The sequence below is a fragment of the Bombina bombina genome, chromosome 6 (assembly GCF_027579735.1).
Source record: "Bombina bombina isolate aBomBom1 chromosome 6, aBomBom1.pri, whole genome shotgun sequence".
Lineage (NCBI taxonomy): Eukaryota > Metazoa > Chordata > Amphibia > Anura > Bombinatoridae > Bombina > Bombina bombina.
In genome coordinates, this window is record NC_069504.1 from 586,219,864 (window position 1) to 586,291,952 (window position 72,089).

Here is a 72,089-nt window from a genome sequence, read left to right on the forward strand (position 1 = left end):
GTTAGCAGATTATTTTTATTGCAAATTGCAATTGCCACAGCGTGCATAAAATGTGCGTCACTAGTCCAAATTTAAAGTTTTTTTTTTTTTCATTCAGGATTAGTTTGGGGTACGGCGCAATATTGGAAAGGCAAAAAACAGGTCTCGGTACCCGTTGATATAAGGGGTGACTACTAGTGCTTTTACCAGGCTCCTCTTGGATAGCCCCAGAAAGTGTGACTATGAATCCCAAAAAGAAAATTAAATTAAGGTTGAAAACTAACTCCAAAGTAACTTGTAAGACCTGGAGCTCCACAAACACGTCCTACCGCAACAGCTATAGGCTCCCCAACCCACAAATCTTAACTTTTTCATGCCAATTGATATTGCCACAGCTGGAACAACAGTAAATAACATGTGCGTCACCACAGTCTCCGAAGCTGTTGTCGGATGTATACAAAAACACTGATAAAGTATTCCTTTAAGAGCGCAAAGAGATGGCTACCGGAACACTCCAGGAACTTCACAAGAGTGGCTGTATTGTGTTTCTGGTGATGTTTGAGACATCTGGGTAGTGTACAGGTAGGGCAAAAATCGTCTCCATCTCTGTGCACCAAAGGACATGACGTCCTTGTCATCAATAAGCACATGAAATTGCTGGCATTTTTGTTGCTTCAAGAAGTTCATTTTTTGTGGTGATAGATAGTACAGAATTAAATAAACTCAAGACAATCTTGTATTTCAAAATTCGTACTTGCTGTGGGAAACAGTGGCCTGTCCATACCAGGAAGATGATTTAGACAGAAGTAACGAGCTCTGCTTGCAGGTGACACATGTTTATCGTCAATCATCAAAGGGGTTGCGTGCAGGATATGACTGATGGCCCCTTATTCACATGTTTGTCCAGAGCCACAACATTTGCAAACAGCCAGAAGAAAGGTCGTTTCTCATCATCCTTAAGTTGAGCTTCATTTACCAAATGCTGATATTCAAAAAAATAGACAAACAGTGCCTTAAATAACACATTTGCGATATGGATTCACCAGAGCAAGGTCATTGCAAGTACTAAGTTCCCACGATAACAAAATTAAAATGCCACAACTATGCAATCTTCACCTTCAGATTATTATTGTCACACTCCATTGTACTCCTATGCCCAGCTCCCTGCTCTTGTTTTTGTTGAGGGTCCTGGAGCCTCTGCTGAAAAGGCCTATGGATAATAAAGTGTACTAGGTGTCTGTTCAATGTTTTTTTTTTATTTCCCGGTTGCAAGTAATTATCTCAGTGTTTCTAAAATCAATGCCTTTCCTGTAATCTTTTATTCAAAAGGGTGACATATCTCCTCTTTCATGCTGTTGTTTCAGTTCAGGCTCCGGGACCCTCGTATTAAAAAGGCCTGAGCATAAATAAGTGTCACAGGTGTGTAATCAATGTTTTTTTCTAATTTCACGGTTGCAAATAATGATCTGTGGGTTTCTAAAATCAATGCCTTTACTGTAATCTTTTATTCAAAAGGATGACATATCTCCTCTTTCATGCTGTTGTTTCAGTTGAGGCTCCGGGACCCTCGTATTAAAAAGGCCTGAGCATAAATAAGTGTCACGGGTGTGTAATCAATGTTTTTTTCTAATTTCACGGTTGCAAATAATGATCTGTGGGTTTCTAAAATCAATGCCTTTACTGTAATCTTTTATTCAAAAGGATGACATATCTCCTCTTTCATGCTGTTGTTTCGGTTCAGGCTCCGGGACCCTCGTATTAAAAAGGCCTGAGCATAAATAAGTGTCACGGGTGTGTAATCAATGTTTTTTTCTAATTTCACGGTTGCAAATAATGATCTGTGGGTTTCTAAAATCAATGCCTTTACTGTAATCTTTTATTCAAAAGATGACATATCTCCTCTTTCATGCTGTTGTTTCGGTTCAGGCTCCGGGACCCTCGTATTAAAAAGGCCTGAGCATAAATAAGTGTCACGGGTGTGTAATCAATGTTTTTTTCTAATTTCACGGTTGCAAATAATGATCTGTGGGTTTCTAAAATCAATGCCTTTACTGTAATCTTTTATTCAAAAGGATGACATATCTCCTCTTTCATGCTATTGTTTCGGTTGAGGCTCCGGGACCCTCGTATTAAAAAGGTCTGAGCATAAATAAATGTCACGGTTGTGCAATCAATGTTTTTTTCTAATTTCACGGTTGCAAATAATGATCTGTGGGTTTCTAAAATCAATGCATTTACTGTAATCTTTTATTCAAAAGGATGACATATCTCCTCTTTCATGCTGTTGTTTCGTTTCAGGCTCCGGGACCCTCGTATTAAAAAGGCCTGAGCATAAATAAGGGTCACGGATGTGTAATCAATGTTTTTTTCTAATTTCACAGTTGCAAATAATGATCTGTGGGTTTCTAAAATCAATGCCTTTACTGTAATCTTTTATTCAAAAGGATGACATATCTCCTCTTTCATGCTGTTGTTTCGGTTGAGGCTCCGGGACCCTCGTATTAAAAAGGCCTGAGCATAAATAAATGTCACGGTTGTGTAATCAATGTTTTTTTCTAATTTCACGGTTGCAAATAATGATCTGTGGGTTTCTAAAATTAATGCCTTTACTGTAATCTTTTATTCAAAAGGATGACATATCTCCTCTGTCATGCTGTTGTTTCGGTTCAGGCTCCGGGACCCTCGTATTAAAAAGGCCTGAGCATAAATAAGTGTCACGGGTGTGTAATCAATGTTTTTTTCTAATTTCACGGTTGCAAATAATGATCTGTGGGTTTCTAAAATCAATGCCTTTACTGTAATCTTTTATTCAAAAGGATGACATATCTCCTCTTTCATGCTGTTGTTTCGGTTGAGGCTCCGGGACCCTCGTATTAAAAAGGCCTGAGCATAAATAAGTGTCACGGGTGTGTAATCAATGTTTTTTTCTAATTTCACGGTTGAAAATAATGATCTGTGGGTTTCTAAAATCAATGCCTTTACTGTAATCTTTTATTCAAAAGGATGACATATCTCCTCTTTCATGCTGTTGTTTCGGTTCAGGCTCCGGGACCCTCGTATTAAAAAGGCCTGAGCATAAATAAGTGTCACGGGTGTGTAATCAATGTTTTTTTCTAATTTCACGGTTGCAAATAATGATCTGTGGGTTTCTAAAATCAATGCCTTTACTGTAATCTTTTATTCAAAAGGATGACATATCTCCTCTTTCATGCTGTTGTTTCGGTTGAGGCTCCGGGACCCTCGTATTAAAAAGGCCTGAGCATAAATAAATGTCACGGTTGTGTAATCAATGTTTTTTTCTAATTTCACGGTTGCAAATAATGATCTGTGGGTTTCTAAAATCAATGCCTTTACTGTAATCTTTTATTCAAAAGGATGACATATCTCCTCTTTCATGCTGTTGTTTCGGTTCAGGCTCCGGGACCCTCGTATTAAAAAGGCCTGAGCATAAATAACTGTCATGGGTGTGTAATCAATGTTTTTTTCTAATTTCACGGTTGCAAATAATGATCTGTGGGTTTCTAAAATCAATGCCTTTACTGTAATCTTTTATTCAAAAGAATGACATATCTCCTCTTTCATGCTGTTGTTTCGGTTGAGGCTCCGGGACCCTCGTATTAAAAAGGCCTGAGCATAAATAAGTGTCACGGGTGTGTAATCAATGTTTTTTTCTAATTTCACGGTTGCAAATAATGATCTGTGGGTTTCTAAAATCAATGCCTTTACTGTAATCTTTTATTCAAAAGGATGACATATCTCCTCTTTCATGCTGTTGTTTCGTTTCAGGCTCCGGGACCCTCGTATTATAAAGGCCTGAGCATAAATAAGTGTCACGGGTGTGTAATCAATGTTTTTTTCTAATTTCACGGTTGCAAATAATGATCTGTGGGTTTCTAAAATCAATGATTTCCTGTAATCTATTATTCAAAAGGATGACACATCTCCTCTTTCATGCTGTTGTTTCGTTTGAGGCTCCGGGACCCTCGTATTAAAAAGGCCTGAGGATAAATAATTGTGTAACGGGTATCTAATGAATTTTTTTTTTTATTTCACGGGTCATATAAATGATCTCTGGGATTCTAAAATCAATGCCTTTCCTGTAATCTATTATTCAAAAGGATGACAGTACTACCAAAATACAGCCAATGAAGGGCCTTAGGAAGACTGAGCCAAGGTTGGATTGTAGTATTTGGTTAGGCTAATCATGATGGCCATGTAGACCACCACCACCGAGAGTCCTGGAAGTAACAGGGATGATGAGATGAAAGAGCTAAGAATAGTAGAACTTGAAACAACAGAGTTAGCCATGGGTGTTAGTGCAAAACCGCTTGGCTTTTTTTTGGCTTTGGGTGTGGCTATTCATGCAGGCCATATAGAGCTGACAACATTCGGTGTCGTATCAGCTATTAAACTAATAAGAACAGTACTACCAAAATACAGCCAATGAAGGGCCTTAGGAAGACTGAGCCAAGGTTGGATTGTAGTATTTGGTTAGGCTAATAATGATGGCCATGTAGACCACCACCACCGAGAGTCCTGGAAGTAACTGGGATGATGAGATTAAAGAGCTAAGAATAGTAGAACTTGAAACAACAGAGTTAGCCATGGGTGTTAGTGCAAAACCACTTGGCTTTTTTTTGGCTTTGGATGCGGCTATTCATGCGGGATATATAGAGCTGACAACATTCGGTGTCGTATCAGCTATTAAACTAATAAGAACAGTATCACCAAAATACAGCCAATGAAGGGCCTTAGGAAGGCTGAGCCAAGGTTGGATTGTAGTATTTGGTTAGGCTAATCATGATGGCCATGTAGACCACCACCACCGAGAGTCCTGGAAGTAACAGGGATGATGAGATGAAAGTGCTAAGAATAGTACTACTTGAAACAACAGAGTTAGCCATGGGTGTTAATCCAAGACCGCTTGGATTTATTTTTGTATTGGGTGCGGCTAATCATGCAGGCCATATAGAGCTGCCACCATTCGGTGTTGTATCAGCTATAAAAATAATAAGAACTGTACTATCAAAATACAGGCAATGAAGGGCCTATGAAGACTGAGCAAAGGTTGGATTGTAGTATTTTGTTCGGCTAATCATGATGGACATGTAGACCGCCCGTAACAGGGATGAAAGTGGTAAGAATAGTACTAATTGAAACAACCGAGTTAGCCATGGGTGTTAGTCTAAGACCACTCAGCTTTTTTTTGGGTTTGGGTGCAGCTAATCATGAAGGCCAGATAGACCTGCCACCATTTGGTGTTGTAACAGGTATGAAAATGCAAAGAACAGTACTACTTAACACAACCTACTTACCATGGGTCCCAGAGCATATGTTTGGTTGTTATATTTTGTAAGGGTAATCATGCAGGCCATATAGACCTCCACCGATAGGGTGAGTATGAGTAACAGCTATTAAAATGCGAAGGACATTACTAATTAACACAACATAGTTACCATGGGTCGCAGACCAAGAGCAGATGTCTTAGCAGGGATTAAAGTGCTAAGAAAAGTACTAATTGACACAAGCTAGTTTTTTCATGATTTTAATAATTTTTTACGAAAAGGCTACACACTATGTCTATATTAATTCACACATTTAAAGTTGCACTGAACAGTAGCATATGCATCACTAAGCAGCACTGATTCCTAGTAAAAATGGCTAAAGTCCATTTTTGTATTGTTTATGTTGTTGCCATTGCAACTTATTAGGAAGAAGTCAACGTTGGAGTGACATGTCGCTAGTATTATGGCTTGATTAGTCTCCTGTGTGTATTGTGAATATATTCCTCAGTCAAGTTGATATACAAGAATTGCCCCTATTTTGCTATTTACTATTTTAAATTTGTATGTGGTATTTCGAATTATGTTATCCGTTACCGAAAGGTCACTTCCGGTTTCAGTGGCACGCATGATGTGCGTTCCACTGGCGAAACACAGAGGTTTGATTGTTTTGTTAACAGCTGGTTTGTATTATTGTTTAACATATTGTACACTATTTAAGAGAGGTATTTCCCACTGTTAATTATTCTGATGAAGGGGACGTGCTTATCCCCGAAACGTCAAATAAAATGTTTTGACACCTTGAAACAAAGACCTGTGAGTGCATTCTTTTGCTTCATATTTCTTACATTTTTGCACACAGGCAGTCAGCTCAGGAGGGTGGATTAACCAAAGGAGTTGGTTTTATATATATATAATGTCCAAAAAACTAAATTGTACTTTGAAAAAGAAAAAAGAATTGTATTCAATTGTATATTAAAAAAAAAAGAATGTTGTATTCGTATGTCACAATTTATCTACAATGATTAAGAATCACACACTTGCCTATTTAACAGCAATCTTATTCCATAGAAATGCACTAGTGGGAGCTAGCTGAACTCATTGGTAAGCCGGTGACAACAGGCATATATGTGCAGCAAGCAATCAGCAGATAGCACCCAGCCCCTGAGCCTACTTAGGTATGCTTTTAAACAAAGTGAAGCAAAATAGATAATAGAAGTAAATTGGAAAGTTATTAAAGTTTGTATGCTCTGTCTTAATACAGAAAGATACATTCTGGGTTTCATATCCCTTTAATGTTTCTCTAATATAGACCTTTGGTAATTGAAAGTCAACAAGAAGTCTGATCTTAAAAGAGGAATTTGATATGAGATTTCCCCAAGAATGTTTTATGTCAAATTAACAATTTGAATAAGTTTGTAAGAATGATGACCATGAAATCTCGTAAAATGTCAGTTTTCTATTTGTTGAACTTAATATTCAACTTAATAGAAAGATTTAAGCAAACACATTTTAAGGATGTGGTAAAACAAATCTTTACCTGGTGGATGAGTGAATGTTTTGCAAAATGTGAAAAATGAAACAAATGTTTTCGGTAATTCGTTTGTTTCAAATTTTAACCCTTTAACAACCAGCGCTGTATCCTGTATGATATTGGTTGTTATGCCCTTAAGGACTCTCTCTCTCCAATATGTATATACAGTATCTCATAAAAGTGAGTACACCCCTCACATTTTTGTAAATATTTTATTATATCTTTTCATGTGACAACACTGAAGAAATGACACTTTGCTAAAATGTAAAGTAGTGAGTGTACAGCCTGTATAACAGTGTAAATTTGCTGTCCCCTCAAAATACTTTAACACAAAGCCATTAATGTCTAAACCGTTGGCAACAAAAGTGAGTACACCCCTAAGTGGAAATGTCCAAATTGGGCGCAAAGTGTCAATATTTTGTGTGGCCACTATCATTTTCCAGCACTGCGTTAACCCTCTTGGGCATGGAGTTCACCAGAGCTTCAGAGGTTGCCACTGGAGTCCTCTTCCACTCCTCCATGATGACATCATGGAGCTGGAGGATGTTAGAGACCTTGCACTCTCCCACTTTCTGTTTGAGGATGCCCCACAAATGCTCAATAGGGTTTAGGTATGGAGACATGCATGGCCAGTCTAGCACCTTTACCCTTAGCTTCTTTAGCAAGGCAGTGGTCATCTTGGAGGTGTGTTTGAGGTTGTTATCATGTTGGAATACTGCCCTGTGACCTAGTCTCCAAAGTGAGGGGATCATGCTCTGCTCCAGTATGTCACAGTACATGTTGGCCTTCATGGTTCCCTCATTGAACTGTAGCTCCCTAGTGCCGACAGCACTCATGCAGGCCCAGACCATGACACTCCCACCACCATGCTTGGCTGTAGGCAAGACATACTTGTCTTTGTACTCCTCGTCTGGTTGCCACCACACATGCTTGACACTATCTGAACCAAATAAGTTTATCTTGGTCTCATCGGAACACAGGACACGATTCCAGTAATCCATGTCCTTAGTCTGCTTTAGAAAAGGCTTCCTTCTGGGACGACAGCCATGCAGACCAATTTAATGCAGTGGTCTGAACATCGACAGGCTGACGCCCCCACCCCTTCAACCTCTGCAGCACTCATACATCTATTCCCCTAAGACAACCTCTGGATATGATGCTGAGCACGTGCACTCAACTTCTTTGGTCGACCATGGTGAGGCCTGTTCTAAGTGTAAACTGTCCTGTGAAACTGTTGTATAGTCTTGCCCACCATGCTGCAGCTCAGTTTTAGGGTCTTGGCAATCTTCTTAAAAGACTAGGCCATCTTTAGGTAAAGCAACAATTTTTTTTTTCAGATCCCTGAGAGAGTTCTTTGCCATGAGGTGCCATGTTGAACTTCCAGTGATTAGCATTAGCGAGTGTAAGAGTGATAACACCAAATGTAACACACCTGGTCCCCATTCACACCTGAGACCTTGTAACACTAATGAGTCACATGACACCGGGGAGGGAAAATGGCGAATTGGGCCCAATTTGGACATATCCACCTAGGGGTGTACTTACTTTTGTTGCCAACGGTTTAGACATTAATGGCTGTGTGTTGACAGCAAATTTACACTGTTATACAGGCTGTACACTCACTACTTTACATTGTAGCAAAGTGTCATTTCTTCAGTGTTGTCACATGAAAAGATATAATAAAATATTTACAAAAATGTGAGGGGTGTAATAACTTTTGTGAGATACTGTATATGTGTGTGTATCTCTATGTTAAAGGCCTTTTGCAGCTGTACTTTTGAATGTATTTTTGATGTTTTTACATGTTAAGCCATGTTGTGCGTTACATGATATGGTTTAAAAGTTTACCTGAGATGATGCTGATATGCTGATGTTTTCAGCTATTTCTCCACATTTAATTAAAAGCAAAGCAGTGGCTAGTTTCTTAACTGACTTCCTGTGACATCACAAGTCCTTTAGCAAATTGGGAACTAGCATTCATTTTTTACACTGTTTTTGACACATGCTGGAAGTTTAATTACACTATATATATATATATATATATATATATATATATATATATATATATATATATATATATCCTATATAATAAAAGGCCAGGTATGTTTAACAGATGCAGTCATGTGCAGTAGAGACTGCGGCAGGACAAGCATACCTGGCCTTGAGCAGCAGAGTATTTTTCGGAAGCTGCCGTGGAGGGGGCGTGGCCAGGCGTGCCGTGATGGGGCATGGCTTGACGTGTCATGGTGGGAGCGTGACCGAGCGGGCGTGCCATGATGGGGACGTGGCCGGCAGGCGTGACGAGTGGGCATGGACGGGCGGGGGAGATGGCAAAACAGAGGTGAGAAAGCAAAAGAGAGGAGGGGGTGAGAGAGAGCAAAAGAGAAGAGGGGGAGAGAGAGAGCAATAGAGAGGAGGGAGAGAGAGAGCAAAAAAGAGGGGGGAAAGAGAGAGAGAACGCAAAAGAGAGGGGGGAGAGGGATAGCAAAGAGAGGGGAGAGAGAGCAAAAGAGAGGGGGAGAGAGAGCAAAAGAGAGGAGGGAGGAAGAGCGCAAAAGAGGTGGGAAAGAGAGAGCAAAGAGAGAGAGCAAAAGAGAGGGGGGAGAGAGAGAGCAAAAGAGAGGGGGGAGAGAGAGAGCAAAAGAGAGGGGGAGAGAGCAAAAGAGAGGAGGGAGAGAGAGAGATCAAAAGAGAGGGGAGAGAGCAAAAGAGAGGAGGGAGAGAGAGAGAGATCAAAAGAGAGGGGAGAGAGAGAGAGAGAGCAAAAGAGAGGAGGGAGAGAGAGCAAAAGAGAGGGGGAAAGAGAGAGAGCAAAAGATAGGGGGTTAGAGAGAGCAAAAGAGAGGTGGAAGATAGAGCAAAAGAGGGGAGATACAGAGCAAAAGAGAGGAGAAAGAGAGAGCAAAAGAGAGGGGAGAGAGAGCAGAAGAGGGGAGAGAGAGCAAAAGAGAGGGGGAGAGAGAGCAAAATAGAGGGGGGAGAGAGAGCAAAAGAGAGGAAGAGAGAGCAAAAGAGGTGGAGAGAGAGCGCAAAAGCGGGGGAGAGAGAGAGCAAAATAGAGGGGGGAGAGAGAGCAAAAGAGAGGGAGAGAGGGAGCAAAAGAGAGGGAGAGAAAGAGCAAAAGAGCGGGAGAGAGAGCAAAAGTGGGGGAGAGAGAGCAAAAGAGGGGGGTGAGAGAGCAAAAAAGAGGGGAGAGAGAGCAAAAAGAGGGGCGAGAGAGGAAAAGAGAGGGGGGAGAGAAAGAGAGCAAAAGAGAGGGGAGAGAGAAAGAGAGCAAAAGAGAGGAGAGAGAGAGAGAAAGAGAGCAAAAAAAGGGGGAAAGAGAGAGAGCAAAAGAGGGGGAGAGAGAGTGCAAAACAGAAGGGGGAGAGAGAGAAAGTGCAAAAAAGAGGGGGGAAGAGAGAGAGAGCAAGGGGTGGGACCGCGGTACTTAAAAAAATTGGCCCATGTACATGGGCTTTAGGACTAGTGTATATATATATATATATATATAAATATAAAAATAAATATATATATATATGTATATATATATACTGTGTGTATATATATATATATATATATATATATATATATATATATATATATATACATACAAACAAAGAGGTATCAGCGCACATCCATTTTCAAAAGCACAACATATTTTTTCCTGCTGCAAAAAATTGCCTGCATATACATCAAGAGACAACTATCTTTTTTTAAATAATATTGGGAACTTAGTCACACAATATGGCCATATTTTGCTTAGCCAGTCACCACTTACAAGGTGCCCCAATTCGACTGGTCCTACTCTAAATCCTTTTGCCACAGAGGGCTGAAACATTCCTGCTTTTACTCTTCTAATAGAATGAGACTCCCTGGCTTTTTATTCACAACTCTTTAACACTAATGAGCACACCTGAACTTGGGTGGGGTGCTTAAACCAATGGGAGATGGTCAGTCTCCCTGGTAATTTTAAATACAAATACAAAATTTGTTTTTTTAGCACACCTTACAAAAAGTTTAAATCAACATCTGGGAGTGCTGCCAATATGACCCAGTAATTACACAAACAAAGAGGTATCAGCGCACATCCATTTTCAAAAGCACAACATATTTTTTCCTGCTGCAAAAAATTGCCTGCATATACATCAAGAGACAACTATCTTTTTTTTAAATAATATTGGGAACTTAGTCACACAATATGGCCATATTTTGCTTAGCCAGTCACCACTTACAAGGTGCCCCAATTCGACTGGTCCTACTCTAAATCCTTTTGCCACAGAGGGCTGAAACATTCCTGCTTTTACTCTTCTAATAGAATGAGACTCCCTGGCTTTTTATTCACAACTCTTTAACACTGTAATGAGCACACCTGAACTTGGGTGGGGTGCTTAAACCAATGGGAGATGGTCAGTCTCCCTGGTAATTTTAAATACAAATAAAAAATTTGGTTTTTTAGCACACCTTACAAAAAGTTTAAATCAACATCTGGGAGTGCTGCCAATATGACCCAGTAATTACACAAACAAAGAGGTATCAGCGCACATCCATTTTCAAAAGCACAACATATTTTTTCCTGCTGCAAAAAATTGTCTGCATATACATCAAGAGACAACTATCTTTTTTTAAATAATATTGGGAACTTAGTCACACAATATGGCCATATTTTGCTTAGCCAGTCACCACTTACAAGGTGCCCCAATTCGACTGGTCCTACTCTAAATCCTTTTGCCACAGAGGGCTGAAACATTCCTGCTTTTACTCTTCTAATAGAATGAGACTCCCTGGCTTTTAATTCACAACTCTTTAACACTGTAATGAGCACACCTGAACTTGGGTGGGGTGCTTAAACCAATGGGAGATGGTAAGTCTCCCTGGTAATTTTAAATACAAATACAAAATTTGTTTTTTTAGCACACCTTACAAAAAGTTTAAATCAACATCTGGGAGTGCTGCCAATATGACCCAGTAATTACACAAACAAAGAGGTATCAGCGCACATCCATTTTCAAAAGCACAACTTATTTTTTCCTGCTGCAAAAAATTGCCTGCATATACATCAAGAGACAACTATCTTTTTTTTAAATAATATTGGGAACTTAGTCACACAATATGGCCATATTTTGCTTAGCCAGTCACCACTTACAAGGTGCCCCAATTCGACTGGTCCTACTCTAAATCCTTTTGCCACAGAGGGCTGAAACATTCCTGCTTTTACTCTTCTAATAGAATGAGACTCCCTGGCTTTTTATTCACAACTCTTTAACACTGTAATGAGCACACCTGAACTTGGGTGGGGTGCTTAAACCAATGGGAGATGGTCAGTCTCCCTGGTAATTTTAAATACAAATACAAAATTTGGTTTTTTAGCACACCTTACAAAAAGTTTAAATCAACATCTGGGAGTGCTGCCAATATGACCCAGTAATTACACAAACAAAGAGGTATCAGCGCACATCCATTTTCAAAAGCACAACATATGTTGTGCTTTTGAAAATGGATGTGCAATTACTGGGTCATATTGGCAGCACTCCCAGATGTTGATTTAAACTTTTTGTAAGGTGTGCTAAAAAAACAAATTTTGTATTTGTATTTAAAATTACCAGGGAGACTGACCATCTCCCATTGGTTTAAGCACCCCACCCAAGTTCAGGTGTGCTCATTACAGTGTTAAAGAGTTGTGAATAAAAAGCCAGGGAGTCTCATTCTATTAGAAGAGTAAAAGCAGGAATGTTTCAGCCCTCTGTGGCAAAAGGATTTAGAGTAGGACCAGTCGAATTGGGGCACCTTGTAAGTGGTGACTGGCTAAGCAAAATATGGCCATATTGTGTGACTAAGTTCCCAATATTATTTAAAAAAAGATAGTTGTCTCTTGATGTATATGCAGGCAATTTTTTGCAGCAGGAAAAAATATGTTGTGCTTTTGAAAATGGATGTGCGCTGATACCTCTTTGTTTGTGTAATTACTGGGTCATATTGGCAGCACTCCCAGATGTTGATTTAAACTTTTTGTAAGGTGTGCTAAAAAAACAAATTTTGTATTTGTATTTATATATATATATATATATATATATAATGTCCAAAAATAAATAAATTGTACTTTCAAAAAGAAAAAAGAATTGTATACAATTGTATAAAAATAATAATAAAATAAAATGTTGTATTCGTATGTCACAATTTATCTACAATGAATAAGAATCACACACTTATTTAACAGCAATCTTATTCCATAGCAATGCACTAGTGGGAGCTAGCTGAACTCATTGGTAAGCCGGTGACAACAGGCATATGTGTGCTGCATGCAATCAGCAGATAGCACCCAGCTCCTGAGCCTACTTAGGTAAGCTTTTAAACAAAGGATACCAAAAGAGTGAAGCAAAATGGATAATAGAAGTAAATTTGAAAGTTATTTAAATTTGTATGCTCTGTCTTAATAATCAAAGATAAATTCTGGGTTTCATATACCTTTAACCCCTTAATGACCGAGGACGTGCAGGGTACGTCCTCAAAAAAAAGGCAGTTAACGCCTGAGGACGTACCCTGCACGTCCTCGGTGTGGAAAGCAGCTGGAAGCGATCCTGCTCGCTTCCAGCTGCTTTCCGGTTATTGCAGTGATGCCTCGATATCGAGGCATCCTGCAATAACCATTTTTAGCCATCCGGTGCAGAGAGAGCCACTCTGTGGCCCTCTCTGCACCGGACATTAACGGCTATGTTCGTTGGTGGGTGGGAGCCGGTGTGGGAGGTGGGTGGCGGCCATCGATGGCCTTTGTGATGCGGAGGGGGGCGGGATCGGGGGGCGGGGACGACCGGGGGGACGCGCACGGACGCGCGCACGTGCACGGGGAGGCCGGGCGGGCGCGTGCACGGGGAGGGAGCGGGTGGGAACCACTACGCTACAGAAAGTTTTATCTTATAAGTGGGGATCAAAGGGGTTTATGTATTTGTTTGTTGATCGGTTTGGCTGGGGGGATATTGGACTGTGGGGGGGGAAGCTACACTACAGAAACAAATCAAAAAAAATAATAAAAAAAACATTTTTATTTGCAAACTGGGTACTGGCAGACAGCTGCCAGTACCCAAGATGGCCCCAATAAGGCAGAGGGGGAGGGTTAGGGAGCTATTTTGGGGGGGATCAGGGAGGTTGGGGGCTAAGGGGGGACCCTACATAGCAGCATATGTAAATATGCTAAAAAAAAATATATATTTTTTTTTTAATACCTTTTATTTTAGTACTGGCAGACTTTCTGCCAGTACTTAAGATGGCGGGGACAATTGTGGGGTGGGGGAGGGAAGAGAGCTGTTTGGGAGGGATCAGGGGGTGGGATGTGTCAGGTGGGAGTCTGATCTCTACACTAAAGCTAAAATTAACCCTGCAAGCTCCCTACAAACGACCTAATTAACCCCTTCACTGCTGGCCATAATACACATGTGATGCGCAGCAACATTTAGCGGCCTTATAATTACCAAAAAGCAACGCCAAAGCCACATATGTCTGCTATTTCTGAACAAAGGGGATCCCAGAGAAGCATTTAAAACCATTTGTGCCATAATTGCACAAGCTGTTTGTAAATAATTTTAGTGAGAAACCTAAAGTTTGAAAAAGTGAACAATTTTTTTTTATTTGATTGCTTTTGGCGGTGAAATGGTGGCATGAAATATACCAAAATGGGCCTAGATCAATACTTGGGGTTGTCTACTACACTACACTAGAGCTAAAATTAACCCTAGAAGCTCCCTACATGCTCCCTAATTAACCCATTCACTGCTGGGCATAATACACGTGTGGTGCGCAGTGGCATTTAGCAGCCTTCTAATTACCAAAAAGCAAAGCCAAAGCCATATATGTCTGCTATTTATGAACAAAGGGGATCCCAGAGAAGCATTTACAACCATTTATTCCATAATTTCATGAGTTGTTTGTAAATAATTTCAGTGAGAAACCTAAAGTTTGTGAAAAAATTTGTGAAAAAGTAAAAAAAAAATTTTTATTTGATCGCATTCGGCGGTGAAATGGTGGCATGAAATATACCAAAATGGGCCTAGATCAATACTTTGGGATGTCTTCTAAAAAAAAATATATACATGTCAATGGATATTCAGGGATTCCTGAAAGATATTAGTGTCCCAATGTAACTAGCGCTAATTTTGAAAAAAAGTGGTTTGGAAATGGCAAAGTGCTATTTGTATTTATGGCCCTATAACTTGCAAAAAAAGCAAAGAACATGTAAACATTGGGTATTTCTAAACTCAGGACAAAATTTAGAAACTATTTAGCATGGGTGTTTTTTGGTGGTTGTAGATGTGTAACAGATTTTGGGGGTCAAAGTTAGAAAAAGTGTGTTTTTTTCCATTTTTTCCTCATATTTTATAATATTTTTTATAGTAAATTATAAGATATGATGAAAATAATGGTATATTTTGAAAGTCCATTTAATGGCGAGAAAAACGGTATATAATATGTGTGGGTACAGTAAATGAGTAAGAGGAAAATTACAGCTAAACACAAACACCGCAAAAATGTAAAAATAGCCTTGGTCCCAAACGGACAGAAAATGGAAAAGTGCTGTGGTCATTAAGGGGTTAATGTTTCTCTAATATAGACCTTTGGTAAAAAGTCAACAAGAAGTCTGATCTTAAAAGAGGAATTTGATATGATATTTCCCCAAGAATGTTTTATGTCAAATTAACAATTTGAATAAGTTTGTAAGAATGATCTTGGAATCTCGTAAAATGTCAGTTTTCTGTTTGTTGAACTTAATATTAAACTTCATAGCAAGATTTAAGCAGACACATTTTAAGGACGTGGTAAAACAAATCTTTAGCTGGTGTATGGGTGAATGTTTTGCAAAATGGGAAAAATGAAACAAATGTTTTCGGTAATTCTTTCGTTTAAAATTTTAACCCCTTAATGACCAATGCCGTACCCTGTATGATGCTAGTCGTTTTGCCCTTAAGGACCAGCAACGTACCATGTACGTCGCTGCAGTCCTGGTCTTCTCTCTGTTGCGATCTTGCTCAAAATAGTGAGATTGCACTATTTCTGCATGATCCACAAGTGGCAGATGGTGGCAAATAGCTAGAGGGTGGGAGAGTTAGAGAGCTTTTTTTAGGGGGGATCAGGGAGGTTGGGGGGTTAGGGGGCAACCTACACTGCAGCAAATATATATATATATATAAAAAGGCTTTTATTTTCATACTGGCATCCTTTATCCTAGTACTTAAAATGGCTGTGACAATTGTAAGGTGGGGGAGGGAATAGAGCTGTTTGAGGGAGGTCAGGGAGGGATTAGGGGGTGGGATGTGTCAGGTGGGAGGCTGATCTCTACACTAAAGCTAAAATTAACCCTACAAGCTACCTAATTAACCCCTTCATTGCTGGGCATAATACAAGTGTGGTGTGCAGCGGCCTTCTAATTACCAAAAAGCAATGCCAAAGCATACATTATATCTCTGCTATTTCTGAACAAAGGGGATCCCAGAGAAGCATTTACAACCATTTGTGCCTTAATTGCACAAGCTGTTTGTAAATAATTTCAGTGAGAAACCTAAAATTGTGAAAAAGCTAAAGTTTTTTTTTAATTTGATCGCATTTGGTGGTAAAATGGTGGCATGAAATATACCAAAATAATGGGCCTAGATCAATACTTTGGCCTCTATTTATTTTACCGACAGTGCGGATCAGGTCCGCAAGACCTCGCTGAATGCGGAGAGCAATACGCTCTCCGTATTCAGCATTGCACCAGCAGCTCATAAGAGCTGCTGGTGCAACGCCGCCCCCTGCTGACTCGCGGCCAATTGGCCACCAGCAAGGAGGTGTCAATCAACCCGATAGTATTCGATCGGGTTGAATTGCAGCGATTCTTGTCCACCTGCTCAGAGCAGGCGGACAGGGTTTTGGAGCAGCGGTCTTTAGAACGCTGCTTCATAACTGCTGTTTCTGGCGAGTCTGAAGACTTGCCATAAACACGAGCTAGGCCCCTTTGGGTTGTCTGCTAAAAAAAAATATATAATTTTGACAGGTAAATATAAAAAAAAGGTTCTATTTCTGTTTAAATGTAGTGATGTCAAAAATGGTAAAAATGCTCTGGTCTTTTAGGGAAGTTTTTGTCTGAAATGCCCGTCCTTAAGGGGTTAAATGTTTCTACAACATTCTAACATTTATTTAAATGACCAGTTGACTCATGGGAAGGGAGTTCATTAGCAGCTATAACACAATATTAACAAGTAAAGGAGATAATAATACAAAATTATAGTAGTTTGTAAAATATTTTATTTTAACCTTTTTTCTCTTCTTGTTTGTGGTTTATCTCGATGTCCCTGGAATGCCCTGATAAAAGGGCACTGCTAAAATGCTCTATTACTCGGCCCCATGATCAATCAAAGTGCTTTAGTAAATTACTAGGCGATAAGTCTGCCCAGAGAAGTGAGGTCCATCTATCCCTGTCCCTATCCATCTATCCCTATTCCTCTTTCCCAATTCCTCTATCCCTCTATCCCTGTCCCTCTATTCCTATACCCTCTGTTCCTGTCCCTCCATCCCTCTATCCCTGTCTCTCTATCCCTTTCCCTCTCCCTCTGTCCCTATTCCTTTGTCCCTGTCCCTATCCCTTTTTCCCTATTCCTCTTTCCCTCTATTCCTCTCCCACTCCCTTTGTCCCTCTATCCCTATCCCTTTATCCCTGTCCCTCAGGGATTTTTAAGTCTGGAGAGCACGCTATCCTGATCCTCTTCTTGACAGGTCTCTGGCTGCGCTAATAAGAGGGTTAGAGTGCTCAGCACCCAGGGGACCTGTACTAACAAACTGCTAAGCCTCGTGTTAGACCGGCCAGGGCTCTGGCAAGAAGAGGATCTGTTTAGCTTGCTCTCCAGAGCGCATTAGGGTAAGTATGTACAGTAGCTACAAGTGAACTTTTTTGTAGCTTGTCGTAAAAAAAGAACACTAATCTAAATGATAAACAAAAATTCATTCCTTTTAGTAATGCTTGTACAAACATATAATCTATATATGAGAGATGTTATCTACACTGAACAAAATGATCTGTTACAGCTGCCTGCAGTATTTGTGCAGTTTTCAGTAGTTTTACATACCTTGTTTTTGTGATCTGTGAGATTAGCAGTGGTTAATTAGAAATATTATGCTATCCAGCTGCTCTTTTGTGGAATTACAATTACAGCTAGATTACGAGTTTTGCGTTATGAGTGGCTCGGTAATAACTTGCAAGTTATTGTCACCGCTCATCTTTAATAGCGCTGCTATTACAGGTCTACAAAAACCCGGCGATATGGCTGCATTGAGCTCCATACCAGACACAAATACCAGCACTGTTTTGATCTGCTGTTACGTGCTCGTGCACGATTTCCCCATAGACATCAATGGGGATAGCCGGCTAAAAAATAGCCTAACACCTGCAATAACGTAGCGTAAAGCTCCGTAACGCAGCCCCATTGATGTCTATGGGGAAACAAAATGTATGTTTACACCTAACACCCTAACATAAACCCAGAGTCTAAACACCCCTAATCTGCCGCCGCCGACATCGCTGACACCTACATTACACTCATTAACCCCTAATCTGCCGCCCCCAATTTTGCCGAAACCTACATAAATTTATTAACCCCTAATCTGCCGCCCCCAAACATCGCCGCCGCCACTATACTAAAGTTATTAACCCCTAAACCTCTGGCCTCCCACATCACTAACACTAAAAAAATATATTAACCCCTAAACCTAACAATAAGTCTAACCCTAACCCTAACACCCCTAAATTTTATATAATTAAAATAAATCTAAATAAAACTTACTATCATTACCTAAATAATTCCTATTTAAAACTAAATACTTATCTATACAATAAAACCTAAGTTAGCTACAATATAACTAATAGTTACACTGTAGCTATCTTATGTTTTATTTTTATTTCACAGCTAAATTTGTATTTATTTTAACTAGGTAGACTAGTTATCAAATAGTTATTAACTATTTACTAACTACCTAGTTAAAATAAATACAAATTTACCTGTAAAATAAAACCTAACCTGAGTTACACTAACACCTAACATTACAATAAAATTAAATAAATTAAATTAAAAAAATACATTTATCTAAATTACAAAAAATAATAAACACTAAATTACACAAAATAAAAAAAGAAATTATCAAAAATAAAAACGAATTACTCCTAATCTAATAGCCCTATCAAAATAACCCCCCCCTTAAAATAAAAAAACCCTAGCCTACACTAAACTGCCAATAGTCGCTAAAAGGGCCTTATGCAGGGCATTGCCCCAAAGAAATCAGCTCTTTTACCTGTAAAAAAAAAAATTACAAACAACCCCCCAACAGTAAAACCCACCACCCACACAACCAAACCCCCTAAATAAAATCCTATCTAAATAAACCTAAGCTCCCCATTGCCCTGAAAAGGGCATTTAGCTCTTTTACGGTGCCCAAAGTCCCTAATCTAAAAATAAAACACACCCAATAAACCCTTAATAAAACTTAACACTAACCCCCGAAGATCCACTTACAGTTTTTTAAGACCGGACATCCATCCTCATCCAGCCGGGAGAATTCTTCATCCAAGTGGACAGAAGTTCTCAACGAAGTCGGGAGAAATCTTCATCCAAGTGGCAAGAAGTCATCCTACAGGCGGACAGAAGTCTTCTTCCAGACGGCATCTTCTATCTTCATCCTTCCAACGCGGAGCTGCTCCATCTTCAAGACATCTGGCGTGAAGCATCCTCTTCATACGGTCCCAGCCATACACTGAAGGTTCCCTTTAAGGGACGTCATCCAAGATGGCGTCCCTTGAATTCCTAGAATTCTATCAGCCAATCGGAATTAAAGGGTAAAAAATCCTATTGGCTGATGCAATCAGCCAATAGGATTGAGCTTGCATTCTATTGGCTGTTCCAATCCATTAGGTTAAAGTTAGCGGGTGTTAGGGTTACGTTAGGTTTAGGGTTTGGTTTAGGGGTTAATAATTTTAGTATAGTGGCGGCGACATTGGGGACAGCAGATTAGGGGTTAATAATATTTAACTAGTGTTTGCGATGCGGGAGTGCAGCGATTTAGGGTTTAATATGTTTATTATAGTGGCAGCGATGTCCGGAGCAGCAGATTAGGGATTAATAATTTTATTTTAGTGTTTGTGATATGGGAGGGCCTCGGTTTAGGGGTTAATAGGTAGTTTATGGGTGTTAGTATACTTTGTAACACTTTAGTTATGAGTTTTATGCTACAGCTTTGTAGCGTAAAACCCATAACTACTGACTTTCAGGTGGAGGTACAGATCTTGTAGTTATAGGCTGTACTGCTCACGTTTTGGCCAGACAGGCAAAACTCGTAATACCGGCACTATGGAAGTCCCATTGAAAAAGGACTTTTTGAAAGGTGCGGTAGTTACGTTGCGTTACGGCCAAAAAGGTGTGCGGTACTGCTATACCTACAAGACTCGTAATACCAGTGGTAGTAAAAAAGCAGCGTTATGAGCCATAATGCAAAACTCATAATCTAGCCGTCAGTTACTAAATATACCTGCTGTTTTCATAAAAGTAAGTAAATTGACGTATAGCTATATATGATATGCAATGGCAGCAGTTTATGTATTATTACAGGTTAATACAGGTATACCTCACTTTACGGCGTTTCACTTTACAGTGCTTTGCTAATACAGTGCTTTGTGGGGCTGAAGTTCAACCTCCAAGGATTTTGAAACAGTGCTGTAATCTTTGTAAAATTACGAGAAAAGTGACTGGCACCATTTTGTTATTCACTCTGTTTACAGCATTACAGTGCAATCTGTGTCTCAGTGCTATAATTTAGCAAATTTTACTACAGTCATTGTCGCTATTTTACAGGTAGAGTTTTTATTGAATACTAATAGAATACTGTGCTGTGCTAGTGTTAAACTAACTGTAGCTAGTGTTAAACTAACCGTAGCACTATTGCACGCATAATATATGTTAGTTCAAACATTTTTAAAAAAATTTAAACACACTGGCAAGTAAAAAGAAAGCTAAAACTGCCTTGTTTCACTTTAAGGCGGTTTTCACTTTATAGCGGGGCTCCGGTCCATAACCTGCTGTACAGTATGGGCGGGGTACACCTGTACTACTTTGTATTTTTTTTATTGAAGCTCACACAAGCGTAAGAACAGAATCAGTCATTCACGCTACATTACGATCTATAGTGCAGCCATACTTACTATGGTTTCTTTTTGATTCATGACTGCAAAACAAGTTTCAATCCAGGCTATGACTGATTTTTTAAATAAAATAACTGCGTTTCATGCCGCTGTGGATTCGAGTTATGAATAGGGTGACCATATTGCCGCTTTAAAAAGGGACACATATGAAAAATACATATGTCATGGGTTTCAGCCCTGAAAACAGCCCTGGCATATGTATTTTTCATTTGTGTCCCTTTTTAAAGCGGCAATATGGTCACCCTACTTATGAGGTAAATACACAGAGGTCAGTCTCATCTCTCAGAGAGTGGATGTAAAATGCAACTTTATTGGAAAAATGTTTTTTGCTTGTTTTAAACATGCAATTCCAGAACAGCATGTATCATAGAGAATTGATTGCAGAAGATTTGTGTTTTGACTCTTGTCACATAATAACAAGATTCTCTTTGAACACGCATGACATGCAATGTCATGTAAATGTGCTCACCGGCCAGTCCAACTATTAGTAATGAATCACAACTCGATGTCAGGGACATGAAGAAAAATACCAGCACAGGAGTGGAATAACATGTTGCAAAAACAATTTACTCTCTGAGAGGTGAAACTGACCTGTATGTATTCAACTCATACGTCAAGCAGTATGAAGCAGAGAGAATCTGTGGGCTGTGACTGTCCTGTGCACATAGTTTGGATGAATGGCGAGTAAACAGTGCATAGCCACAGACAGTGAGAAGTGTGTTATTTGTGCTGATGCGAGTGGTAATATTTACTGTTTAAATGAAAATATTTTAGGTGGATTTTATGATAGAGACGACCTTTACCTCAAACAAAACATAGCATGACTGCTGCCTTTTTGCTAACATTAAACGGATAGTATAGTCAAAAATAAACTTTAGTGATTTAGAAAGAGCATGCAAGTTTAAGCAACTTTCTAATTTACTCCTATAATTTTTTCTTCGTTCTCTTGGTATCTTTATTTTAAAAAGCTGGAAAGTAAACTTAGTAGCCGGCCCATTTTTAGTTCAGCACCTGGGTAGCACTTGCTGATTGGATGTCTACATTTAAACACCAATCAGCAAGCGCTACCCATGTGCTGAACCAAAAATGGGCCGGCTTCTAAGCTTACATTCAAATAAAGATATCAAGAGAACAAAGAAAAATTGATAATAGGAGTAAAATTAGAAAGTTGCTTAAAATTGCATGCTCTATCTGAACCATGAAAGTTTAATTTTGATTCTACTATCCTTCCAGATTATATTTTTTGTAGAAAAAAAAAAAAGATTGCAGATAGTTTTAGAGAATTTTGTAGAAAATATGATAAAATTTGAGCTGCAAAAGCAGTGAAGGATTTGTTAATGTAATTTATTTAGTGTCAAGAATCATTTGTCTTTTGCTTGTGAAGATTTGGTAAATTATAAGAAGGGAAATTGATAGCCTCAGTACAGTGCTAAGCTCCTTCTGAAGCTAAAGCACCAGCATTAAGAAAAAAAACTGCTCATTGCTAAACACAGATGCTGGGGGCCAGAGCATGCGCTATAAACTGAAGGTAGGAAGACCAGAGTGGTTGCACGTCTGTAAAAATATTTACAGACAAAGAAAACAATAGTTATTATATGCACAGCACTAGTATGTTTAACTATGCCAGCAATTTTGATAAAATATTATTCTTAAAGGGATACTAAACCCAAATTATTTTTTTCATGATTCAGCTAGAGCATGCAATTTTAAGAAACTTTCTAATTTACTCCTATTATACATTTTATTCATTCTTTTGCTATATTGTTTTGAAAAGCAAGAATATAAGCTTGGGAGCCGGCCCATTTTTGTTTCAGCATCCTGGATAGAAAAAAAAAATGCATTTAGTATTCCTTTAATTTGGGTAAACTGTCCTTTTTATGTAATAGTATTTCTAATGCTATCTTTAAAGTGAAGGCAAACTTTGATGAATGAAAGCCCGTTTTTTAAAAATACTATTAAAAACAAGGTCACTTTCATTCATCTAAGTTTACAAAGCAGCTGTTTTGATTAAAAACTTACCTCTCTTTTTTGCACAGCCAGAGCAGCTTCCCCCACTCGGAAATCCTCTCTTCACACGTCATCAATGACTAATCCAGCTTCCTCAAATCACGACTTTACCCCCAGGGTAGTCATTGCCTGAGGCCATGCCGTGATTGGAGGAAGCTGGATTAGTCATTGATGACGTGTGAAGAGAGGATCTCCAGGTGGGGGAAGCTGCTCCGGCTGTGAAAAAAACAAAGGTAAGTTTTTAAACAAAACTGCTGCTTTGCAAATTTTGATGAATGAAAGTGCCCCTGTTTTTAATAGTATTTTAAAAAAAAACGGGCTTTCTTCATCAAAGTTTACCTTCACTTTAAATGTAATATTCAAATGATGCAATATTCAAAATAAAAACATTTGAACTGATGTATTTGTATTAGTATTTATAATGCTTTCTTTAAAGGTAATATTGCAATTATGCAATATTTGAAATTGAAAAAATGTAATCAATACATTTGTATCCATTATGTATCAATTTACTAACATCCCTACACATGAACTATGGAACTTCAAAATAGTATTTGTTAAATCGAATGTTACCTTAGAAATGTCAAATTCGGATTTTCGATCTAATTATGAACATTTGAAAATGAAAGTAACATTCAAAAACCAGAAATAACATTTGATTAACAATCTTTAATGGATTTTCGTTCTTATCAACATTCGATTGTCTAAAGTGAATGGCCTACATGACTATTCATTCTAGCAAGTGAATTGTACTTTCACCACATTCGCTCATTCCTACCCGGTGGTCCATTAAATGATTGTATACTAGATCTGTATATACTGTCAAAACTGTCTCACCTGTCAAAATGGCAAGGTGGCAGCAAATATGGCTAGACACAATGAACTATGAGGGTGTAAAATCACCCCAATATTTTGGCTGCACCCCTGTTGTGTGAATGCCCTTGTTTAGTAGAGAATAAAAAATTGCTTTTTGACCTTCTTTCTCACCTTAAAACATCAGCAAATCTGCATCCACTTGCCCTAATTCTGCTTAAGAACCACACACAAGCTATGCAGGGTAAGTATATTTTTGCCCACTAAAATTTTCTTTTTTGAGAGCTGCTCACTCTTTATTAACAATACAATAGTAGAGGCGTGGAAATTTACATTCATAGGTCAGTCAGTTCACCTGTCACTTTTAAAAAGCCAACACCAATTCCCCCAGCAGAAAAGCATGACATCCCTTTCACCTCTTGCAACCTTGTCAATGAGACCTCTGATTTGCATAAATACATACATCATTTTAATGTGTAGTTATGCTTACTATGTATTCTAATAGGGTGTGTGCATATTAATGTAGAGAGTATTCTGCATATAATTAGCCTATTATTTTATCAGTAATATCTGAAACATTGTATTTCATCTTGTGGCCTAAATTCCAGTTGATAATTATATCAGATTAAACAATATCAATAACTGATGCATTTTGTAATACCAAATTAAATGTTTGGGCTCCTGTACAATGTGAAATTCTACTAATTGCACTTGCTATACATAAAAGTGTTAGAACATTGTATTACTGCACTGTTAAACTATGTGTTTAATCAGAAAAATATCAAAGCGCCAACTAGTGAAGGCAGGGTTCAAATAAAACCATATATGAGGCTCCACGCACTACTTATAAATACAATTTATTACATAAATTAAAAACAGCTGGTGGGTAAAATATCTCTTAAAGACAAAGTTAAAATAAAATACAATAAATAGATTTACATGGATCCATATATTAACAATAAATCAATAAAAACGCTTGACAGAATGAGTAAAATGGGAGGTCAATTATACAATGACTAGACCATTAAATAAATATCGCATGTGGAAACAAGTGGTGCAAACACACTTAGGTTGGCAACCATTAAACAATGGTGTTGGGTGTAATAGATAAACTACTTCCTGACTCAATGCGGCCTATATTTATATTCTGAACAATGTGTCCAATGAGAAGGTGAAAAGGTTGGTGGTACCTTTAAATAACAGTAGGTCTAGGGTTGCTAAGACCGGAGATCGATCTCCACTAGGGATAAGTGCAAATGTCCCTGTGCGCAGTCTAAGTGTAAATGTGAATGAAGTGACCAATGATGCACTTGAAAAATGAAAGAATCTTAATGCGAGTCAACTCTACCTAGTCAGAAGACTAGTGGCAGTGATGCGCTCTTAGAACAAACTACACAATAACAACGTGATTGTGCTGTGTGCAAATGTGCCGTTTAAACTAATGTGCACAAACCACTATGCAAAAATGTGCTCAGTGGGTGAAACCAAAGTAAAATGGCAATGTTAAAAAAAAGGAATATTCCAAAACAACAAACAAATAACAACAATGTCCCAAAAATTGAGTGTGTGCAAAAACGAAAATATAAACTATATAAACTATATAAACTATATAAACGATGCTGTGCAGTCCTTCTAATATAAATCGTAAACCAGCAGTCTTCCTAAAAAGTAAAAATAAAAAACACAAACAAAAATTGAAATTTTGCACCTTTAGGGACAGTGCTGTTTTTTATTTTTTTTGTGTTTTTTATTTTTACTTTTTAGGAAGACTGCTGGTTTACAAATAATATTAGAAGGACTGCACAGCATCGTTTATATAGTTTATATTTTCGTTTTTGCACACACTCAATTTTTGGGACATTGTTGTTATTTGTTTGTTGTTTTGGAATATTCCTTTTTTTTTTAACATTGCCTGTAAGAGATATTTTACCCACCAGCTGTTTTTAATTTATGTAATAAATTGTATTTATAAGCAGTGCGTGGAGCCTCATATATGGTTTTATTTGAACCCTGCCTTCACTAGTTGGCGCTTTGATATTTTTCTGATTCTCCATTTTTACCCTGACCACTAGGGGTCTTTTTATCAGAGCTAAGGGTCAATATAGCAGTAGGCGCTGAGTGTACTTTTTCACTTAAACTATGTGTTTAAATACTGAAAGAAGTTAAACACAATACTAAAGATCTAGAGCAGCAAAGCACTACTGGGACGTAACTAAACACACATGGTGAGCCAATGACAAGAGGCATGTGTGTAGCTGTCAACCTCCTGATAGCTACCAGCTATGAAATGCTGCTTTTTAACCTACCTAGGTATGCTTTTCAGCAAAGGATATCAGGAGAAGAAAGTAATTTTCATAATAATCCAGAATTGCATAAGAAACAATCTTTATTACAACAAAGTTGTAAAATCACAGAGCACCCTCATAGTGCATGAAAAACCACACTTGTTTCAGGGCTAACTTGGGTCATTTTATTTACAATCACAACTAAATACTTATTATCTGTCAATACCATGTTACATTTCCTTAAATGTATTATTTCATTTTATACTTTTTCTAAAAATTAGATGAAAACACTCAAATTAAACTGATCCTCATATATATTCTCCGTTACCTATTATTATGCCTGATCACTCAAAGATCTTAAATATATTTTGCCCCATGTAAGAAAGAGCGAGCGGAAAAGCTTCTCAACTCGAGAAGTCATCTGCTCGCCTTCGCTACATATGGGTAGCGGACGAACAAGATCCGCTGCCCGTATGTATCATTACACATCAAGTGAGTGTGTAATGCCCTCCCCTTCTCTCACGCAACCAATTGCATAAGAGAAGGGATTGTCAATCACAGTCACTGAGCGAGCAAGCGCTCAGTGATTTCCCCTTGCCACCTCAGAGGTGGTGTAAGGTGTAAGAACAGAGGTCTAATGACCGCTGCTTCTTAGAATTGCGGGAAGCAGGCTCGCATATGAAAATCTGCCCTGCAAGGACTCCGGAACAGCTTTCGCTGCTAAGTACATAAAGCCAATAGATTCACTTCCATATTCGAGTTTAACCCTTGTGGAGTTCTACTCCTCAAACATACAATTCCAGTATACCGGCTGTCTATCCAATCTTCTCTCCCTGTCACCTAAGTTTGATAATTGAAGTAAAAATGTAAAGTATTTTAAAATTGGATGTTATATCTGAAACATGACTTTAATGTTTTTTTTGTGCTTATGTTAATTAAAAAAAATCAAAACTAAAGTTTGAATCAATCTTTTAAACAATTGTTCATTATCATTGCTTTGAAGGGTTTTTGAGTTTAAAAAAAAATAATCATAAAAATAATTAAAATGATATGAAATGATTAATTAAACATATCTCATGACTTAATAACTGAACATATTAGGCATTGTTCATCAGTATTGAATTAATTATCTGTCCTGTGACGGCATCAGAACGGGACTCCCATAGGAGCCTATGGAAGCGCGCTCTCGTGAGCACAATGCTTCCTAGCATTGTGAACATAAGCTTGTGTTCGCATTGCGATGGCCCATTGTGTACAGCCTGTAATGAGCAAAGGAGATATCTGTAGACTTGTCAAAGTACATAGCCTCCCAAGATAAACCATGTGACTTTGATGGATTGCTTAGCTAATCCATATTCAATTCAGTTATAATTTCATTAATCATATTGAATGCGCTTGTGCATGTGGCTATACAAGTCAGACTAGCAGAGCTATAATATAAATTAACAGCTAATACTTCATAATATTAATGACATAAATCACTACACACCTTTTGTAAATATACTTTACGCTGTCTGCATTTATCATTGCACAAGCATTTGTAGTAAAATGAATGTGCAATGCCGCCCCCTGCACATTTGCGGCCAATTGGCTGCTAGCAGGGGGTATCAATCAACCCAATCATATCCAATCGGGCTGATTGCTGTCCGCCACCTCAGAGGTGGCAGACGGGTGCCTCTTAACGAGGGTAGGTTAATTAATAGTTTAATATAGTTTAATGTAATTTTAGTATGATAGGGTAGGTTAATTAATAGTTTAATATAGTTTATTTTAATTCTAAATGTAAGTTTACATGTATTATAAGATAGGGATGAGTTAATATTTAATGTAAAGTTAGCGGGTTGTTAGGTTTAGGGGTTAATAGCTTAATTTAGTTTATGGCGATGTGGGGGACTGACGGTTTAGGGGTTGATAGGTTTAGTAAGTGGTGGTTATGTGGGAGGCCAGGGGTTTAGGGGTAATTACATTTATTTAGTTGTGGCGGGGTCCGGGAGCGGTGGGATAGGGGTTAATAACATTATGTAGGTGGCGACAGGGTCCGGGAGTGGCGGAATAGGGGTTAATTAATTGATTTAGTTGCGGCGGTGTCGGGGAGTGGCGGGATAGGGGATAATATATTTATTTAGTTACTGCTGGGTCCGGGAGTGTCAGAATAGAAGTTATTAACATTATGTAGGTTGCGGCGATGTCAGGGATGGCAGGGGTGTTTAGACTCGGAGTATATGTTAGGGTGTTAGGTGTAAACGTAACTTTTATTATACCATAGAAATCAATAGGATATAGGGCAGCATCGAACATGAGCTTTTGCTGCTTTCAGACTCCCATTGATTCCTTTAGCATCCGCGGCCTCCTGGGTGGCGGATTGAAAAGCAGGTATGCTGGGCCGGAATAGTGGCGAGCGTACCTGCTAGAAATTTGATAAATGGCAAAAGTTGTCAGATAGTGCCGAATTTGTATTCAGAACATCTGTAATGACGTAAGCATCGATCTGTGTCGGACTGAGACCGGCGGATCGTATGTTACGTCACAAATTTCAACTTTTGCTGTAGCTTTGATAAATGAGGCGAATCAGGCTTGCCACAATTACGCTGCGGAATTCCAGCGTATTTGCGGCTGACAGCTTGATAAATAGGCCTCTTAGACACAAGGTAATCATAATGGTAAAAGGTGTATTAATATAACAGTGTTGGTTATGCAGAACTGGTGAATGGGTTATAAAGAGATTATCTATCTTTTTAAACAATAAAAAAAGTAGAACGTCCAGGTAAGTAACTTTGTAGTCTGTGTCTGACTGCTTGTATAATATATAGGAGTTGAAAAGGTATACAGCAACTTTTTATACCAAATGGTGGTTTTGCGATGTACCAGGTATGGCTTCAAACACTGGTCAGCCAGGTCGACTCCCCCATATATTAATTGTAATCAAGAACACACTTTGGTTGGTTGATTGGCTCGTGCCCTCCTTTTTAAGTTACTGGCTCTGTGGCTTCAGTGTGCATTGTGGCTAAAAAATGGACATCTTTCTTATTCGAAAATCTGAGCTCCAAAAGTTAACTCTGATGCAAAGCAGATGTGTCCACGCTTTTACTTAGGCCGCACCTGCTGTTGGGGAAATCCTCTTCTGTATTTTCAGATTGTGGCACAAGCACAAGTTTTAAAATAAAACACATTTTTAAATAACTCAATACCTGCATAAAAATTGTCCAGGTATAAATGGTAGCCTTTATTAAAGGGACAGGAAACCCCAAAAATATCATTCATGATTTAGATAGATCGGACAATTTTAAACAATTTTCTAATCTACTTTTATTATCAATTTTGCTTCATTCTCTTGTTATCCTTTGTTGAAGGAACAGCATTGCACTACTGGCAGCTTGATGAGCACATCTAGTTAGCCAATTACAAGAGACAAATGTGTGAATGAAACCAATCAGCAACTAGCTCCCACTGGTGGAGGATATGTGCGCATTCATTCTCAACAAGGGATAACAAAAGAATGAAGCACATTTGAATATAGAAGTGAATTTAAGTGTCTTAAAATTACATGATCTATCTATGTCCTGCAAGTTTAATTTTTACTTTATTCCTTTAAGGAACGGAAGGATAAGGATTTATTTGTGCTTATAGATACTCCACAACTTGAAATATAATCACAATTAAAATGAATCACGAAAACACAATATCGCTTGCGGAAAAACTTCACTTGTTATCTAGCCCAATATGTTCTATGCTGTTAGTGTACACAATAATATAATATATGCTCCTCTAGATATATACCTTACATGCATATCACTCTGCATATTTAATTCCAAAAGCAGTCATACAGGATTTCTCTGTAATTAAGTACAACAGTGGAGATACTTTAGAGATAAAGGCCTCTATTTATCAAGCCGTCGACTTTCTTGCATTCGACGGCACCAATACGGTCTCCTAAGATCGCCTAACATTGCTGCTGCGGACCTGAATACATTCTCCAAAGTTACCTAAAAAGCTGTCAAAAACCGCGCACCTAGTACGGGGCGATGAGCAGCGGACTGCTGTTAACTAACAGTCATCGATCTCGCTGCTCTTCAGCTTTTTTCAGCTTTCTTGGTATCCTGTCACTAAACACCCACACTATACTATACTGTTTACCTCTATACCGCCACTCCCGGACCCCGCCACACCTAAATAAAGTGATTAACCCCTAAACCGCCGCTCCCGGAGCCCACCGCAACTCTAATAAATGTATTAACACCCCTAAAACGCCGCTCCCGGAGCCCACCACCACCTACATTATACATATTAACCCCTAATCTTCCACCCCCTATACCGCCGCCACCTACATAAAGTTATTAACCCCTATCCTGCCGCTCCCGGACCCCGCCGCAACTAAACCGCCGCTCCCGGACCCCGCCGCAACTAAATAAAGTGTTTAACCCCTAAACCGCCGCTCCCGGAGCTCACTGCCACCTACATTATATTTATTAACCCCTAATCTGCCCCCCCTACACTGCCGCCAACTACATTATATTTATTAACCCCTAATCTACCCCCCTACACCACCGCCACTATATCAAATGTATTAACCCCTAAACCTAAGTCTAACACTAACCCTAACACCCCCTAACTTAAATATAATTTAAATAAATCTAAATAAATTATTCCTATTGAAAACTAAACACTTACCTATAAAATAAACCCTAAGATAGCTACAATATAACTAATAGTTACATTGTAGCTATCTTAGGATTTATTTTTATTTTACAGGCAACTTTGTATTTATTTTAACTAGGTAGAATAGCTATTAAATAGTTATTAACTATTTAATAACTTCCTAGTTAAAATAAATACAAATATACCTGTAAAATAAAACCTAACCTAAGTTACTCTAACACATAACACTACACTATAATTAAATTAATTCCCTAAACTAAATACAATTAAATACAATTAAATACAATTATCTAAAGTACGGAAAAAAAAACACTAAATTACAGAAAATAATAAAATAATTACAAGTTTATTAAACTAATTACACCTAATCGAATCCCCCTAATAATATAAAAAAGCCCCCCAAAATAATAACAATCCCTACCCTATACTAAATTACGAATAGCCCTTAAAAGGACCTTTTGCGGGGCATTGCCCCAAAGTAATCAGCTCTATTAATAACATAAAATACCAAAATATCACAAAACGAAAAAAATGTGAAATAAATGTGATGCCAAGTAATAAAGAAAAAAGTTCTTATAAGGATATGGGTGACCTTTTTTAGAATCTCTGGTCCTCCGATGTTTCTTACTCCATCCTCATAAAAAGGAAACAAAAATGTACCACATAGTGTAACTCTGTAACACTATACAGGAGATAATGAACACTTGTATGTAATTGGTTACTCACATGGGTTGGAGCTTATAGCCAAGCTCAGGGAAATGCGCACACCCACTTTATACTGGTGGGTAAACAGTACTCTCACAAGATAATAAAGTTAAAAGGATTTATTAAAACATGTATACATAAAAGCGACACAAAAACTGCATATACACCATATACAGGAAAATAAAGCAGCAAAATGTCTATTGTTGCTCTAATGTGCAAAGCCCAATGCTGTAAGTCAGTGGATAGGAAAGCAGAAGCTTAACCGCAATACCGTTCACCTTGTGACCAGCGTAGGTTGCTCCTCCCTCAGGTGTGCAGATAATTGAACAGACGCAATGGAGAGATAGTGTATCCGACATACGTTTCACAATTAAGCTTTGTCAAGGAAATGATGTGCGCATGTCAGTATATCCTTTTAAACCCTTGAGATCTGTCAGACCGGATATCTGGTAATTTGTCCTCCATTTTGGAAAGGGGCATCCAGTTCCGAAAGGAATCAATGGTGATTCCTATGAATGTATGGTATCAGTATATAGAACGAACTATAGACAGATTTGCCAAAATATATGCATATACAGATCAAGGAAAATTGATGATAATGAGGAAACATATATTCTATGCTCGATACCCTTTCATATTTAAAAAACAAAATTAACGGACACATTCCAATTTCATAGTGTGTTCATACAAGCCCTTATCACCACCTTAGGTGTGGTATTGTAACTATTGTGCTTATTCTTTACATTAGTATATATCATTAGTGAGCCATATCTATGTGTAACAGAGAGAAAGACTGGTAATTCATACCTATTGTTATTACAAGCCACTAGCTACTAATTGTGATATATGATGGCAATACTAATGACAATACTGAATAGAAACAAAGTAACAAGATATATAGGAAATATGCAGAATACATATAAATAGCCTTATACATATAATATGTGTACCTGGACTTTAATACCTAATTGGGCTATCTTAGTCCATTACATTATTATCATATACATGTATAAAGCGCTGGTTGCATAATGTATTCTGCTGTAAATATAACCGGGCTAACTTAGTCACATACATTATTTAAATATATGTGAGCGGAGGATTGATTCCATAGTATGTATTGTTAAAAAAGAAGAATTAACCTGATTGTGCTACCTCTAACATGCAAATTGCCACAATTTATATGCACAAGGGGCTCATTACATAGCAGTGTTGTTATAAATAGAAGTGGTTTGAGAGACAGACAACCCAGGTATTTACATGGATAACCTTATTTTATAGGAAATGGTGCAACTCAAAATCTTTATTTAGCCTGTTGGGTATGAAGCTGTCCATGATATGTATCCACTTCATTTCCAAATGACCCAACTGATTTTGTACATCACCTCCTCTCCAACCTTGTTCCACTTTCCTTATACCCAGAAAATCTAAGTCATTTACCCTTCTATTATGTTTCCTATCAAAATGGGCCGATAGTGTGTGGTTTTGATAACCTTTTTCTATATTGTATATGTGTTCACTAAGCCTGGTTTTCAGAAGTCTAGAGGTGCGTCCTATGTATACCAAATTACACGAGCAGCGTAACATATAAATCACATTTTTGCTATTGCAAGTGATGAACTGATTTATATCATAGTTCTTAGTACCATCTGCTGAGTGGAATTTGTTACATAGTCTCGGTCCCTTTTTCATTTTGTTACATGCATTACAGAACTGACACCTTCTAAAACCCATTTGGGATAGGAGCAACCAATTTTTTGTTGCAGGCTCAGTATCGCCAGCATTTCTCCTCCCATGGGAGAGTTGTAATTTTAGATTTGGAACTTTCTTGAACATTATATTTGGTCCCTCTCCTAGAAATTTGCTTAAACTAGAATCCCTGGATAAAATCCCCCAATGTCTTTGAATAATTTCTCTTACTTCCCTGCTCTGAGTGCTATGTTGAAAAATAAGCCTGTTTGCTAAATTCTTATTGTTCATATCTACCCTATTGTCAGTCTTAGTTTTATATTTCAATAACTCACCCCTCTCTAGGTTGGCAGCTTCATCTATCTTTTCATCCAGAAAAGTACTTTAATAGTTTTTTTCCAAGAAACGTTCCTTCAGTATTTTAGATTGAACTTGGTATACCTCTTTATCCCTACAGATTCGTCTTAGCCGGATGAATTGGCCTTTTGGCACATTATTTAACCAATGTTTTTGATGGCAATTGTTTAAACTAATATACTTATTTACATCTATACTTTTAGAGAAATTTTTTGATTTTAGTGTGTTGTTTTCTATATAAATTTCTAAATCCAAAAAATATACTTTGGTTTTACTTTGATTCCAGGTTAAAGCTACCTTAAATTCATTCATTTTCAGATGTTCTTTAAATTCTGATAGTTGGCTCTCACTACCTGACCATATAAGGAACAGATCATCTATATAACGGTGATAGGACACCAGATATTGTGCCCACAGGGAATTGTAGATGTATTGGTTTTCCCAGTTTGCCATATACAAATTGGCATAACTGGGCGCAAATCTGGTGCCCATCGCCGTACCACTTATCTGGAGATAATACTCCTTATTGAACCAAAAATAATTGGTTTCCAAAATGATATTAATTCCATCTAGAATAAATTGTAGTTGTTTGGGCTCTAGAGTTTTATCTTCCTTTAGGATATTTCTCACTGATGCAATACCAAGTTCTTTGTCTATTATTGTGTACAGTGATGTTACATCACTGGTAACCAGCAACCAGTCCTGATTCCATTTAATGCCCTCTAAATGATTTAAGATACTGATAGTGTCCTTGAAATATGACTTAGTCACCTTAATGTATACTTGTAAAAATTGGTCGATGTATGCTGAGAGATTGCTGGTAAGTGAATTAACACCCGACACGATAGGTCTCCCTGAAGGGTTACATAGATCTTTATGGATCTTTGGGAGTATATAAAAAGTAGAAGTCTTGGGAAATTGATTAAACATGTATTGATATTCTTTTTTATTAAGAATGTTTTCTTTTAGCCCTTTAGTCAAATATTTTTCTACTCTTTTTCTAAAGTCTAATACTGGATTAGAGGCTATTTTTTTATATGTATTAACATCATTTAGTTGCCTAAGACATTCTTCATTATATTTACTTTTATCCATTATGACTGTGCCTCCGCCCTTATTGGCTGGCTTTATCACTATTTTATTATTATTCTGTAATTCCATTAATGCTGTTTGTTCCTCTCTAGTCATATTGGATGTATAGTTAGTTTTCAGATTTTTAATATCCCTATGAACCAGTTCTACAAAAGTTTCGATAGGAGCTGATTTGTATTGTGTGGGGTTAAATGAGGACCTACTGCTGACTTCTACATGTCTATATTTGTTTGGTTCAAGAGAATTGTTTTTTATGATAGGGCTATTCAAAAAATGTTTTTTAATACATAAATTACGTATACATTTCTGTATTCCTATAAAGGTGTTAATTCACTCACCAGCAATCTCTCAGCATACATTGACCAATTTTTACAAGTATATGTTAAGGGGACTAAGTCATATTTGAAGGACACTATCAGTATCTTAAATCATTTAGAGGGCATTAAATGGAATCAAGACTGGTTGCTGGTTGCCAGTGATGTAACATCACTGTACACAATAATAGACAAAGAACTTGGTATCACATCAGTGAGAAATATCCTAAAGGAAGATAAAACTCTAGAGCCCAAACAACTACAATTTATTCTAGATGGAATTAATATCATTTTGGAAACCAATTATTTTTGGTTCAATAAGGAGTATTATCTCCAGATAAGTGGTACGGCGATGGGCACCAGATTTGCGCCCAGTTATGCCAATTTGTATATGGCAAACTGGGAAAACCAATACATCTACAATTCCCCATGGGCGCAATATCTGGTGTCCTATCACCGCTTTATAGATGATTTGTTCCTTATATGGTCAGGTAGTGAGAGCCAACTATCAGAATTTAAAGAACATCTGAAAATGAATGAATTTAAGGTAGCTTTAACCTGGAATCAAAGTAAAACCAAAGTAGATTTTTTTGGATTTAGAAATTTATATAGAAAACAACACACTAAAATCAAAAAAATTCTTTAAAAGTATAGATGTAAATAATTATATTAGTTTAAACAGTTGCCATCAAAAACATTGGTTAAATAAATCATCCGGCTAAGACGAAACTGTAGGGATAAAGAGGTATACCAAGTTCAATCTAAAATACTGAAGGAACGTTTCTTGGAAAAAAACTATTCAAGTACTTTTCTGGATGAAAAGATAGATGAAGTTGCCAACCTAGAGAGGGGTGAGTTATTGAAATATAAAACTAAGACTGACAATAGGGTAGATATGAACAATAAGAATTTAGCAAACAGGCTTATTTTTCAACATAGCACTCAGAGCAGGGAAGTAAGAGAAATTATTCAAAGACATTGGGGGATTCTATCCAGTGATTCTAGTTTAAGCAAATTTCTAGGAGAGGGACCAAATATAATTTTCAAGAAAGTTCCAAATCTAAAATTACAACTCTCCCATGGGAGGAGAAATGCTGGCGATACTGAGCCTGCAACAAAAAATTGGTTGCTCCCATTCCAAATGGGTTTCAGAAAGTGTCAGTTCTGTAATGCATGTAACAAAATGAAAAAGGGACCGAGACTATGTAACAAATTCCACTCAGCAGATGGTACTAAGAACTATAATATAAATCAGTTCATCACTTGCAATAGCAAAAATGTGATTTATATGTTACGCTGCTCGTGTAATTTGGTATACATAGGACGCACCTCTAGACTTCTGAAAACCAGGCTTAGTGAACACATATACAATATAGAAAAAGGTTATCAAAACCACACACTATCGGCCCATTTTGATAGGAAACATAATAGAAGGGCAAATGACCTAGATTTTCTGGGTATAAGGAAAGTGGAACAAGGTTGGAGAGGAGGTGATGTACAAAATCAGTTGGGTCGTTTGGAAATGAAGTGGATACATATCATGGACAGCTTCATACCCAACGGGCTAAATAAAGATTTTGAGTTGCACCATTTCCTATAAAATAAGGTTATCCATGTAAATACCTGGGTTGTCTGTCTCTCAAACCACTTCTATTTATAACAACACTACTATGTAATGAGCCCCTTGTGCATATAAATTGTGGCAATTTGCATGTTAGAGGTAGCACAATCAGGTTAATCAATACATACTATGGAATCAATCCTCCGCGCACATATATTTAAATAATGTATGTGACTAAGTTAGCCCGGTTATATTTACAGCAGAATACATTATACAACCAGCGCTTTATACATGTATATGATAATAATGTAATGGACTAAGATAGCCCAATTAGGTATTAAAGTCCAGGTACACATATTATATGTATAAGGCTATTTATATGTATTCTGCATATTTCCTATATATCTTGTTACTTTGTTTCTATTCAGTATTGTCATTAGTATTGCCATCAGTTATCATATATCACAATTAGTAGCTAGTGGCTTGTAATAACAATAGGTATGAATTACCAGTCTTTCTCTCTGTTACACATAGATATGGCTCACTAATGATATATAGTAATGTAAAGAATAAGCACAATAGTTACAATACCACACCTAAGGTGGTGATAAGGGCTTGTATGAACACACTATGAAATTGGAATGTGTCTGTTAATTTTGCTTTTTAAATATGAAAGGGTATCGAGCATAGAATATATGTTTCCCCATTATCATCAATTTTCCTTGATCTGTATATGCATATATTTTGGCAAATCTGTCTATAGTTCGTTCTATATACTGATACCATTTCCTGTGTATGGTGTATATGCAGTTTTTGTGACGCTTTTGTATATACATGATTTAATAAATCCTTTTAACTTTATTATCTTGTGAGAGTACTGTTTACCCATCATTATAAAGTGGGTGTGCACATTTCCCTGAGCTTGGCTATAAGCTCCAACCCATGTGAGTAACCAATCACATACAAGTGTTCATTATCTCCTGTATAGTGTTACAGAGTTACACTATGTGGTACATTTTTATTTCCTTTTTATGAGGATGGAATAAGAATCATCGGAAGAACAGAGATTCTAAAGAAGATCACCCATATCCTTATAAGAACTTTTTTTCTTTATTATTTGTAATCAGCTCTATTACCTGGAAAAAAAAGTACAATACCCCCCCAACATTAAAACCTACAACCCACACACCCAACCCTACTCTAAAACCAACCCAATCCCCCCTTAAAAAAACCTAACACTAACCCCTTGAAGATCACCCTAACTTGAGATGTCGTCACCCAACTGGGCCAAAGTCCTCAACGAAGCCGGGCGAAGTGGTCCTCCAGACCCCTAAACCTAAGTCTAACCCTAACCCTAACACCCCCTAACTTAAATATAATTTAAATAAATCGAAATAAATTATTCCTATTTAAAACTAAATACTTACCTATAAAATAACCCTAAGATAGCTACAATATAACTAATAGTTACATTGTATCTATCTTAGGGTTTATTTTTATTTTACAGGCAAGTTTGTATTTATTTTAACTAGGTACAATAGTAATTAAAAAGTTATTAACTATTTAATAACTACCTAGCTAAAATAAATACAAAAGTACCTGTAAAATAAAACCTAACCTAAGTTACAATAACACCTAACACTACACTATAATTAAATAAATTAACTAAACTAAATACAATTAAATACAATTTTAAAAAATTATCTAAAGTACAAAAAAAGCAAACACTAAATTACAGAAAATAATAAAATAATTACAAGTTTTTTTAAACTAGTTACACATAATCTAATCCCCCTAATAAATAAAAAAAAGCCCCCCAAAATAATAAAAATCCCTACCCTATACTAAATTACGAATAGCCCTTAAAAGGGCCTTTTCCGGGGCATTGCCCCAAAGTAATCAGCTCTATTACCTGAAAAAAAAGTACAATACCCACCAACATTAAAACCCACCACCCACACACCCAACCCTACTCTAAAACCCACCCAATCCCCCCTTCAAAAAACCTAACACTAACCCCTTGAAGATCACTCTACCTTGAGACGTATTCACCCAACCAGGCCGAAGTCCTCAACGAAGCCCGGCAAAGTGGTCCTCCAGAGCCGGCTGAGAAAAAGTCTAACACCTGCAAAAAAGCAGCGTAAAACTCAGTAACGCAGCCCCATTGATTCCTATGGGGAAACTAAAGTTATGTCTACACCTAACACCCTAACATGAACCCCGAGTCTAAACACCCCTAATCTTACACTTATTAACCCGTAATCTGCCGCCTCTGACATCGCCGAGACCTACATTATATTATTAACCCCTAATCTGCTGCTCCAGACACCGCCGCCACCTACATTATACTTATGAACCCCTAAACTGCTGCCCCAAATATCGCCGACACCTACATTATATTTATTAACCCCTAATCTGCCACCCCAAATGTCGCTGCAACCTACCTACATTTATTAACCCCTAATCTGCCGCCCCCAACGTCGCCACCACTATATTAAAGTTATTAACCCTTAAACCTAAGTCTAGCCCTAACACCCCCTAACTTAAATATAATTACAATAAATCTAAATAAATATTACAATCATTAACTAAATAATTCCTATTTAAAACTAAATACTTACCTATAAAATAAACCCTAAGATAGCTACAATATAACTAAGAGTTACATTGCAGCTATCTTAGGGTTTATTTATATTTTACAGGCAATTTTGTATTTATTTTAACTAGGTAGAATAGTTATTAAATAGTTATTAACTATGTAATAACTACCTAGCTAAAATAAAGACAAATTTACCTGTAAAATAAAACCTAACCTAAGTTACACTAACACACTAACACCTAACACTACACTATAATTAAATAAATTAACAAAATTAAATACAATTAGCTAAATTAAATTAAATTAGCTAAAGTACAAAAACAAACAAACAAACACTAAATTATAGAAAATAATAAACAAATTACAGATATTTGAACTAATTACACCTAATCTAATAGCCCTATTAAAATAAAAAAGCCCCCAAAATAAAAAAAAACCTAGCCTAAACTAAACTACCAATAGCCCTTAAAAGGGCCTTTTGCGGGGCATTGCCCCAAAGTAATCAGCTCTTTTACCTTTAAAAAAAAATACAAACAACCCCCCCAACAGTAAAACCCACCACCCACACAACCAACCCCCCAAACAAAATCTAAAAAAAACCTAAGCTTAGGGCATTTGGATGGGCATTGCCCTTAAAAGGGCAGTTAGCTCTTTTGCCGCGCAAACCCTAACCTAAAAATAAAATCCACCCAAAACACCCTTAAAAAAACCTAACACTAACCCCCTGAAGATTGACTTACCGGGAGAAGTCTTCATTCAAGCCAAGCCGAATTCCTCAACGAAGCTGGGAGAAGTCTTCATCCAAGCTGGGGAAGTGGTCCTCCAGATGGGCAGAAGTCTTCATCCAGACAGCATCTTCTATCTTCATCCATCCGGCGCGAAGCGGGTCCATCTTCAAGACATCCAACGCGGAGCATCCTCTTCATCCGACGACTAAAGCTGAATGAAGGTACCTTTAAGTGACGTCATCCAAGATGGTGTCCCTTAGATTCTGATTGGCTGATAGAATTCAGCCAATCGAAATCTAAGGGACGCCATCTTGAATGACGTCACTTAAAGGTACCTTCATTCAGCTTTAGTTGTCGGATGAAGAGTTTGCTCAGCGTCGGATGTCTTGAAGATGGACCTGAGATCTGAGACATAGTAACGGAGGAACTGTTCCAGAGCTAGATTAGACCGTTCCGCAGCCCCATTGGATTGAGGGTGATATGCCGAGGAGAAGGAAAGCTGGATCCCCATTTGAGCACAAAAGGAACGCCAAAATCTGGAGACAAACTGGCTACCCCGGTCCGACACTATCTTCTTGGGTAACCCATGTGACATTTTAGTCAACCACCATAACGATAACAGTATTGCCATTGGAAACAGGGAGCTTGACAATGAAGTCCATGGAAAGATGTGTCAAGGACACTCACCATTAGCAATAGGTTGAAGAAGACCCACAGGAAGACGTTGAGGAGTCTTATTCTGTGCACAAACTGAGCAGGAGGCAACATACGCAGCAACATCAGAACGAAGACCTGGCCACTTGAATTGTTGAGTGACAGACCAAATCATTTGGTTCTTGCCTGGGTGACCTGCGGCTTTAGGATAGTGGTAAGTGTGCAAAAGTTTAGTTCTAAGATTCTCAGGAACAAAACACTTACCACTAGGTTTCTCAGGAGGTGCATTGGTTTGTGCAGCCAGGATCTCCTCCCCCAAGGGAGAAGTCAAATTAGTACGTATGGTAGCAAAAATATGGTCAGGAGGTATAACAGGAGTAGGTACAGACTCCTCCTTGGACAGAGGCAAAAATTGTCGAGAGAGGGCATCAGCCCTAATATTCTTACTACCAGGCAGGTAAAAAAACACATAATTAAACTGAGACAAAAATAGCGCCCATCTGGCCTGTCGGGGCAACAAACGTTTTGCTTCAGATAGATAAGTTAAATTATTGTGGTCAGTAAGAATGAGTACTGGCACATACCCTCGAGAAGATGCCTCCATTCCTTGAGTGCCAAAATTATGGCCAGTAATTCCCTGTCACCAGTTTCATAATTGCACTCCACTGGAGACAATTTCTTAGAGAAAAAACCACACGGATGCAAGGAACCATCAGGCGTAGGATGTTGAGACAAGAGGGCACCTACTCCAGTCTCAGACGTATCGACCTCAAGAACGAAAGGCAGGACAGGGTTAGGATGAGCCAGAACTGGAGCGGCAGCAAAGGCATTCTTAAGACTATCAAAGGCCTTAATGGCAGTAGGTGACCAATGGAGTGGATCATTCTCTTTACGGGTCATGTCTGTCATAGGTTTGACCAAGGAAGAAAAGTTTTTAATAAACTTTCTATAGTAATTGGTGAACCCCTAAAAACGTTGAATAGACCAAAGACCAACAGGGTGAGGCCACTGCAGAACTGCAGATAACTTGTCAGGATCCGTGGAGAACCCTGCAATGGAGATAACATAACCTAGGAAGGTTACTTGAGTCTGATGGAACTCACATTTCTCGAGTTTACAAAACAGACCATTCTCACATAGTCTCTGAAGAACACGTGTAACATCAGAACGATGAGCCTCAAGTGTGGGTGAGTGTATGAGGATGTCGTCTAAGTACACCACAACACACTGTTGCAACATATCTTGTAGGACATCATTAATAAATTCCTGAAAAACAGCAGGAGCATTACATAGGCCAAAGGGCATTACAAGATACTCATAATGCCCGCTCCTGGTGTTAAATGCTGCTTTCCATTCGTGGCCCTCCTTAATCCTAACGAGATTGTACGCTCCTCTCAAATCAAGTTTAGTAAAGACCGTAGCTCCCTTGAGGCGGTCAAAGGGTTCTGTAATGCGCGGAATAGGGTAAGCATTCTTAATGGTAAGACGATTAAGACCCCTATAATCGATGCATGGTCTTAACTCGCCACCCTTTTTCTTCACAAAGAAGAAGCCAGCCCCTGCAGGAGAGCAGGATTTGCGGATGATCCCCCACGACAGAGCATCGGCAACATACTCCTCCATAGCACAATTATCTGCAACAGACAGAGGGTGCACCCAGCCCCGAGGAGGAATGGCTCTGGGTTGCAGGTCTATGGCACAATCGTAAGACCGGTGAGGAGGCAACGTACCAGCACGCACCTTGTTAAAAATGTCTAGGAACTCTCGGTACTCCTCTGGCAATTGAGATACCGAAGAAGTGCACAAGACTTTAACTGGTTTCCGAAGATAAGTGGAAATAAATTACGGGGACCACGACTAAATTTTGGACCTGACCCATTCGAGACTGGGATTGTGCTTTTGGAGCCAGGGATAACCCAGAACAACTGGAAAATGCAGAGAGTTTATCACCTGGAACTGGAGGGTTTCAAAATGGAGAGCCCCAACAGCCATGGACAACAGAGCAGTTTCGTGAGTAACGAGTGCGGGCTGAAGGGGCCTGCCATCAATGGCCTCAATAGCAAGCGGAATGGACCAAGGCAAAACAGGAATTGAGTGCTTTGATACAAAAGCATTGTCAATGAAATAGCCCGCAGCACCGGAGTCAAAAAGAACCTGAGTGACTATGGAGGAGTCCACCCAGGAAAGGACAACTGTGACCAAAGGTTTCTCCTTAAACAGTTCCGGGGATGAGTATAAACCACCAAAGGTCTGCCCCCTACAGGACCTTAGGTGTGAGCGTTTCCCGGCGGTGTAGGACAAGACTTCAAAAGGTGGCCCTGTAACCCACAATAGAGGCAGAGCCCCTCCCTCCTCCTAAAGGCCTTCTCCGCCATGGAGAGATGCATGAATCCCAATTGCATCGGCTCAGCAGTACCTGGTGACTCGGGACCTGGAGGCATGGGAGGAAAAGGGGGCATGGGTGGGAATGAATACGTAGGAGACAACAGAACAAGAGGCCTCCGCAAGTGCTCCTTAAAAGAGGGCCTCTCTCTGAGTCTGATGTCAATTAGGATAAAAAAGACACCAATGCCTCGAGATCCTCTGTTAAATCTCTGGCAGCCACTTCGTCTTTAATCGCATCAGAGAGCCTATGAAAGAAGGCGGCAACAAGGGCTTCATTGTTCCAACCTACCTCTGCGGCAAGTGTACGGAACTCAATAGCATACTGAGCAACAGATCTTGTACCTTGCTGAGTAGACATGAGTCGTTTAGCAGCAGAGGAGGAGCGATCCGGAACATCAAATACCCTTCGACAGGAGGCCACAAATTCAGGGTAATTTGAAATCACAGGTTTATTAGTCTCCCACAAGGGATTAGCCCAGGCAAGAGCTGTGTCAGAGAGTAACGAGATGAGAAATCCCACCTTAGCTCTGTCAGAGGGAAACGCCTAAGGTAACATCTCAAAGTATATGCCCACCTGGTTCAAAAAACCTCTGCACTGAATAGGATCGCCTCCATATCGCTGAGGTAGAGATGCAGAACCGGACATGCTCCTGGTAGGCATAGGTGCAGCAGCGGAAACAGAAGCAGCCATAACTTGTGGAACACTTTGGTCCAAATGTGCAGTGCGAGTCAGCAAGGTTTGCAGTGCTAGTGCAAATTTATCCAAGCGGTGATCCTGTACATACATCCTGGAAACGATGACAGGTAAAGGTGGATTATTGGCACCATCAGGATTTATGGCTTTTGCTTAATGTCAGGGTGCCAGGAATCAGACTGAGATGAGAAGTGCAAATATAATCACACCTTTATTAATAGCAAAAAATAATAAAAAGTCCACAAGTCAAATAACAAGCCAGGAGTCAAAACCAGAGCTGGTAGTAAGACGAGCCAAGTCAGGAGCCAAAGCGAATAGTCAGACGAGCCGGAATCAGGAACAAGGAAAACAGCAGAGTCAGGAACAAGCCAGGGATCAGGAACCAGGAAGGACGTCAGGCAGCCAGGTAATACACAGGAACTCTCACAAACAGGTCTGAGACAACGCAAAAGCAAAGCATACTGAACAGAGGCCCTTTAAATAATAAGTGATGACATCACAATTCTGAGACTGCATCCTGTCTCACACGGATGATGCACACCAGTCTGGCCATAAAAGGAAGTGCAGGAATTGAGCAGCATCCCCCACAATGCACCAAGTCAGCAAGAGAGGTTAGTAAAATGGCTGCCAGCAGCACATGGCAAACAAAAGAGGGAAAAAACCCTGATGCCTCCTCCTAGTGGTGGAAATATATCCCATAAGTTATAGAGGACTGTGGACCATCATCATTCCAAAAGAAAATAATTTATCAGGCAAGCATCAATTTTGTTTTTCACTGCCAGATTTTCAAATAAGGTTTCTGGCAGAAAACGTTTCAGATAATCAAAGTCATGTTGCATGTTATGCCAGATTTTACTATTAACCTCTTGAGTGCTTAACGACGGCTCTGAGCCATCGCAGAGTTTCTCACTCAGGTGCTAACGACGGCTCAGAGCCCTCGCTAGCACTCTCCCACCTTGAGGGAGATCTGGGGGCTAACATCCCGTTCCTACCCCGGCGATCGTGCCTGTAGAGCTTCCCATTTTGTGTGGTGACGTCACCCGTAATGACGTGATGACGTCACCATGCAACTTTATGTAAAAAAGACAATGGACAACATAGGGAAAGGGGGCATGCTGCTTAGAAGCGTGTATATCAGGCATCTAAGCAGCTACAGACCCCCAAGACCCACCATTGGAAAGGTAATCGCCTAACCTTTACAATGGTATAAGTCTTGGAAAGATCTGAAAAGAAAAGAAAAAAAGTAAAAAAAAAAAAAAATTTAAATGTAAAATTAAAAAAAAAACTCAAATGTGCTTAGCACCCAGGTGGGAAAGTGCTTAGCACTCAAAGGGTTAAAGAGGGCACATCAAAAACTTTCAAATTTGGAGGTACCCACACTGATGCAAGCTCTTCTTGGGAGGCTACAGAGGAGGAGAGCTGGATAAATCATCCACATCAATGTTAGAAACAATCAGCCTCTTATGAGAATTTTGTAAGCCTCCTCAGCATTATATGAATGGCAAAAAAAGATTATCACTTTTTTCTCTTCCTAAATGTAAATATGCCCTAAAGACCTATCATTTTAATGATATAATGGTATGTCCTAGAATCCGAAGGAGTTAAACAAGCCGGTCTCACTGATTTATCTTGGCATCTTTATACAAGTGAAGTTTGCTGCAAACTCACAATACACTTATTTTAACTAACTTTAGGTTAATTTGTAATTGATGTAAATGGAGCCTTTATATCGCAGAGGGCTTACTATCTATGGAAGGCAACTCTCAATTCTCTTGGACTTCAAGGTTCCACCCTTTGATTTGGAAAATTCAGTGATTTCAGCCCATGTGAAATCTCCAAACTATAGAATGTTTTATAATCTGGCTCATAGAAAGTAATAAAGCTCTCTGGGAGACTGAAGCTGACAGTTTTTCAGTTTTATTTTAAATGGAAGAAATGCAAAGTGCAATATAATGTGTAAAATATACACATAAATATACAAAGTTTGATCCTAATTTGTTAAAGGTACACAGAAACAGTGATTGCGTTAATAGAATTTGTAAAATCACAATCCTAAAAAAAGCAATAAAGAATACAAAGCACAAAAGTGTATATACAGCAGAGCTGTCATGTTGCACAGTGCTATACTGCACTGAGCTTGTCTCTCGTTCACATACAGAAATGCAGAGAGAATCATTTAAGGTCATCTCATCTGAGAAGAAAACTTTCACTCATCAGGCCCAAAGAGAGCAATCAAATATTATTTAATAAAACTAGTACGTTTGTTGGACACCTATTTTCAGTATAGTGCTTTTAGAGGCACCCATACATCTGCATTCCATCCTTCAGTAGGGCCTGTAAGTGTGTACCCATCTGACTTAAATGCAAGGACCTTTAACATTATTTGGTCCAGTTTCCTTTGAAAATGAACTAAGGTTTTGCGGGAGCCATGGGTCACTATTGAAGAGACAGCAGTTAGACATGTTATTAGGTCTGATTACAAGTGGTGTGCTATTTAGTGCTTTTGCTTGCGCGCAAACACAGACAGAAGTAAACTTTTAACGCAAGCGGGTTAGCGTGCATATTACAAGTTGAAATTAAAATGTTTACGAGTGAGCAAAACCTGACAGGCTCTAAGTTCAAAGTTAATTTTTCTGAGTGCTAATTGCTACCATGAGCTATAGGTATATACAGATATAAATACAGTATATAAAATAATATATATTTTAAAATACATAGAACATTTTCATCTAGGTGAAGAACATTGCCATGTAATATATTTGCAGTAAATACATAGTAAAACATATTATTAAATACTAAAATTAAATACAAATTATTTTTGTTGCTTTCAGGGGAATGGAAAGGGCTCCAAAGTATATATACATATGTATATATGTGTTAAAATTTGTATATAACTAAACAAACTAAATGTAACTTTTAACGCAAGCGGGTTAGCATGCATATTACAAGTTGAAAGTAAAATATTTTCTGAGCGCTAATTGCTACCGTGAGCTATAGGTATAGGTAAATAAAGATAAATAAAATAAAATATATTTAAAAATGCAAAGAACATTTTCCCCTATGTGAAGAACATTGGAATGTAATATATTTACAGTAAATACATAGTAAAACATATTATTAAATACTAAAATTAAATACAAATTATTTTTGCTGTTTTCATGGTAGTGGAAAGGGCTCCAAAGTATATATACATATGTACTGTATATATGTATCCAAATATGTAATTGTAGCCCACTTCGGGAGAACCAATATAGTACAGTGTGTGTATAACTCCACCATTGAGGGATTCAGTCAGTAGGCAGTATTTAGGGGTCAACCACTTCCTAACCCAATTACCAGGATTCAAAGTGTCAAGACAGGGAGTGTGTCTCTCAGACACCCCTTCACAACAACTGCTTGTGCCACTAAGTCATGGCAAAGCCGAGAAAACGAAATACACACTATGTGTGTTCACGGTGTCCACTTCACAAGCGGCTACACCAGCACTCACCCGCTGCCGTGTCCATCCAGAAGTCGGGAGACTCTTCACTGATAAATCTTCTCCTTCAATGTGGTCCCTTCCTTCTACAGCTCACACTGCAACAGAATCCATCCTCACTTCCATGTAGTGATGTGGCAGGTAATTCCCTCACACACTTCAGCCAATAGCTTCTGGCTCGGGGGCATAACCAAAGTGAAGAATCTTTATGAAGTCCCAGTACTCCATAGTAAGGCATGAAAAAGATAAAAATGATCCAAAAAATGATGGAGCCCCACAGAAAAGATAAATAAAAATTGAACTTTATTCTGTAGCTTAAAGTAGCATCAACCACACAAACAAGGTAAGTGCTGAGCTCAGACATAACTGGTTAACTCTTAACATACCGGGTTGACTACTTATTGGAGAGATTAAAGTGAAACTACTCTGATTTAATTTGAGGTGACTCCATAAACCACATAAACAACACAATTTGTCCATGTGTATTTATATTAAAGGAGGGGGTATATATGTAAAAACACTACCCTTCTCAGCTACCACCTTAACAGGTGAGGTAGCCCTATATATATTGAACACATACCTCTCCATAACGTACAGATAGACTAATTCATATGGGTCTTTACCCCCGATCAGGACATAATTGTGCCATTCCATGTTCAGATACAATCTTATACAATACAGTCTAATGTAAAAATGTTTAACCAGAATACAAGGTATTCAGACACCAGACATAAAAAAACAGAGAGTAAAAACAGCATACATGTATACACACATTGAGAAGCATAAACAAAACAAAAGCTCTGTAGCACACTAAAAATATATCAAGCAAAATGTACATCTATTAACATATATTACTGTATAAAAGTGCAAGCTACGTAGAGATCCCATGATCATAGAAAACATAACCTCCTGGTGTGGATTTGGAGCTCATAGATGTATATGCTGATTGTATAATGTATGGGCTCTCACATATATTACCATTTTTATTGCAGAACACTAACCCTCTTCTAGCCAGTTTGGGGTATCTATTTATAATTACAAAGTTTGAGGTATCTATTTATATTTACAAACTAAAGAGAGCAGACTCCCTGTATCCATTCTAGGGCAGGAAAATTCTAATGTCACATATAAATAGGGCCAAAACCAAATCCCAGGGGCAACTAAATTTATATTTTCCATTAGAGATAGTAAACACACAAAAGTAGTGACCCTGACTCCGACTGTAACAAGCCCTAATATTGAGGCTGCCAGAGTATATGTACGGAAATAGGAGTTAGAGTTTAGAAACCTATAAAGCTGAGAAAATTAGGCACATATATATTAAATGTAACACAAGTCTCTAGTTGACATCTGTCTAAATTTATGGTATACCAGAATATTTATAGGAAGGCTTGGAAGAACCTCAATTACAGGGGTTTAATATGGGGAGCACCCCTTCTCATCTCTGCCAGAAGTTAATAATATCAAAATTAAATCCCCTAGGTAGCTACAGAGCTTTTGTTTTGTTTATGCTCCTCAATGTGTGTATACATGTATGCAGTTTTTACTCTCTGGCTTTTTTGATGTCTGGTGTCTGAATACCTTGTATTCTGGTTAAACATTTTTACATTAGACTGTATTGTATAAGATTGTATCTGAACATGGAATGGCACAATTATGTCCTGATCTGTGGTAAAGGCCCATATGAATTAGTCTATCTGTACGTTATGGACAGGTATGTGTTCAATATATATAGGGCTATCTCCCCCGTTAAGGTGGTAGCTGAGAAGGGTAGTATTTTTACATATATACCCCCTCCCTTTAATATAAATACACATGGACAAATTGTGTTGTTTATGTTGTTTATGGAGTCCCCTCAAATTAAATCAGAGCAGTTTCACTTTAATCTCTCCAATAAGTGGCCAACCCGGTATGTTAAGAGTTAACCAGTACCTAATTAATCGCAGCCAATGAAATTGTGTTTCTAGCCCTTTTTAAACACTATTCATCTGTGCCTTATTATGTCTATGATTGATTGATGATTGTAGTCTTGAGAAAGGCCTAGTCTAGGCCGAAACGCGTTGGCATACTGGTGAGCTTGGTTTTAATTACCTATATTATATATCATATACAGTGTTGCACTATTTGTTTCTCTTTTGTTCCCTTTTAGGTATTTTATCGATGTATTTGTTTGTTATGGATCTTACCAAGGATTTTTAACGTCTGAATTAAGGATTTGTTTTCACTAGATCTTTAGTGCTTTTTAATATTATCACTGATTTTCTATTTTTGTCTTTTGATATTTTTGTCTTTTGATTTTTGTCTTTTGATTTTTGACCTTTGTTTATCATTTGAATTCAAGTTTTCCACGTGGATTTTTTCACAAGTTATTTTTATTTTTATTTTTATTCACCTCACGGATTTACAATTTTTTAATTTAGCAGCTGAACCACAATAATTTGACCCACTCAACGTTTACATTCTACTATTATTGACTTCACGTTATATTTCTACACGTCACTTTGGAGGAAACACTACTGGATTCACTTACATATAACCGGTTGAACATTTGAACATTTTTTATGTACGCCAATTTTTGTGAACACTATTTTTTGTGAATGCTATTTTTCTTTTTTGTGAATGCTATTTTTCTTTGTTGAAAGCTATTGTGTGCACTCAATCACTCACTTAGGTTGTTTATATTATTGAATGTACATGTCCTTCTAACTCCTCATCACTGGCTCACTAAGTCAGCGTCACATGCTATACTCCATTGGATATTTTTAGATATTTTTAGATTTGTTTATTATATATATATATTTTTTGTTAAGTCAGACATGGATCCATGCGTCTGATTGCCATTTGTAAATTTTTATATGTATTAAAATGTACCTTTTACTAGCCTTTTAAGCTATTTAGCGCTTACTCTCTCCCCATTTTAACTTTTGTATTGTTAGCCTACTAGGAGGCTATATAGTTAGTAAGCTTAAGGCCCTGGGTGTAGCGCTCGGTCCACTTCTCCTGTTCTTATGTCTATGATTACGGTCATTTCTTTTCATTTGGCTGGATGTTTGGTTACGTCTGAGCTCAGCACTTACCTTGTTTGTGTGGTTGTTGCTATTTTAAGCTACAGAATAAAGTTTGATTTTTATTTATCTTTTCTGTGGGGCTCCATCGTTTTTTGGATCATTTTATCTTTTTCATATGTATGTGTTAAAATTTGTATATAACTAAACAAACTAAATTTACGCTCTTGCGGTTGTGTTTACTTTCAACTTGTAATACGTGCACAAGATAACATGGACGCAATATTTTAATATTGTGTGCGCTAACGTCAGTGCACCACTTGTAATCTAGCCCATAATGTTTTAAGATACATATATTGTATCTATTTAAAAATACACAAAACATTTTCCCCTGTGGAATGACCATTGGAATGTAAAACATTTACAGTAAATACACAGTAAAACATTATTACATATTGAAATTAAATAAAATATATTTTTCTTCTTTTCAGGTATTTGAGTGGAAAGGGCTCCAATGTATATATACAGTCATTTGAAAAAGAAAGTACACCCTCTTTGAATTTTATGGTTTTACATATCATGATGTAATAAAAATCATCTGCTCCTTAGCAGGTCTTAAAAATAGTTAAATACAACCTCAGATGAACAAAAACACATGTTATATTACACGTTTCATGATTTATTTAACAAAAATAAAGCCAAAACGGAGAAGCCATTTCTGAAAAAACTAAGTACACCCTTACTGCTTCCATAGGAATTAAAAGGCTAAGTAGCAACCAGGTGCTGCTAATCAAATGACCTTGATTAATTGATCAACAGCAAGTGTGACCACCTCTATAAAAGCCGAAGTTTTAACAGTTTGCTGGTCTGGAGCATTCAGGTGTGTGTTAACAAAATGCCAAGGAGGAAATACATCAGCAATAATCTTAGATAAGCAATTGTTGCTTCCCATCAATCTGGGAAGGTTATAACACCATTTCCTAACAATTTAAAGTCCATCATTCTACAGTTAGAAATATTATTCACAAATGGAAAACATTCAAGACAGTTGCCAATCTTCCCAGGAGTGGACGTCCCAGCACATTCTCCCCAAAGTCAGACCGTGCAATGCTCAGAGATAATGCAAAATTAAATTCCTACCACTAGGACGTAAAGATTCCCAAACCACAAGAGCCCTATAAAATGCCTCCCTCTTTACACACATACCTTAGTCTAACGTATATCCAAGTAATAAGGTCCATAAGAAAAAAGCCAAAAAGGAGCAAGGAAAAAAGATTTGCTTAAAACATTTAACCCCAAGAAAAGGGTTGGGCTTGTAGACTCCCCCCACCATGAAATAAATTTATTTATCAGGTAAGTATAAATTATGTTTTCTTTCATATAGGAGATCCATTACTCATGGGAACTAATACCCAAGCTATGGAAGTCCACAAGTAAACATAAAGGTGGGGATTGAAAACACTTTTTTTTTCGCTGAGAAATTAAATCCACAACTCAAAATAAGAAAATATAATAATAATGAACTCAAAAAACAGGTATAATCAGTAAACTGAGACAACTGCCTGAAGGACCTTTTTACCAAAGTCTGCTTCAGAGGAAGCAACAGCATCAAAATGGTAAAATTTACAAAAAGTATGCAAAGAAGACCAAGTGGCTGCCTTGCAAATTTGATCAACGCAAGCCTCATTCTTGAAAACCCAAGAAGTGGCAACTGACCTAGTAGAATGAGCCATAATCCACTGTGGTGGAGGCTGACCCACCTCCACATAAGCCTTGTATTAAAAAGTTTCAATCAAACCTTGAGATACAAATACCTAGCGATAAAGATAAATTATTTACCTTGAATTTTTTACCTCTGCATCAGAGAGTTAAACAGGAACTTCATGATTGGACATATAAAGCTATGTCATGGCTAGGCCGAATAAGTGCCATAAAGATTATGATTCTTCCAAAAATATTGTATTTGCTACTGGCTCTGCCTATTCCCATACCTGAACATTATATGCAATCTTTACAGAATTCTATTAATATCTTAATTTGGTACAAACATATGACACTTACAGTGTCAATGAAGACGATGTATATGCCCAAAGAGAAAGGAGGACTGGGAGTCCCAAATTTAACGGTATACAAATTAGCAGTCCACTTAGTGCGCATTATTAATTGGTGTAGGGATGAAACCGATAAGGAATGGGTAGCCTTAGAAAGAGAAATGGCCAATTCCACTAACCTTGGTAGCATATGCTGGTTATTAGGACCACAACGGAAGGCATTACATACACCTTTTTGGCTCATTTCTGAAACACTCAAACAATGGAATAGGGCGCTTAAAAAAGATCCCACACTCTCTTCTAATCCTTCCCCACTGACACCAATCCTAGCAAATCATATTTTTGAAAGTAGAAAGAATGTCACCCCAAAATCAATACACTCTATACATACACTACTCCCCTTTCACGTGGTACTTGACAATGGCAGACTGCGCACACAGGCAGAACTGCTTGATCTAGGTATAACACATTTTGACCAATGGTTTAAGTATCATCAGCTAGCACATACAATTGCCTCACATTCTGAAAAAACAAAAATCAGTAGGTCACTAACTCCGTTTGAATCTCTTTGCTACACGACAATTGTATCTAAAGGACATCTATCCATCACATATAAATTAATAACACAGGAAACCTCCCGCACGCTCCCCACATATACACAGAAGTGAGACGCAGAATTGAATTACAAGCCTTCTGAAAAAAGAATGGATAGCTATCATCTCTAAGAAGAATTCCTCGACAACTTCTATGAGATTCCGTGAATCAAATATGAAATTGCATAGTAGATGGTACTACACACCGCAGAGACTAGCACAGATTTACCCAACAACAACTGCCAACTGTTGGAGAGGTTGCGGTCAAGTAGGTTCACTCCTACACATTTGGTGGGGTTGCCCCAAGATGGGAGAATATTGGCAGGACATAATTAGAGAGATAAGTAAAGCAATTCATATCAGCATACCCTTAGACCCCTTAATATGTCTATTTCACAAGTCAGTTAAAAAGAATTGTAACTGAGATCTGCACTTTTTTGTATATCATGTTAAACTGTGCAAAACAGTTGATCCCCCGACTATGGAAAAAAGACTCAATTCCCTCAATAAGGGAATGGCCTGAATGTGTGAACTTGGTGCTATCTCTGGAAAAGTACCATTACTACAGACTTCATAGACTGGAGGATTATTATGCTATTAAATTTATTTGGGAAGAATATGTGTATGCAATAGAATAGCTGACAGGGGTTTGTTTTGAGAGGAAGTTAGATCAACCCATAACTGTGATCATGACTATAATTGTATTCATGAAAATGATAATATTACTCTGTACCATTACTGACTGTTAACTATTGTTACCTCAATATGTTTTAAGTTTCATTATGATAAATAAAAAAAAATTTGAAAAGCAAAAAAAAAAAAAAAGTTTCAATCAAGAAATAGCAGACTAGAAGTTTGTCTGAAAACCTTAGTAGTATTAACATAATATTTCAATGCTCTAACAACAAATGCAACAATCTTTCAGAAACATTCTTAGGATCAGAAAACAAAGAGGGATTAACAATCTCCCTACGAATATTGTATGAGGAAACAACTTTAGGCAAAAAAAGAAATTTAGTCCGCAAAACAGCCTTATTCTGGAAGAATATCAGGTAAGGAGACTCACAAGAGAGAGCAGACAATTCAAAAACTCTTCTAGCAGAAGAAGGTTAAGAGAGACAACACTTTCCAAGAAAGTTGTCTAATGTCTACTAAAATACAGGCTCAAAAGGAAGAGCATGTAAAAAACCCTTTAACACTAGGTTAAAACTTCAAGAAGGAGAAAAAGGGGGATGTTTACCAAAGCATCAACTATATTGCATTCGCGGGCGTCAATACGCTCGCCTAACATTGCTAAACATCGCGGCCATGGACCTGAATATGATCTCCATATTTATAAAAAAAAACATCAAAAACATGCGCACCAAATACGGGGAGATGAGCATCGGGCTGTTGTTAACTAACAGTCATCGATGATGCTGTTATTCGTGTTTTTCCCAACTTTATTTATACCAACTAAACTGCTACAAAGTAAACTAACACTAATAAACTACCTATTAACCCTTAAACTGCCACCCTCCCACATCGCTGCCACTATAATAAACTTATTAACCCCTAATCTGCCGCTCCTGATATCACCGCCACTAATATAAATATTAAACCCTATTCCGCCTCTTCCTGACATCGCTGCCACTAAATAAACGTATTAACCCCTAAACCTCTGGCCTCCCACATCACCACTAATAACTAAACCTATTAACCCCTAAACTGTCAGCCCACCACATCGCCAAATACTAAATTAAGCTATTAACCCCTAAACCTAACCCCTTAACTTTAAATTAAAATTACAAGATCCCTATCTTAATATAAATTAAAACTTACTTGTAGAATTAAAATAAACACATTTTAAACTATAAGTTAACCTACCCTAACTATTATACTAAAATTAAATTAAACTCCAATTAAATAAACTGAATTACATATTAAAAAAACCTAACACTACTAAAATAATTTAAATATACAATTAAAACATTATTACAAAGTTCTAAATTACAAAAAAACAAACACTAAATTGCAAAAAATAGCCCCCCCAAAATAAAAAAACCCTATCCTACAATAAACTACCAATGACCCTTAAAAGGGCCTTTTGTGGGGCATTGCCCCAAAGATATCAGCTCTTTTACCTGTAAAAAAAATACAAACACCCCCCAACAGTAAAACCCACCACCTAACCAACCCCCCCAAATAAAAACCCCAACTCTCAAAAAAACCTAAGCTACACATTGCCCTGAAAAGGGAAATTGAATGGACATTGCCCTTAAAAGGGCATTTAGCTCTTTTACAAGCCCAAACCCTAATCTAAAATAAAAACCCATGCAAAAATATTTAAAAAAATCCTAACACTAACCCCTGAAGATCCACTTACAGTTCTTAAGTCCCGACATCCAGGTGGAGAAGTTTACATCCAGACGGCAAAGTCTTCATCCAGGCGGTGATGTCTTCATCCATCCATGTAGAAGAAGTCTTCATCCAAGCGACATTTTCTATCTTCATCCCTGCGGCGCGGAGCAGATCCATCCTGAAGCCATCCGACGCGGAGCTCCTCTTCTTACAGTCGCAGCCGTAAACTGAAGCTTCAATGCAAGGGAAGTGATTCAAGATGGCGTCCCTTGCATTCCTATTGGCCAATTTGAGTGTCAAATCAGTCAATAGGATGAGAGCTACTGAAATTCTATTGGCTGATTTGAACAGCCAATAGAATTTCAGTAGCTCTCATCCTATTGGTTGATTTGAGCATCCAATAGGAATTCAGAAGCACGCCTCCTGTTGGCTGATTTGAATTTAACACTTACGTAAGCATCGATCTTACGTTACAAACTTTAACATTTGCCGATCTTGACGCTTTGATAACTAGGTCAGATCAATCTCGCAAAAATTACGATGCAGAATTCCAGCATATTTTCGGTTGGCACTTTCATAAATAGACCCCATAGTCTTGATAACCGGTTTAATTTGGACCAGGGCCAGTACAAAACAAGTAATATCAGGAAGAATAGCAAACTTCCAAGATATAAAAAAGAGCAGGTAATTGTTCTGTCAGGTAATTGGCAGATAAATCCTTATCTAAGCAATCCTGTTAAAACTGAAGAATCTGAGGGATTTTAAAAGAATGTCAGGAAAATTATTATCTATACATCATTCTTAGTTTTCCAAACTTTGAAATAAAGTTTTCTGAGAAGCCTCTATGTCTCAGAACTAAGCAATAAATTTCCATGCCATGAAGTTTTAGAGACTAAGGCCTCTAGTTATCAAGCTCCGTATGTACCTGCCTTCGCTGGCCATAATACGCTCACCTAAGCTCGCCTCACATCGCCGCCGCGGACCTGAATACACTCGCCAAAGTTATCAAAAAAGCTGTCAAAAAGCCGTGCACCAAGTATGAGGCGATGAGCAGTGGACTGTGATAGTTATCACTCATCCGATCTCGCTGCTCTTTGGCTTTTCTATAGCTTTATTGATACCCCTGTCACTAAGCACTCACACTATACTATACTGTTGTACCCCCTATATCGGTGCCCCCGGAGCCCCCCGCAACCAAATAAAGTTATTACCCCCTAAACCGCTACCCCCGGAGCCCACCGCCACTCTAATAAACTTTTTAACCCCTAAACCACCACTCCCGGACCCCGCTGCAACTATAATAAATACGTTAACCCCTAAACCACCGCTCCCGGACCCCACCACCACCTACATAATACCTATTAACCCCTATCCTGCCCCCCCTATACCGCCGCCACCTATAATAAATTTATTAACCCCTATCCTGCGGATCCCATACCCCGCCGCGACTAAATAAATTGTTTAACCCCTAAACCGCCGCTCCCGGACCCCGCCGCCTATATTAAAGACGAATTTACATGTAAAATAAAAACTAACCTAAGTTACAATTACACCTAACAAACACTACAATATCATTAAATAAATTATTCCTATTTAAAACTAAATACTTACCTGTAAAATAAACCCTAATGGCTAGATTTAGAGTTCTGTGGCCCAAGGGGTGCGTTAGCTACGCATGCTTTTTTTCCCCCGCACCTTTTAAATACCGCTGGTATTTAGAGTTCACAGAATGGCTGCGTTAGGCTCCAAAAAAGGGAGCGTAGAGCATATTTAACGCCACTGCAACTCTCGATACCAGCGGTGCTTACGGACGCGGCCAGCTTCAAAAACGTGCTCGTGCACGATTCCCCCATAGAAAACAATGGGGCCATTTGAGCTGAAAAAAAACCTAACACCTGCAAAAAAGCAGCGTTCAGCTCCTAACGCAGCCCCATTGTTTTCTATGGGGAAACACTTCCTACGTCTGCACCTAACACCCTAACATGTACCCTGAGTCTAAACACCCCTAACCTTACACTTATTAACCCCTAATCTGCTGCCCCCGCTATCGCTGACACCTGCATATTTTTTTTAACCCCTAATCTGCCGCTCCGTACACCACCGCTACCTACATTATACCTATGTACCCCTAATCTGCTGCCCCTAACACCGCCGACCCCTATATTATATTTATTAACCCCTAATCTGCCCACCACAATGTCGCCTCCACCTACCTACAATAATTAACCCCTAATCTGCCGACCGAACCGCACCGCTACTATAATAAATGTATTAACCCCTAATCCGCCTCACTCCCGCCTCAATAACCCTATAATAAATAGTATTAACCCCTAATCTGCCCTCCCTAACATCGCCGACACCTAACTTCAAACATTAACCCCTAATCTGCCGACCGGAGCTCACCGCTATTCTAATAAATTTTTTAACTCCTGAAGATAAGTCTAACCCTAACCCTAACACCCCCCTAAGTTAAATATAATTTTATTCTAACGAAATAAATTAACTCTTATTAAATAAATTATTCCTATTTAAAGCTAAATACTTACCTGTACAATAAACCCTAATATAGCTACAATATAAATTATAATTATATTGTAGCTATTTTAGGATTAATATTTATTTTACAGCCAACTTTGTATTTATTTTAACCAGGTACAATAGCTATTAAATAGTTAATAACTATTTAATAGTTACCTAGTTAAAATAATTACAAAATTAACTGTAAAATAAATCCTAACCTAAGTTACAATTAAACCTAACACTACACTATCAATAAATAAATTAAATAAAATACCTACAATTATCTACAATTAAACCTAACACTACACTATCAATAAATTAATTAAATACAATACCTACAAATAAATACATTTAAATAAACTAACTAAAGTACAAAAAATAAAAAAGAACTAAGTTACAAAAAATAAAAAAATATTTACAAACATAAGAAAAATAGTACAACAATTTTAAACTAATTACACCTACTCTAAGCCCCCTAATAAAATAACAAAGACCCCCAAAATAAAAAAAATGCCCTACCCTATTCTAAATTAAAAAAGTTCAAAGCTCTTTTACCTTACCAGCCCTGAAAAGGGCCCTTTGCGGGGCATGCCCCAAAGAATTCAGCTCTTTTGCCTGTAAAAAAACCCATACAATACCCCCCCCCCCAACATTACAACCCACCACCCACATACCCCTAATCTAACCCAAACCCCCCTTAAATAAACCTAACACTAAGCCCCTGAAGATCTTCCTACCTTATCTTCACCATGCCAGGTTCACCGATCCGTCCACCGAAGTCTTGATCCAAGCCCCTGAAATCTTGATCCAACCCCAAGCGGGGGCTGAAGAGTGACGTCCATCCTCCGACTGAAGTCTTGATCCAAGCGGGCAGAAGAGGACATCCGGACCGGCAAACATCTTCATCCAAGCCGCATCTTCTATGTTCTTCAATCCGATGACGACCGGCTGATCTTCAAGACCTCCAGCGCGGATCCATCCATCTTCACCGACGACTTCCCGACGAATGACGGTTCCTTTAAGGGACGTCATCCAAGATGGCGTCCCTCGAATTCCGATTGGCTGATAGGATTCTATCAGCCAATCGGAATTAAGGTAGGAAAATTCTAATTGGCTGATGGAATCAGCCAATCAGATTGAGATCACATTCTATTGGCTGATCGGAACAGCCAATAGAATGCGAGCTCAATCTGATTGGCTGATTGGATCAGCCAATCGGATTGAACTTGAATCTGATTGGCTGATTCCATCAGCCAATCAGAATTTTCCTACATTAATTCCGATTGGCTGATAGAATCCTATCAGCCAATCGGAATTCGAGGGACACCATCTTGGATGACGTCCCTTAAAGGAACCGTCATTTGTCGGGAAGTCGTCGGTGAAGATGGATGGATCTGTGCTGGAGGTCTTGAAGATCAGCCGGTCGTCATCGGATTGAAGAACATAGAAGATGCGGCTTGGATGAAGATGTTTGCCGGTCCGGATGTCCTCTTCTGCCCGCTTGGATCAAGACTTCAGCCGGAGGATGGATGTCACTCTTCAGCCCCCGCTTGGACTTGGATCAAGATTTTGGAGGCTTGGATCAAGACTTCGGTGGACGGATCGGTGAACCTGGCATGGTGAAGATAAGGTAGGAAAATCTTCAGGGGCTTAGTGTTAGGTTTATTTAAGGGGGTTTGGGTTAGATTAGGGGTATGTGGGTGGTGGGTTGTAATGTTGGGGGGGTATTGTATGTTTTTTTTTACAGGCAAAAGAGCTGAATTCTTTGGGGCATGCCCCGCAAATGGCCCTTTTCAGGGCTGGTAAGGTAAAAGAGCTTTGAACTTTTTTTTAATTTAGAATAGGGTAGGGCATTTTTTTATTTTGGGGGTCTTTGTTATTTTATTAGGGGGCTTAGAGTAGGTGTAATTAGTTTAAAATTGCTGTAATATTTTTCTAATGTTTGTAAATATTTTTTTTTTTTGTAACTTAGTTCTTTTTTATTTTTTGTACTTTAGTTAGTTTATTTAAATGTATTTATTTGTAGGTATTGTATTTAATTAATTTATTGATAGTGTAGTGTTAGGTTTAATTGTAGATAATTGTAGGTATTTTATTTAATTTATTTATTGATAGTGTAGTGTTAGGTTTAATTGTAACTTAGGTTAGGATTTATTTTACAGGTAATTTTGTAATTATTTTAACTAGGTAACTATTAAATAGTTATTAACTATTTAATAGCCATTGTACCTGGTTAAAATAAATACAAAGTTGCCTGTAAAATAAATATTAATCCTATAATAGCTACAATATAATTATAATTTATATTGTAGCTATATTAGGGTTTATTTTACAGGTAAGTATTTAGCTTTAAATAGGAATAATTTATTTTATAAGAGTTAATTTATTTCGTTAGAATAAAATTATATTTAATTTAAGGGGGTGTTAGGGTTAGGGTTAGAATTAGCTTTAGGGGTTAAAAAATGTATTATAGTAGCGGTGAGCTCCGGTCGGCAGATTAGGGGTTAATACTGGAAGTTAGGTGTCGGCGATGTTAGGGGGGGGCAGATTAGGGGTTAATACAATTTATTATAGGGTTATTGAGGGTTTATTATAGTAGCGGTGAGCTCCGATCGGCAGATTAGGGGTTAATAATTGTAGGTAGGTGGCGGCGACGTTGGGGGCGGCAGATTAGGGGTTAATAAATATAATATAGGGGTCGGCGGTGTTAGGGGCAGCAGATTAGGGGTTCATAGGGATAACGTAGGTGGCAGCGGTGTGCGGTCGGCAGATTAGGGGTTAAACATTTTTATTAGAGTGGCGGCGATGTGGGGGCACCTCGGTTTAGGGGTACATAGGTAGTTTATGGGTGTTAGTGTACTTTAGAGCACAGTAGTTAAGAGCTTTATAAACCAGCGTTAGCCCAGAAAGCTCTTAACTACTGACTTTTTTCTGCAGCTGGAGTTTTGTCGTTAGATTTCTATCGCTCACTTCAGCCAAGACTCTAAATACCGGCGTTAGAAAGATCCCATTGAAATGATAGGATACGCAAATGGCGTAGGGGGATCTGCGGTATGGAAAAATCACGGCTGCAAAGTGAGCGTTAGACCCTTCAATGACTGACTCCAAATACCAGAGGGCGGTAAAAACCAGCGTTAGGAGCCTCTAACGCTGGTTTTGACGGCTACCGCCCAACTCTAAATCTAGCCGTAAGCTAGCTACAATGTAATTAATAATTACATTGTAGCTATCTTAGAATTTATATTTATTTTACAGGCAACTTTGTATTTATTTTAACTAGGTACAATAGTTATTAAATAGTTATTAAAGGGACAGTCAACCATAGAATTGTTATTGTTTTAAAAGATATATAATCCCTTTATAACTCATTCCCCAGTTTTGCATAACCAACACAGTTATATTAATATACTTTTTACCTCTGTGATCACCTTGTATCTAGGAACCTTCTTCCAGCCCCCTGATCACATGACTGTAACTGTTTATTATCTATTGTCTTAAATTTAGCATTGTATTGTGCTAGATCTTAAATAACTTTCTGTGCCTGAACACAGTGTTATCTATATAGCCTACGTGTACTTTCTGTCTCTTTGTGTTGAAAAGAGATTTAAAAAGCATGTGATTAGAGGCAGCCCTCAAAGGCTTAGAAATTAGCATATGAGCCTACCAAGAGAAAAAAGCACATTTGATGATATCCTATCAGCCAATCGGAATTCGAGGGACGCCATCTTGGATGACGTCACTTAAAGGAATATTCATTCGACGAGTAGGCGTCGGTTGAAGAGGATGGATACGCGTCGGCTGCTTTGAAGATGGCTCCGCTCTGCTCCGGATGGATGAAGATTGAAGCCGCCGCCTGGATGAAGACTTCTATCGGATTGAAGACCTCTTCAGCGCCCCTTGGATGAAGAATTTTATCGGATGGAAGACATCTTCAGCGCCCCTTGGATGATGACTTCGGCCCGGCTGGGTGAAGACGACTCAAGGTAGGGAGATCTTCAGGGGGGTAGTGTTATGTTTATTTAAGGGGGGTTTGGGTGGGTTAGAGTAGGGGTATGTGGGTGGTGGGTTTTAATGTTGGGGGGGTTTGTATTTTTTTTAAAGGCAAAAGAGCTGATTACTTTGGGGCATGCCTGGCAAAAAAGCCCTTTTAAGGGCTGGTAAAAGAGCTGGTTACTTTGTAATGTAGTATAGGGTAGGGACTTTTATTATTTAGTTTTTTTTTTTTTTATTAGGGTGCTTAGATTAGGTGTAATTAGTTTAAAATTATTGTAATCTTTTTTATTTTGTGTAATTTAGTGGGGGTTTTTTTGTACTTTAGTTAGTTTATTTAATTATATTTAATTGTAGCTACTTGTAGTTAATTAATTTAATTTTTTTAATGATAGTGTAGTGTTAGGTTTAATGTAACTTAGGTTAGGATTTATTTTAAAGGTAATTTTGTATTTATTTTATCTAGGTAGTTATTAAATTGTTAATAACTATTTAATAACTATTGTACCTAGTTAAAAGAAATACAAAGTTGCCTGTAAAATAAATATAAATCCTAAGATAGCTACAATGTATTTATTAATTACATTGTAGCTAGCTTAGGGTTTATTTTACAGGTAAGTATTAAGTTTTAAATAGGAATAATTTATTTATTGATAGTGTAGTGTTAGGTGTAATTGTAACTTAGATTAGTTTTCATTTTACAGGCAAATTTGTCTTTATTTTATCTAGGTAGCTATTAAATAGTTATTAACTATTTAATAGCTATTGTACCTAGTTAAAATAAATTTAAATTTGCCTGTAAAATAAAAATAAATCCTAAAATAGCTACAATATAATTATTAGTTATATTGTAGCTATCTTAGGGTTTATTTTATAGGTAAGTATTTAGTTTTAAACAGGATTAATTTGGGTAATAAGAGTAATTTTTAATTAGATTTATTAAAATAATATTTAAGTTAGGGGGGTGTTAGGGTTAGTGTTAGACTTAGGTTTAGGGGTTAATTAGTTTAATATAGATGGCGGCGGTATAGGGGGGGCAGGATAGGGGTTAATAAATTTATTATAGGTGGCGACGGTGTAGGGGGGGGGCAGATTAGGGGTTAATAAGTTTAATATAGGTGGCGACGGGGTCCGGGAGTGGTGATTTAGGGGGTAAACAATTTATTTAGTTGCGGCGGGGTACGGGATCGGCAGGATAGGGGTTAATAAATTTATTATAGGTGGCAGCGATATAGGGGGCAGGATAGTGGTTAATAGGTATTATGTAGGTGGCGGCGGGGTCCGGGAGCGGCGGTTTAGGGGTTAATAAGTTTATTAGAGTGGCGGTGGGCTCCAGGAGCAGCGGTTTAGGGGTTAACATGTTTAATATAGGTGGCAGCAGTGTAGGGGGGCAGATTAGGGGTGTTTAGACTCGGGGTACATATTAGGGTGTTAGGTGTAGACAGCTCCCATAGGAATCAATGGGATGTCGGGCAGCAGCGAACATGAACTTTTGCTATGGTCAGACTTCCATTGATTTCTATGGGATCCGCTGCCTCCAGGGCGGCGGATTGAAAACCAGGTACGCTGGACCGGAAAAGTGCCGAGCGTACCTGCTAGTCATTTGATAACTAGCAAAAGTAGTCAGATTGTGCCGAACTTGCGTTCGGAACATCTGGAGTGACGTAAGAATCGATCTGTGTCAGACTGAGTCCGGCAGATCGTAGCTTACGTCACAAAATTCTACTTTTGCCGGTCTGTAGGGCTTGATAACTTAGGCGAATCAGCCTCGCCACAAATACGCTGCGGAATTCCAGCATATTTGAGGTTGACGGCTTGATAACTAGAGGCCTAAATATCTGAATGGAAAAAAGGACCTTGAGACAAAAAGTTTGACCACAGAGGAAGAGGTCACTGCGGATCTCTGGACATTTGAACCAAATCCTGTAACACCACACTGGGGCAATAAGGATTACAAATTATTTTTCTAGTCCAATTTTGAAAATCACTCTGGAAAAAGGAACCAGAGGAAAAAACAAATAAGCAGGTTGAAATTACTAAGGATTTACTGGAGCATCAATTACCTCTGCTTAATGATCCCTGACTTTGCAAAGTACCTTGGAAGTTTGATGTTCAAATAGGCCCTCATAGGCCCTCAGATCTATTACTGTTGGGCTCCAAAGATCCACAATCAGATAAAACAAATCCAATGAAGAGAGTGATAACTGAGAAAGCCAACCTCCCATTGTTCCCTCTTGAGATGTGAATCATAAGATTTAGGCATGAATTGACTTTTGCCCAAGAGAAAATCCAGAACTGTGAGTTCCCTTCATGGGGGCTAGTACTGAACTATACTGAGCTAGTACCAATATCATTCAGGAATGAATATGTGTGGTGAAAGCACTACAATAGCCTGAGCTCTGTTATAGTCAAAAGGTCCAGGCCCTGCTTTATTTCCTAGATCAGGTGGATCAGGTGCATTCAAGGCAGTGTGGCAGTAGGCTTGGATTAAGAAGTAAGCATCCTTTAATCTAATATGGATATAAACTAACCTTGCTTAAGAAAGAATAGTTCTGAATGTTCCATTCTCAAAGATGGATATCTTACAAACTGTTTAGAGTTCAAGATCCAAAATTGGTCTGAAGGTATCTTCCTTCTTTGGAACAATATAGATATTTGATTAGAATCCCATTCCCTTATATGGGAATAACCATAGTATCACAAACCATACTCCAATACATCCCTCTGATAAGCACTGTACTCTGAGAGGAACTGGGCCTCAACATACACTAAAAAAAACTTTCTCTGAAGAACACTGCAAATCTTCATTCTTCGACCAACTCCAACGGAGGCAAATATATATGTTATGGGTAAAGTCAGAAATCCAAGTAATCCTAGGATTAGCCAGGTAAACCTAACATTACCCAAGCAGCTGTGGGTAAAGCCCGATGTAATGTATTTCCCACATCTACACAATTTTTCTTGCCTCTGCTTGGGGGGTTCAAGGAAGGCTCCCTGCCAATCCTCTGGCTTCCACCCTAAGTGAACCTTGGGGAATGAGGTTTACAAGAGGGGGCTTCACCCCCTTGAATCTCACAGGCGGAGGCAAAAAAGATAGTGAAGATTTATGAATTACAGTGCATCGCATATATGTTTAATGCTGTGACTCGATGCACTCTGAGAATATTTGTAATGTGGTAATGTCAGGTTTACCCAGGGTAATGCTAGGATTATCCAATGTCTTACTTTACCCGCAACATATATATATATATATATATATATATATATATATATATATATATATATATATATATATATATATATATATATATATATATATAGTGTTGCTTGGGTGTTTCTTGATCTGCGCTCTGTACATTGCAAATGGTTATTTTGCTCTAAATAGTTCCTCCTGATATATTTCAATGGCAGCTAGTTTCTGAATATTCCACTATCATCAAATGGAATGTGAAAGAAAAAGGTATGGAGTTGAGTTTCAGAGTTCAGCGCACATAGAATGGAGAAAAACAAAAACAAAATCAAATTATTGTGCAGAATGTCAGTACTAGGCAATCAAAAACTAAACGTGAGATTTAAATGTGCTCACCTTGTTTAACCTCAAACATGTGAGGTATGTTGGAAGCATGGAGGGGATGTAATCCCTATCTGTGGTAAAGATGTTTCCAGCTGGTATGCAGAAACTTTTAGCAGGTGGAAATCTTGATATCCCTGGAGTAGAAATATGTTGGTATTTCAGACAAACTTCTCCTCTCTGGAGTTAGGTAGAGACACTTTAATTATTTTTGCTGGATTTCTTTCCTTGTTGCTGTTTATTTCTTTTCCCCTTCTTTATACTTGAAAGGCTTCCTTGGGTAATGAGGTTTACAAGAGGGGGCTTCGCCCCCCTTGAATCTCCCAGGCGGAGGCAAAAAAGATAGTGAAGATTTATGAATTACAGTGCATCGCATATATGTTTAATGCTGTGACTCGATGCACTCTGAGAATATTTGTAATGTGGTAATGTCAGGTTTACCCAGGGTAATGCTAGGATTATCCAATTTCTTACTTTACCCGCAACATATATATATATATATATATATACAGTATCTCACAAACGTGAGTACACCCCTCACATTTTTGAAAATATTTTATTATATCTATTCATGTGACAACACTGAAGAAATTACACTTTGCTACAATGTAAAGTAGTGAGTGTACAGCATGTATAACAGTGTAAATTTGGCAACAAAGTGAGTACATACCTAAGTGGAAATGTCCTAATTGGGTCCAATTAGCCATTCTCCCTCCCCAGAGTCATGTGACTTGTTAGTGTTACAAGGTCTCAAGTGTGAATGGGGAACAGGTGTGTTAAATTTGGTGTTATCGCTCTCACCCTCTCTCATACTGGTCACTGGAAGTTCAACATGGCACCTCATTGCAAAGAACTCTGAGGATCTGAAAAAAAAAGAATTGTTGCTCTACATAAAGTTGGCCTAGGCTATAAGAAGATTGCCAAGACCCTGAAACTGAGCTGCAGCACGGTGGGCAAGACCATACAGCGGTTTCACAGGACAAGTTCCACTAAGAACAGGCTTCGCCATGGTCGACCAAAGAAGTTAAGTGCACATGCTCAGTGTCATATCCAGAGGTTATCTTTGGGAAATAGACGTATGAGAGCATATGTCGCACATTGCATCAAATTGGTCTGCATGGCTGTTGTCCCAGAAGGAAGACTCTTCTAAAGATAATGCACAAGAAAGCCCGGAAACAGTTTGCTGAAGACAAGCAGACTAAGGTCATGGATTACTGGAACCATGTCCGGTGGTCCGATGAGATCAATATAAACTTATTTGGTTCAGATGGTGTCAAGCGTATGTGGCGGCAACCAGGTGAAGAGTACAAAGACAATTGTGTCTTGCCTACAGTCAAGCATGGTGGTGGGAGTGTCATGGTCTGGGCCTGCATGAGTGCTGCCAGCACTGGGGAGCTACAGATCATTGAGGGAACCATGAATGCCCACGTGTACTGTGACATAGTGAAGCAGAGCATGATCCCCTCCCTTCGGAGACTGAGCCACAGGGCAGTATTCCAACATAATAATGACCCCAAACACATCTCCAAGACGACCATTGCCTTACTAAAGAAGCTGAGGGTAAAGGTAATGGACTGGCCAAGCATGTCTCCAGACCTAAACCCTATTGAGCATCTGTGGGGCATCCTCAAATGGAAGGTGGGGGAGCACAAAGTTTCTAACATCTACCAGCTCTGTGATGTTGTCATGGAGGAGTGGAAGAGGACTCCAATGGCAACCTGTGAAGCTCTGGGGAACCCCATGCCCAAGAGGGTTAAGGCAGTGCTGGAAAAAAATGGTGGCCACACAAAATATTGACACTTTGGGCCCAATTTGGATATTTCCACTTAGGGGTGTACTCACTTTTGTTACCAACGGTTTAGACATTAATGGCTGTGTGTTGAGTTATTTTGAGGGGACAGCAAATTTACACTGTTATACAGGCTGTACACTCACTACTTGACATTGTAGCAAAGTGTCATTTCTTCAGTGTTGTCACATGAAAAGATATAATAAAATATTTACAAAAATGTGAGGGGTGTACTCACTTTTGTGAGATACTGTATATATATATATATATATATATATATATATATATATATATATATATATATATATATATATATATATATACAGTGGATATAAAAAGTCTACACACCCCTGTTAAATGTCAGGTTTCTGTGATAAAGATAAATCATTTCAGAACTTTTTCCACCTTTAATGCGACCTATAAACTGTACAACTCAATTGAAAAACAAACTGAAATCTTTTAGGTAAAGGAAAATAAAAATAAAAAACTAAAATAATATGGTTGAATAAGTGTGAACACCCTTAAACTAATACTTTATTGAAGCACCTTTTGATTTTATTACAGCACTCATTCTTTTTGGGTATGAGTTTTTCAGCATGGCACATCTTGACTTGGCAAGATTTGCCCACTCTTCTTTGCAAAAACACTCTAAATCTGTCAGAATGCGAGTTCATCTCCTATGCACAGCCCTCTTCAGATCACCCCACAGATTTTGAATTGGGTTCAGGTCTGGGCTCTGGCTGGGCCATCCCAAAACTTTAATCTTCTTCTGGTAAAGCCATTCCTTTGTTGATTTGGATGTATGCTTTGGGTCGTTGTCATGCTGAAAGATTAAGTTCCTCTTCATGTTCAGCTTTCTAGCAGAAGCCTGAAGGTTTTGTGCCAATATTGTCTGGTATTTGGAACTGTTCATTATTCCTTCTACCTTGACTAAGGCCCCAGTTCCAGCTGAAGAAAAACAGCCCCAAAGCATGATGCTGACACCACCATGCTTCACTGTGGATATGGTGTTCTTATGGTGATATGCAGTGTTGTTTTTGCGCCAAACATATCTTTTGGAATTATGGCCGAAAAGTTCAACTTTGGTTTCATCAGACCAGAACACCTTTTGCAACATGCTTTTGGGAGACTTCAGATGTGTTCTTGCAAAATTTAGCCAGGCTTGGATGTTTTTTTTTGTAAGAAAAGGCTTCCGTCTTGCCACTCTACCCCATAGCCCAGACATATGAAGAATACAGGCGATTGTTGTCTCATGTACCACACAGCCAGTACTTGCCAGATATTACTGCAGCTCGTTTAATGTTGCTGAAGGCCTTTTGGCAGCCTCCCAGACCAGTTTTCTTCTCGTCTTTTCATCAATTTTGGAGGGACATCCAGTTCTTGGTAATGTCACTGTTGCACCATATTTTCTTCACTTGAGGATGACTGTCTTCACTGTGTTCCATGGTATATCTAATGCCTTGGAAACTCTTTTGTACCCTTCTCCTGACTGATACCTTTTAACAACGAGAGCCCTCTGATGCTTTAGAAGCTCTCTGTGGACCATGGCTTTAGCTGTAGGATGTGACTAACAAAATGTCAGGAAAGACCTACTAGAACAGCTGAACTTTATTTGGGGTTAATCAGAGGCACTTTAAATGATGACAGGTGTGTACTGACACCTATTTAACATGATTTTGAATGTGATTGCTTTATTCTGAACACAGCTACATCCCCAGTTATAAAAGGGTGTTCACACTTATGCAACCATATTATTTTAGTTTTTTATTTTTATTTCCCTTTTCCTAAAAAATTTCAGTTTGTTTTTCAATTGAGTTGTACAGTTTATAGGTCACATTAAAGGTGGAAAAAGTTCTGAAATGATTTATCTTTGTCTCATTTTTTTACATCACAGAAACCTGACATTTTAACAGGGGTGTGTAGACTTTTTATATCCACTGTATATATTTATATTTGCCGTCATCACTGGGCTACTTACCCCCTTCGATGCGCTTAGGTTCTGATGCCATCTGTTACAGCATCAGAACGAGGCTCCCATTGGAGCCTATGGAAGCCCGCTCTTGTGAGCACAATGCTTCCCAGCAATTGCGCGGAACTTGTAAAACCAGCGCACATTAATCTGGCCCATAGTAATCATCGTGGGTTGTTTTATTTATTTGTAAAAATCGTTATTTACATATTTATTTTATGCTTTTCTGTAGTGATCAAGACCCAATAAATAAACATTGGACATAATGAATATGATATTTGTAGTGTGGTGCCATTGGTTTCTTTTTCAACTGGATCTTAGCGTTATCCCTATATCTCTCCTGATGAGATAAAAATAATGGGAAGGCACAATTGTTCCGTTATGGAGGACGGTTCCGTAATGTATATTGCCTTATAATGGCTTCATATGCTGGAACTTCCTTGTGCCTGTCCCGGGTGGGGGCTAGGTTTTCTGCATCATTCGTTTTTTTTTGTAGGAGTCATATAGGAGTTGTGATGTTACTGTAAGCCAGCTTGGTAGTGATAGATCCGTTTACGAAATTACTGAGAGTGGTAAGCTGGAGCACTTTTTCAAAGACATACGCCTAGATTACAAGTTTTGCGTTAACAGGGGTGCGTTGCTAACAAGCCTTTTTTTTTAACGCTACCTTAAGACAATGCTGGTATTACAGGTTTTATTAAACCTGGCGTTAGCCGCAAAAAGGTGAGCGTAGAGCAAAATTTAGCTCCACATCTCACCTCAATACCAGCGTTGCTTACGGTAGCGGTAAGCTGGCTAAACATGCTCATGCTCATGCATGATTTCCCCAAAAAGCAGCGTTCAGCTCCTAACGAAGCCCCATTGATTCCTATGGGGAAAGGAATTTTATGTCTACACCTAACACCCTAACATGAACCCCGAGTCTAAATACCCCTAATCTTACACTTATTAACCCCTAATCTGCCGTCCCCGACATCATCGCCACCTGCATTATATTATTAACCCCTAATCTGCCGCTCCGGACACCGCCGCCACCTACATTATCCCTATAAACCCCTAATTTGCTGCCCTCAACATCGTCGAACCCTACATTATATTTATTAACCCCTAATCTGCCCCCCAAATGTCACCACCACTATAATAAAGTTATTAACCCCTAAACCTGTCTAACCCTAACCCTAACACCCCCCTAATTTAAATATAATTTAAATTAACCTAAATAAAATAACTACAATTAAATAAATAATTCCTATTTAAAACTAAATACTTACCTATAAAATAAACCCTAAGCTAGCTACAATATAAATAATAGTTACATTATAGCTATTTTAGGATTTATATTTATTTTACAGGCAACTTTGTATTTATTTTTACTAGGTACAATAGTTATTAAATAGTTATTAACTATTTAATAACTACCTAGTTAAAATAAGTACAAATTTACCTGTAAAATAAATCCTAATCTAAGTTACAATTTCATCTAAAACTACACTATCATTAAATTAATTACCTAAACTACCTACAATTAATTACAATTAAATTAAATAAACTAAAGTACGAAAAACAACAAACACTAAATTACAGAAAAAAAAAAAATAATTACTTTTTTTAAACTAATTACACCTAATCTAATCCCCTAATAAAATAAAAAAGCCCCCCAAAATAATAAAATTCCCTACCCTTTACTAAATTACAAATAGCCCTTAAAAGGGCCTTTTGCAGGGCATTGCCCCAAAGTAATCAGCTCTTTTACCTGTAAAAAACAATACAATACCCCACCCAACATTAAAACCCACCACCCACACACCCAACCCTACTCTAAAACCCACCTAATCCCCCCTTAAAAAAACCTAACACTACCTCCTTGAAGATCACCCTACCTTGAGATGTCTTCACTAAGCCGGGCACAAGTGGACCTCCAGAGGGGCAGAAGTCTTCATCCGATCTGGGCAGAAGAGGTCCTCCAAGCGGCAGAAGTCTTCATCCAGACGGCATCTTCTATCTTCATCCATAGCGGAGCAGGTCCATCTTCAATCCAGCCGACACGGAGCATCCTCTTCAAACGAAGTCCAAACGAAGAATGAAGTTTCCTTTAAATGACGTCTTCCAAGATGGCATCCCTTGAATTCCGATTGGCTGATAGGAATCTATCAGCCAATTGGAATTAAGGTAGGAAAAATCCTATCGGCTGATCCAATCAGCCAATAGGATTGAGCTCGCATTCTATTGGCTGTTCCAATCAGCCAATAGATGGACACGCTCCACTCCGGATGGATGAAGATAGAAGATGCCGTCTGGATGAAGACTTCTGCCGATTGCAGGACCTCTTCTGCCCGGATCGGATGAAGACTTCTGCCCCTCTGGAGGTCCACTTGTGCACGGCTGGTAGGGTGATCTTCAAGGGGGTAGTGTTAGGTTTTTTTTAAGGGGGGATTGGGTATGTTTTAGAGTAGGGTTGGGTGTGTGGGTAGTGGGCTTTAATGTTGGGGGGGGTATTATTTTGGGGGGCTTTTTTATTTTATTAAGGGGATTAGACTAGGTGTAATTAGTTTAAAAATTTTTTAATTATTTTTATTTTCTGTAATTTAGTGTTTGTTGTTTTGCATACTTTAGTTTATTTAAATTTAATTGTAATTAATTGTAGGTAGTTTAGGTAATTAATTTAATGATAGTGTAGTGTTAGGTGTAATTGTAACTTAGATTAGGATTTATTTTACAGGTAAATTTGTACTTATTTTAACTAGGTAGTTATTAAATAGTTAATAACTATTTAATAACTATTGTACCTAGTTAAAATAAATACAAAGTTGCCTGTAAAATAAATATAAATCCTAAGCTAGTTACAATGTAACTATTATTTATATTGTAGCTAGTTTAGTGTTTATTTTATAGGTAAGTATTTAGTTTTAACCCCTTAATGACCACAGCACTTTTCCATTTTCTGTCCGTTTGGGACCAAGGCTACTTTTACATTTTTGCAGTGTTTGTGTTTAGCTGTAATTTTCCTCTTACTCATTTACTGTACCCACACATATTATATACCGTTTTTCTCGCCATTAAATGGACTTTCTAAAGATACCATAATTTTCATCATATCTTATAATTTACTATAAAAAATTGATAAAATATGAGGAAAAATTGAAAAAAAACCCAATTTTTCTAACTTTGACCCCCAAAATCTGTTACATATCTACAACCACCAAAAAACACCTATGCTAAATAGTTTCTAAATATTGTCCTGATTTTAGAAATACCCAATGTTTA